This window comes from Typopeltis vanoorti, chromosome 13 (genome assembly GCF_054136105.1).
Source record: "Typopeltis vanoorti isolate ZY-2024b chromosome 13, IOZ_Tvanoo_1.0, whole genome shotgun sequence".
Classification (NCBI taxonomy): domain Eukaryota; kingdom Metazoa; phylum Arthropoda; class Arachnida; order Uropygi; family Thelyphonidae; genus Typopeltis; species Typopeltis vanoorti.
The window spans coordinates 108,244,232-108,316,320 of NC_143561.1; the positions used below are offsets into that span (position 1 = coordinate 108,244,232).

The 72,089-nt window shown below is 34.1% G+C and overlaps 1 protein-coding gene and 2 long non-coding RNA genes across 3 annotated transcripts; all 3 read left to right on the forward strand.

The window, feature by feature from the left end:
- The first annotated feature begins 9,832 nt into the window (after positions 1 to 9,832).
- On the forward strand, positions 9,833 to 11,702 carry LOC150100453 (uncharacterized). Its single transcript, XM_090403199.1, has 3 exons — positions 9,833 to 9,874; positions 10,217 to 10,406; positions 11,206 to 11,702. Exons 1-3 carry the CDS (start codon positions 9,860 to 9,862, stop codon positions 11,514 to 11,516), a joined length of 516 nt encoding a protein of 171 aa, XP_090259325.1. The 5' UTR covers positions 9,833 to 9,859; the 3' UTR covers positions 11,517 to 11,702.
- A 29,611-nt stretch (positions 11,703 to 41,313) lies between these two features.
- Positions 41,314 to 44,300, forward strand: LOC150100454 (uncharacterized). The gene is made up of 3 exons (XR_016549289.1): positions 41,314 to 41,427; positions 42,107 to 42,173; positions 43,974 to 44,300. It is a non-coding gene; the product is annotated as an uncharacterized LOC150100454 (long non-coding RNA).
- An 8,861-nt stretch (positions 44,301 to 53,161) lies between these two features.
- Positions 53,162 to 55,584, forward strand: LOC150100455 (uncharacterized). Its single transcript, XR_016549217.1, has 3 exons — positions 53,162 to 53,292; positions 54,531 to 54,597; positions 55,331 to 55,584. It is a non-coding gene; the product is annotated as an uncharacterized LOC150100455 (long non-coding RNA).
- The last annotated feature ends 16,505 nt before the right edge of the window (positions 55,585 to 72,089 follow it).

Sequence of the window (72,089 nt, forward strand, 5' to 3'; positions counted from 1 at the left end):
TACCGAAAGGAAACAGAAACTGAAACTAACAGAACTGTTATCAGTAGGAACATTGAATGTGCGGACACTCTGGATGTCAGGAAAATTGGAACTACTTCCTGAGGGAATGAAGAGATATCGGTGGGATATACTAGGATTGGCAGAGATGAGATGGACATCATCTGGAGAGATCAATGGATGCGAAGTAATATGGTCAGGACATGACACTATGCACGAAGCAGGAGTTGGCTTCCTTCTCAGCAAAAGAGCTCGAGAGGCACAGTTAGTCTACAAACCAGTAAATGAACGAATCATAGTAGCAAGATTTCAGGCAAAGCCATTCAACATATCAATAGTCCAGATATATGCACCTACATCTGACAGCACAGATGAGGATATTGACTTATTCTACAAAGATCTGACAGAGACAGTAGAAACAATACCAAAGCAAGATGTGCTAATTATTGAAGGAGATTGGAATGTCAAAGTTGGAATAGATAATGATGGTTGGGAAAAAATCATGGGAAAATATGGTTTCGGAGAAAGAAATGAACGAGGTGAAAAATTGTTAGAATTTGCTGTGGACCACGAGATGATGATCTGTAACACAAGATTCCAGAAAATGGACGTGGCGATCAAATGATGGGAAAACCAAAAACATGATTGATATGATTATGATTAAAAGAAGATGGATAACATCAGTACAGCAATGTCGAACTTTTCAAGGAGCGGATATGGACTCGGACCATAGTTTAGTAATTGCAAACATCAAGATGAAATTGAAAAAGAAATATAAACCCCAACATCAGAATAGAAGAGATACAGCACGAATAAGTGAAGCAGAAATAGGACAGTAATAGGTGCAGAAATAGGTGCAGAACAGTGTTAGCAGAGAAACTTAAAAGTGTGGAGAAAGAAAAAAACTCGAATTTAAGAGTGAAAAGAGTAATGAAGGCGATAGAAGATGCAGTTGAAGAAACAGTACCAGAAGAAGATCAAGAAGAAATGGATTACACAAGAAACACTGAATTTAGTACAGAAGAAAAGAATGTTGAAGATAAGAAGGGATACATCAGAACAAATAGAAGAGCAATATAGAAGAAAGTGTAATGAGGTGAAAAAAGCAGTCAGAATGGATAAAATGAAATGGTTAGAAGCCCAATGCAACAATATTGAACAGTACTATGGAGAGCATAAAACAAGGGTGGTATACAAAATGATCAGAACCATTAATAGAAAGTGGCAACCAAAACAGACCACAATTAAAGATGAAAAGGGCAAAGTATTGATGAATAAAGAAAAAATTGTACAGCGGTGGACAAGATAGTCTAGTGAGTTATATGAAGAAAAACTAGATTCAGATAGCATTGGGAAACTCACTGAAGAATTGAAGCAGATATCACCACCAGGTAATGAGCACGATATGGACATTTTAAGAGGAGAGGTAGAAAAAGCAATAGGACGGCTAAAACACAACAAGAGTCCTGGTAACGATAACATTACTGGAGAAATGATTAAATATGGTGGTGAAAATATGGTTACAGAAATGCACCAACTATGCAATATGATATGGAAAGAAGGGAAAATGCCAGAGGAGTGGGTGAAATCAATATTAGTAACATTATACAAGAAAGGAAATAAGCTAGAATGTAAAAATTATAGAACAATTGCCTTGATAAATCACCTTGGTAAAGTGATGATGATCATATTGACAGAAAGATTGAGAACACAATTGGAAGCATACCTTGCAGACGAGCAAGCAGGATTTAGGAAGGATAGAACTACAATTCAACAGATTTTGACAATGGGGTTAATAGCAGAGAAAGCTAGGAGAAAAAACAGAAACATATATACTTGCTTTGTTGACTTTCAGAAAGCATTTGAGAGTATTGACCAGAAAGTGACATTAGCAGTTCTGGAATCCTATGGAATTGATAAAAAACTAATAGCTATATTAAAAGATGTTTACCAGAATGCAGTTGCAGCAGTTAGAATAGGTGATGATTTGGGGAAATGGTTTAAAACAAGCAGAGGTACTAGACAGGGAGACCCAATGTCACCAAGCATTTTCATCGCACATTTAGAAAGAGCAATGGATAAAATGAAAGAAGATGCCAAAGGATACACGGAATGAGAATTAACAATCTGAGATTTGCAGATGACATTGTTATTATTGAAGAAGACGAAAGAGAACTACAAAAAACACTGAAACTGTTAAATGAGGAAGGGAAGAGATTTGGACTTGTTATGAACTTTGAAAAAACAAAGACAATGGTATTTGGTGAGAAGAACATGAAACAAAAGATACAAGTGGATGGAACTGATATAGAAAATGTAGAACAATTCACATATTTGGGAAGTAAACTGACATATGACTTGGACTGTAAAAAAGAAATAAAGATCAGGATTGCAAAGGGAAGAACAAATCTGAAGGCCATGGATAACATCTGGAAAAGTAAAGTGATCAAGTCTGCAAACAAAACTAAGAGTATTGGAAACATGCATCTTCAGCGGTGTACTGTACGAAACGTGGGTAATAAATAAGGAATCAAGAAAAAAGAATTTTGTCATTTGAAAGAACTTGTTACAGGAAGATTCTAAGAATAGGATGGGTACAGAAAATCACCAATGAAGAACTCCATCAGAAGATACAACCAAAGAAGAATCTAATGCAGAAGATTATAAAACGGAAGCTGCAATTATTTGGACACATCTGCAGAATGAGTGAGGACCGGAAGATAAAGACATTTATGTTTGGTATTTTGGATGGTGTAAACAGAAGAGGTAGACCATACAGAGAATGAATAGACGATATGAAAGACTGGTGTGGAATGAGTGTACAAAAACTGCGAAACCGTGCACTGGACAAAGAAAGGTGGAAGAAGATAGTGAAACAGGCATCAGACATCAACGGGCAGTGAGCCCATGATTCGTGATGATGATGATGAAGGAAAGCCATAATTCATCTAGTTAATATTACCAATTCCATTTTAAGATTCCAGCACTTTCCCACAGATTAGAAAATCGCTGACATTATACCTCTGAAAAAGCCTGGTAATAACCCACAACTTCCCCAAAGCTACAGACCCATCAGTCTTCTTTCCTGCCTCAGCAAAGTAACTGAAAAGGTCATCCTATCAAGACTACAATCAGCAATGGACAAACAGAAAATAATTCCAAATGAGTAATTTGGGTTTCGTAAAGCTCACAACACAGTGCAACAAATTCACCGACTAATGGAACATATCATCCATGGTTTTAACTGGCACCTTCACACTGCTGCTGTATTTTTTAGATGTTAACATGTCCTTTGATAAGGTTTGACATCAAGGCCTTATCTTCAAACTAATTGAAAACAATATCCCAATTAAACTAGTGAAACTCGTATATTCATATATTAATGAAAGATACATGCAAGTAAAACTCAACGGAATTTTGTCATCAAGGCGCAGAATCCTGGCTGGAGTACCCCAGGGTTCTCTCCTGGCCCCAATACGTTTCACAACTTACGTATCAGACATCTCTATTAACTCAAGAACAACCATTACGGCCCTTTATGCCGACGACTCCACTGTTCTAGTAAGGTCGCTCAGCCCTCACCTAGAAGTCACTAGACTGCAAGGAAGTATCAGTGCGATAGAAAACTGGTTCACCAACTGGAGTATTCAGGTTAACCCCATCAAAAGCTCAGCTATGGTGTTCTCTAGAAGAAAGGTCTGTAATAACGAAGACATCTTGCTCTCTGGTCAAAAGATTTCATGGCAATCAGAGACCAAATACTTTGGGGTATTACTGGACAAGAAACTCCTTTTTAGCAAACACATCAATCGCATTGGCTCCAAGACTTCTAAAGTCATTGCTCAGTTCTACCCATTGATCAACCGCAAGAGTAAACTAAACTTACAAAATAAATTACTACGTTATGGGATGGTTATACGACCAGTTATTACCTACGACTCACCAGCATGGAGTCATACTTCACTATCAAACATTTCAAAACTACAAAGAATCCAAAATAAGTACCTAAGGATGATCCTACAAGCCCCATGGTGTATCAGAAATTCGCAGATTCATCGAGAAACGGGGATTCCATACATCTCCTCCCTTCTTTGTGATCTCGCAGAAAATTTCTTCGTCAAGTCAAGTTCACATTCAAGCCTGCTGATCGTACAAGCTCTCAATTACAATGAAACAGAGAACGACAAATATAAAGACCGAAGGCTATTCTACTCCCAAGTGATCATACCTAATACAACTTCCCCCAGAGGGCGAGCTTAATTGCTCACAAAACTCCCTTTCTCAAATAACTCTCATTACAGACAAAGGGGAATATGAAAAGCACTTGTGCTTCACCCATCTTGACATGGTTAATGGTAATCAAGTTGATTATTGAGTTTGCCTTGTTTCATAACACAAGTATCAGTCACATCAATTGAGAAGATAGGTAAAAACGATATACAGATGTAAATTTTACTCCAAGTTTAGTTGTTGATCCCTTGGTTCTTCTGAAAGAGTAATTTTTCACTCTTAAAGAAAAATTACTACCCCCCCCCAAAAAAAAGACGTAGGAAGGTAATAACATTCTTAAATAGAATAAATTGAATAATAATAATAATAACATGGCAAAGACGTGAAACTAAAGTAGGCAGAAAACTTCAGCTGCATTCTCAATGGAGAACCCAAAGAGCAAGTAACATAGTTCATCTATTTAGGCACGGTTTTTAGTGAAGATGGCAAATTGAATATAGAAATAGAAAAGAATTAGTAACATTGAATTTTTCGACGTTCCAGCTTATTTTATTTTCAAGTCTTCGCCTTGTTATTGCTGATTTTCATAATGTTTTCGGAAGTTTATCTTCATAATCAGTAAGTAGTACCTGATTTTCTAAGAAAACAAATCTTATCTCAGAATTCTATTACAGAACAGATCAAAATACCGCGACGGTTATTTTTTATTCATTTTTATTATTAAATAATTTAAATATATAATAAATTTCATTACAGATGGAGGATATCACTAATTTCTTTATTCGTTTTTTTTTTTTTTTTTTTTCAAAGATGAGAAATTTCTGTTCGAAATTTCGAACCCAGGAAAACCAGGGTTCGAACCCTGAAGCGAAGAGACTTTAATTGAAAATCCCCTTATCAGGAATTTTTGATGATGGTTTTATTTTTCCCGTTTGAATTGAAAAACATGCTTGTTTATTATGTGCAGTTACATTCTTAGCATGTCAGTGAGTGCCCAACTAATACGTGGGAAAGCTCAGCTCTGATATGAAATAGCAAAATTGACTGGTCATGGCTTGATTATGCGCATTAGTAACATAACGTTTTTCTTTGGTAGAACGAGAACGAACATGAATAGCGTATATATAAAAATAGCGTATTGAAAGCAATTCAGACGTCTCGTATTGAATACAAAATAAAATTTAATTTATTTAAATTAAGGGGATATTAAATCTCACATTGTTTTAAAACCGAATAAGAAACTCAAAGATTGGAATCAGAGAGTTTCATGCCGAATATAGTAAACTATAAAAGCATCGGCGATTACTAGCATGAGCTAATGCAAGTAGTAATAATAAGCAGTACAATCTCGGGCAACTCGCAGCAAAGGTGGTAAAGTTCTGATCGCTATTTTCCATAATGTAAAATATTACATTTCCATAATGTAATAAAAACTGTTATTACATTATGGTGGGAGGTCACTACCCAGACCGGTTTCAGCCTTTATTGAGGCTTCATCAGTGGGTAGCTAGACCAAATAAATATCAAAGGGTATAGCGAAAAGACCTTATATACTCTGTTATACGAGTTGTCAAAAAGGTGCAACCATAAAGTTACTTAAAGCCTTACTGATGAAGCCTTAATAAAGGCTGAAACCAGTCTGGGTAGTGACCTCCCACCATAATGTAATAACAGCATACCCATCCTAGGAAACGTGTTTTTACATTACGGAAAATACCAAAAATAGCGATCAGAACTTTATCACCTTTGCTGCGAGTTGCCCGAGATTGTTCTACGTACTAGGACTACTTGCATTAGCTCACGCTAGTAATCGCCGATGCTTTTATAGTTTACTATATTCGGCATGAAACTCTCTGATTCCAATCTTTGAGTTTCTTATTCGGTTTTAAAACAATCTGGGATTTAATATCCCCTTAATTTTAATAATGTTTATATCGCCGAAATGAAGCCTATTTGGCTCTTTATATTTAAGAAATTTAATTTAATTTTAAGGATTGGTAATAATAAAAAATTAAAAGTTGCTCAACTAGCAGTTTTTACTTAAAATATAATGGTACTCTCTCTCTCTCTCTCTCTCTCTCTCTCTCTCTCGATGTTATAGCAACACACTGGATCGAGAAAAGACGTAGAAGTGTCGCCAAGAGAGAAATGAGGACATCGAAAGTACAAGACTCAAGTACAGTGAAATAAATTGGAACGGAATCTAGCGTCACAACCGTTTCTTTCGTAGGTGGGAGCGATGACAAGCAGGAGATTCCCCCTCTTTCCAAAAGGAAACCGAACTTTTCGAAAAGAGAAGAAATTAGTGGCGGCACCATTTTTGTATCTTTTTGATGTCGAAAACGGCAACTTTCATTAGTGTTGTGTCAACTGTTTACGACATTTTTTTCATTAGAAGCCGGGTTATAATGCCAAGTGTGACAGTGTGTTTTGACGAACGGTCTGTCTTCACGATATACATGCCGTACGCGACGAATTCTCGCTATCAATCGCTTCAAAACTTCAAGATAAAATTCACCATTGACTGTTTGGCTAGGCGGAACGAATAATTCTTTGTGGATAATGCCTTTGGAATAGTAGAAAAAAATCAGCATTGTCTTTACTTTTGACTTCTCTAAGCGACTTTTTTTCGGATTCCCCTCTGCTGGTGGTCTCCACTCAGCACTCTGGCGCTTTGTTTCGGGCTCATACTCAAAATACCACGTTTCGTCACCAGTATCGATCGTTTCAAGGAAGTTTGAGGCCTTACGAGAGGTTTTAATGAGATCCTTGCAGTGTTCAATTCGATACATTTTTTAGTCGCCGGTCAACTTGCGGAGAACAAATCGCGAATTCTCTCGGTCAAAATGTTGTTCATAGTTCACTTTGGAATTCCCAATTCATCTTCAATCAATCTCACGGACGATTTCTGGTTTTCTTTGAAGAAATCACACACTTTTTGGACGTTAGCTCAGTCTAGTTTTTGGACGCCCGGCTTTTCGTCGTCCTCAAGCGTTTCACGACACCACTTTGAAATCGCTTAAACCACTCTTAAACTTGAGTACGGGATAAGCATTCATCACCATATGCTTTTTGAAGCATTTGATGCGTTTCGGTAAAACCTTTACCAAGTTTAACACAAAAGTCAATCGCAGCTCTCTGTTTGAAAGTCATTTTCTGACCGTTCGTCAAAACACACTATCGACCTTGGCACTATAACTCGACTTCTAATGAAACAAATGTCATAAACAGTTGACACATACCAATGAAGTTGCCTCTTTCGACAACAAAAAGATACAAAATGGTGCCGCCACTAGTTTCTTCTATTTTCGAAAATTTCGGTTTCTTTTTGGACAGAGGTGCAGAATAACACACACACACACACACACACACACACACACACACACACACACACACACACACACACACACACACACACACACACACACACACACACACACACACACACACACACACACACACACACACACACACACACACACACACACACACAGAGAGAGAGAGAGAGAATTAAATAATATAGAAAGTTAACAAAAAAAAATAAAACATTATTTCAAGTTATCTCACACAAGGAATGGGACCTATATGAGAGATAGTTTCTCATAAGAAGTTAGATTTCTTGAAGGGAGAAATTGATATGGTTTTTGACTTAGAGATTTACCGAATGTTAATTAAAATCTATAGGACGAGATCCTAATAGACGATGCCTTATTTTGAAATTTGCAAGCTAATCTACACATTTGCAGCTGATATCAGAATTACTTCTGATCATTGGAGATCAGCTGTTGATTTTCAAAACCCATTTTAAAACCTCTTCGACGTTCTAAGCAAGAAATTCGAACTGGAACATCTACGGAAAATGCAATTCAATTTTTATTTAAATAAGTATCATTAGTATAATCAGAATATGAGTAAATGTGGAGAAAGAAATAAAAACATATAAAATCGAGTTAGGTGAAAATAAAGTACTACCAAGCGATTGTGGAAGCCTCACTTGAATTTTGTGTTTCAGGTTCTGACAACAAACACTAATTCATTGCGATGATTATCACTATAATATTATCAAAGCTGAAAATAATTATAAAAATTATTGGTTTTTAGATACTGCTGCTTTATAGTTCAAATTGAAACTTTCAGCTGATCAACAAAAACATCATCAAGTTCCCTTTTCCCCCTTACTCTTCAATACGCGGCGTCCTTTAGATTTTGCTACTTCTCGTGTGGGAGGTTAAGAATTATTTATGTTTTCTTTTGTGCTTTTATTTTTCTTTTATTTATTTATGATATTATGTAATGTTTTACTTAGTTTATTATATGATTTATTATTTATATGCGAATAAGAATTTACATCCTATTTATGTTATTATTTATATTAATGTACGTTTAAACTTTTTCTTGCGACATAATATTGTCGTCGATTTTCTCCTGTCTGAATTTCTGTTTTGTATCTTGCGATGCTTGATGGCGAATAAAATTGCGATATTTCACTCAGATATATGCAAATCAGAATCCTGTATCGTCACGAGGATGAAATTATTTGCACTTCGCATTCCAAAAGGATTTCTTACATTTTGTTGCCGCAAGCCGTTCACACGTTAAGCCAACCAGATCGGAAACATACGGCAGCCGTCCAAACTATGTTGCGGCTTCTTATTACCAATCCCACAGTCAACAAGTGGGATTCGAATCTCATTGGAATGGAATCGGTCAAGAAAAGGTGTAAACCTTTTCTTGAAGGATTATCACAACAGGATCTTAATATTCTGCATCAGTACTGTGGAATATCAGTCAATCACCCACTATCTCTCTCTCTCTCTCTCTCTCTCTCTCTCTCTCTGTGTGTGTATGTTCCATTGCACACTTTCCTAGTATTTTTCAACAGTACGTCTCTCCTAAATAAGCGGATTAATTGGTATGGTGCAGTTTAACGACATGCTGAGATGCGTGACTGTATCACCCTTGGTTTCTTTACTTGGGTACAGCTTAAGTTTGTTTTTCCCCATTAATATTTTCAGAACTGAAGGAGGAAAAACGACACCAGTGTTTGTCCAGTTCATAGTGACAATTAAATTCTATACAATGAATACATTTTAAAAGTGTCGATAGAATTCCAACATCTCATCTGCTTCCCCCTTCTCTTTATGTCACGTTGCAAAGACGTCAGTAACGAAATGATTTCATTCATTTGGACATCCCGATGCTAATTTCTCTTGCCAATGACCGAAACATTTTGATATGCGAAATTTTTGTTCAAAAAGCACCACAGTTCTGTAAGCACCATGAATGCACGCGAAAGAAGAACACCTGCGAGCATTTGATCTGTTTTATAAATAGATTTACAAAATGTCAGTAATGAATTCCCCCGGGGTGATATGTCAATAATTTTGCTACATCATTCAACAGCCACAGAAAGAGTGATAAGTCAGCTTGATAAAGGGGAGCGAAGCAAAACTATTGCCGAAACATTTACCAGTCATTGTGGAGTAGGAACTGCTATGACGTCACTCCATGAATGTAGAATATGTCGTCATGGTTGTTCGTTTTTCTCCTTTGCTCTTATAAAACACGATGAGATCTTCATCGTTCCACTTAGTTTCAAGTTAGTGGATGGTGTAGGAAGGATTTCGTTGCAATGGCGAAAGTCTTTGTAAGTGGTTTCTTTTTTCCTAGTTAGTAAAGAGTCCTATAATAATTATCATCTAATCATAAAAAATATGAGTATTATATGTGAAATATATACCTTTTGGGGTATATTTGGAAATATATACCTTACAATATTTTATATATTTAATATACAATAAAAATAAACTTACATATTATATTAGATTTATTGAAATTATTTTGTTATTTTGTAAATTATCTTAAAAATTTAATATTTTCGAAGTACACCTTTTTTATATTAAGATATAGTTTAATGTGTTTCGCGCTGTTTTTATGAGCATGCAGAAGGTAGGGCATTGATTAGACCTTATTTTGTTTCTTCTTATAGTTCTTGATAGCCAGTTTTTCAGTACTGATATCTCTCTACCTAGTGGACAGTCATCCGTGGTGGCATGATCCTTCTGATCGAGAAAATTGTACGATTAGCAATGAAACCTGCATTGATGCTGGTGGAGTATTATGTCAGGGAAATACAAGCAAGCCACGTAGACCTTGTGATACCTGTTTAATTACTTCAGGTGATTATTTTACCACCATCCTTTATGTGGTTACAAAAATTGCATACGAAAGCTTATTTTAATAAAACCTTTATACAAATATGAATTTTCATATTTTCTTATCGTTCTGTAAATTGCTATCGCAAACCGAGTGTGCATCTGCTTCATACGCATTTATTATATGAATAGTGAGATAATTACTTTGGAATAGTTTGCTGAAAAACAAGATTCATTTAGAAGTTACACACTGAAAGGGAATGAACTGTTGTTGATGTTTCCTTTTTGGTGTATGAGAATGAACTCAGCTGGGATCATTGTTACTACTTGGATATACTGAAATATCGTAGTCTTTTTTTTTTCACACACTGCAAGACGGGGTTAATTTCCAATTATTTTGGTCACATTTATGAATTAGCTACAGATATCGATTTTGTAACAAGCGCCATCTATTGTAACCGATGTCCTCTAAACTAAAGCGATCGTGTTCTATTTCACTTATCAGTTTACAAACAAGCAACAAAAACCACTTTTCAACGAGCGCCATCTATTGTACACTTATGCAATGTTTAAGTGTATAATAGATGGCGATATTTCCTCTCGGTTGTTCAAATATCTTCCGTTCTGGGAAGATATCTTTTTTTTTTTTTTTTTTTTACAAAGATTAAATTACTACAGTTACCGAAGTGTAGCCTGTAAAATCTGACAGTGACCACATAGTATGACCACCTGTCATTTGCTTTGTTTACAATAAAATAATAAAACAAAAGTAAGATTTCTCTTAGTGATCAATAATAACAGTGAGAACTAAATTTATTTTCAGACGAAGGAGGACGATGCGAATGTGGAAAACACCATCATAAGGGCGGACCTCGTGGACCCCCACCTGGACCTCCTCCTCGCGGACCTCCACCACCTGGACCTCCTCCCCATGGACCTCCACCTGGCCGACCCCGTGGACCTCCTCCTGGTCATCATGGCTTTCGTTTTGGGTTCGTTTATAAATGCAGGGAGGGTCTTATGTGTGAGAATAAGACGTGTGTTGTCAGACCAACAACATCAGAGCCTGTTGCAGCAGAGTCAACCTCTTTACCGCCTGGTGGAACGGAAATAACCTTGACAGCTGAGGAGTAAAAACTGGACTTCCTGCTCAGGATAAATGCTATATTCTCCAGATAATTTTCATGTTTTAGCATTTAAAAATGGAATCCTACATCAAAATATTGTATTGTAGAAAATCCTACATCTGTATTATTTTATTAATAAATTAATTGCAGAACAAATATCATCATTTTTAGGATTCTTATATGCTAAGTTCTGTTTTCTTAGGTGGTTATAAAAGTAGTTTTTAAATAATACAATAAACAGATTTAAAAAAAACATTCGTATTTTTGCTTCTCTGATTTTAATGTTCGGTAAAAATAAAAGACACGGTACAACAAGGGCTATCTATTACAAATCATAAGGGGAAACAGATAAATAAATACTTGAATTAAATAGTATTTTAAATTTGTAGTCAACAATACAGTATTCGTTCACACGGTTTATTCGGGTATCACTAATTTTATTGTGAACATACAAACAGATATTCTTCGTTCGTTAAATTACGTATCTGTCATATCTCACTAGGCTTAGCGAAAATGACCAATTTTTTATGCTGCCTCTGAGCGTGGACAGCTCATTTGCAAGGTGATGAATGCACGTGATATGATAGTCACGGAATAAAATGCGATAAGAATAATTTAGATCATTAAAGTTAAATTTATTAACTAACAAATTAATACGGCTATTATCTTTATCGTTAATATCTCTGTTATTAATAACGATATCAATAATAATATTATCGTGTGTCTGTGTGTGAGAGAGAGAGAGAGAGAGAGAGAGAGAGAGAGAGAGAGTCATTGAGAAGTACCATAGTGCAAGACCACAATACAATGAAAATAATCTAAAAGAAAAAAGAATTTAAAATAAAATTAATAATGTCTCCTAGAATCAAACCCATGATCCTGACTATATAGTTTCCATTTTATAAATAAAATGATTTATTGCATGATTCCCTTGAGTTGCTGTGAGCCAAAAAAACCTTCATTGAATGCTTCGGTCAACTTCTGCACTCAGGAAGTTCTGTTTGTCCGTACAAACCTTCTCCGAACAGCGATCTCGATCCTGACAGACTGTCTTAGGACCACAGGGAAGCCTCTTTAGACCAGCAACGTGAGTTATTTTTGTACTGATTAAACACCAGGGATATCTCACCTTTTGAGAAACCAGTCAGCTCTGTTGTTTTCAAAATGGCGGCTCCAGCGCCAGACGAGCACCCTCAGTAAGCACTTGATTGAACTCCCGAAGATCCTTTGTTTTCCCATTACGATCAACACTATTGACGATTACTGACCAGTAGAAGCATTTTTAAATAGTTGCCTACAACACGTAGTAACGTACGTGCCAATCATTTTGCATATATGCTGCGTAAGTGATGTTTACTTGCATTTGCATAAAGGTTTCTAATTCAGTGACCGGCGTGTGTAGCATACTTCGCATTCTTAAACTTAAGAATTATGGTGTATGCTTAAACTTAACAATTTTTGGAGATGATTCCTTTATGAGCTCACTTAAATTTTAAGAAAAATCACAGAATGCTGCGCGTATTGCACTTGTTTAGTTTTTCGTATTCACCTTTTATCAACAGAATGTAAATGCAATCACTCATCTGAAGTACAATTTTAATTGAGCACGTGTCAAATGTTTTTCCCATTTCTAAACAGCAAATCTGAAACATTCCGAATAAATACACTTGAAGATATTGAGATGCAGAAATTTTATGACCATATGAGAAATAATTACAAAAGAAATTCCGTTGGTTTCTTGAATTTTTCAAGGAAATGTATCTCACTGCTAAAAGCAAAGCGAAACGAACGGTTTGAGGACCATGAAAGACGAATATACAAATGTACGGGTTTATCAATCGGATTTCACTGTGCCGCACGGGTGTTGTCGCTTAGTGGATGGCGTCATTTGTGAAGTCGCTCTTTCGTAACGTGGTAATCTATGTTTACACCTATTTCGGCTGATAGCAACAAATATGATTGGTCATCTTTTACGAAACTAAAGAGAAACGCCACACACACACACACACACACACACACACACACACACTACTACGCAGTTAAGAAAAGAGCAAAAATAAATGTTTAACTTGAAAAGTAAATTTATTTCATGTTAGGATAATAAAAGAAAACTTGTAAAAAACATTTACAAATTTAAAAAAGTTTTGAAAGCGATACGATTTAGACAGTAATATCACTTTTGGTATGAGTTGTCTTGGTATTTATTATTGATAGAGAATTTATTTACGAAACACAGACAATAAAAAGCGTACTTTCTTTAGCAGAAATTCACAAATGGGGTTTTCTTCAAAATCAAGTATCTCCGAATGATACAGAGACTCACTTATAAAATTTGAATGAAAGGTAGTTTTTAGCAGCATCGGGAAACTACTGCCGTTAACGTGCTGCCATCTTTAGGAGTGTATGAGAATTATAACAAACCTGAAAATCCTAACATGACTCTTTCTGTGTGACGCGAATTACTGGTTTTGTTTACAGCTACTATTTTTTTAGCAACACATATGCAAACTATCACATGCAATTAGATATGGGAGACTAACAAATTTGAATATAAGAAACGGTTTGTGGTGTGGCTCATTTTGTATAATGTACGTCTGTATTTATGTATGTGTGGGTGGATTTTAAGCAACACGAAAATACATCAATGGCTTGTTTTCACTCAACAGCAAAGTCAACGTTATTTGCTCTTTCATATAAGTCTCTAACAAAAAAAAAAAAAAAAAAAAACGATTTTTGTGTGTGGTTCTACGTAGTATTTTTTTTTTAACTTTTGCTTTCAATTGGGATTTTGATTTATTTTTAATCTCATTTCCACACACACACCAAAGATTGGAAAATTTTCGCTACTGTGGGTTATCTGGAACTTTGCTCAAGAAACCAAACAGAACTTTTTTGAAGTAACTTCAAGCCACCAAAAGAGCGCTAGTAGACGAAAATCGTGTAAAACTTTCAGACAATCGGACCAAGATTTTTTTTAAAAATCCACAGCTGTTTGAAGATCGGAGGAGTTATCCAAAAATTTAGCATACACACATTTTTAAAATAGTTCTTGTAAAGTAATAAAGCAACAAAAGAGCATCTGCGAATCATTGTAACAACAGTGAAATGTATACTTGGCAAATGCAGTCCTTATAAGGACTGGCTTAAAGGGGCGAAGCAAGAATGCTTTTCATCTTCCCCGTTATCTGTAGAGAGCAGTGTAGGGATAAGGTGTTATTGAGCTATTAAAGCTCTGATCAATGCAGGAGGGTAACAGAAATAGCCGAGCCTCAGTTAGAACTTCATTGGCTACAGCAATGCTATCCGTTACCCTCCAAGGGTATTGGATTCTGTATCGGAAGCAAATGCAGTGTTATGACAGCATTATATATACGAGATTTATATAGTATTTTAATGGTGTAGCTTTTTAAATGATTGGTTTTAATTTAGTAATAAAGATAGTTCTTTCTTCATATATAAAAGACATATCACTTTTGATTAACTTTTATATTTCTTAAAATATATTTAACAGTCTTTATTTTATCCATAAAGACTTTTTTCACAATATAACGCATATTAAACTTCTGTTGATTGTAATGGCAACATGAGTTTATGATATTTGTATTGTATTACAACAGAAGTCTCAATTATTAGGCAATTTGAAAGTGAACATCAAAAATGCCTTTCGGATAAACTCGTTGTGTTTAATAACTAATCATTTGCAGTAAAAGTAGCAGATTCGTTTTATTTTTCAGAAAACCATTAAGGGATTGCTTAATGGTTTTCTGAAAAAGAAAAAAAACGAAAATAAAGTATTGATTGCATACGTTTTATTTTATAAATGCCTTTATTCTTTACTATTTTATTTTCCCTGCGCAACAATAATGTTTATGAATTTCTTTTTTAAAAGATAAAATTGAAATTTTGCATTATACAATTTTATTCCTTAGGATTAGTTCGTCATTTGCTGAAGGAAAACAAAACCGAAATGTTGAAGCAAAAACATAAATTTAAAAAGGTGCATTCTGAATATGGGATTGTGTCGAAATCGATAGCCCTCATTCCGATCGTGCAGTAATAAAGCTGTTTCACGTGGAAGTCCGTCGAGTCGTGGTGGCGGCGGTGGCGTTGACGGGAGGGAGGTTAGTGGTACGGTGATGACATCGCTTGCGACGAAAAATTACTTTCTCGGCGTTATCAGCAGATTTCTTTTCGCGTAGGGCATCCGCTAAGTCTGTAAGATAATTCAGATCCGTCAAACATTTTGAAATTTATACCGAGAGAAAAGAAATGTTAATCAAACTCCCACTGTTAATAAAACAATACAAGTCTGATTAATATAACAATAAATATACAAAGAAAGGTTGACCATGAAGGGAATTCCGCAGTGGAATATGCATGTATTCCGGGGAGCTTATAAACTAAAAGCATACGAGATTAAACATAATTATACAACTGCAAAGAATACTGTTCGTGCATAACAAATACATTTATAAGTATACTGCCTGCTAGGTAGGTTTAGTTGTATTAGTTGGAACTCCAGTCCAGTATATTATGTGTATTGATTGCATACTTTTGCTGGATGAAAGAACACTACCACCTCCTTATGAGACAGGCTAACTCACCTCCAGTTGAGAAAGTTACTTTGAACTCTTTAAAATTGAATAGCTTGACAAACTGAGACGGTGTGCATTTCACTGATATAAACAACCCTCACAACGCATTTAAAACACCTAAAGACTGTATCTAAAAAAAAAAAAAATGTAAATTAACTAAAGAGAATATCAAAAATAATTTGCTTCTTTTTAGGAAAATACGAGCATATAGTCCTTATAAGAACTGGCTTAAAGGGAAGAAGCAAGAATGCTTTTCATCTTCCCCGTTATCTGTAGAGGACAGTGTAGGGATAAGGTGTTATTGAGCTATGAAAGCTCTGATCATGGCAGGAGGATAACAGCAATAGCCGAGCCTCAGTTAGAACTTCACTGGCTACAGCATTGCGATCCAATACCCTCCAAGGGTATTGGATCCTTCACGCTGTTCATACGAGCTTCACTATTTAGAATATTTAATAAAGATAAGATATATATGCTTCAAATTTCATTATAAGTTAAACTATTTGTCATAGTTTTTAAAAATTTTAAACACGATTCTTGTTATTATTTTAATATTATATATAATACTTGCAATACTATTATATGCAATTCAGAAGAATTCTTTTCATATTACCATTTAGAGAGACAATATTACTAAATTGTTTATATTAAATATTACTAATTGGTTTGTACCATAGTATTATAAAGAAAACTTACCTAAATTTGCTGATTCGGCATTCTGCGCACAGAGCAGTACCAGCAGCGCCATCGCAGCGAAGATAATCTGGAAATAAACGTATTTTCAGTTTTATTTTTCCGGTTAATCAAATAAATACTACACAAACCAGCTTATAGTTCTTATATTAATTATAACTGAAGCCAGAGTCCAAATTTAGAGGGTGCCCTCTTCCTCTATTTTTTATATCCTATTCTACGAACTCACCTCAATGTGGTCTGACGAATATACATACCAGTTTGCTTTCCATAATTCCACCGTATGTTACCTTCGGTACCAGTATAATGACTAGCAGAATAGATCGACTATTTATACAGAAATAAATTATACAACATGCGTCATTCTCACCTTTGTCGTTTCTTTCTTAATATTTGCCCTTTTACGAATATATGGGACACAAAAGAAAGGATTAGTCAGTATGCCAATTACTTTATTTATCAGTTATTATTGCATTGGGATATACCAATATTCCACACATTATCGAGCAATGGCATTCATCTTCTTTGTGAAAAGATATGATTCATTCGTCTATTTCCATCTCTCTTTTTATCTGCTTCTGTATGAATGCCATTATGAAGACTGTCATTAAAATAGTTAATAGCTAGAATAGCATTATGTATTCTAGCAACTACTTATGATAACTATTATTATTTATCTCTTTTAGCCCCGTCTGCAATGTTCCAATATTTTTTATATCTCGGTTACGCTATCTCGATAATATTGTATTAGCTACGTTTCTGAAATCGTGTTTTAACATCTGCAAGACTTTAATTTCATCGAAAGTCGTAGAATGAAGCACTTTTGTTACAGAAATGTGTACATTAATTTCCTGTTAATTCTCCTAGGAGAGGACAGAACAAAGTTTCATTGACAATAGCAAAAAAATAGTCACAATATAACCGTGTAACTCTTCCAAACTTCATTAGGGCAAAGAAAGAAAATATTACGAAGCAAATAATGCTTGAATGATATCACAGACAGCAACAATGATAAATTATTATCTCCCTGAATGCTAGTTTTGTTAGCTGAGGGGCTTGCATGTTCGCGAAGAGGTGAGTAGAAATGCAGAAAACTAACAGATGCTGCCATCTGGCGTGAAACGTATTTACTCAGGAAAAAAAAAATTAAAAAAGACAGTATACCTAAAAAGTGATTGTAAAACCATATTTGAATAGCTTTCACTCTAATATAATTTAAGCAAAGTGACATCTTCACGTTGCAGACCACTAGTGTTTATTTAAGCCGTGAGATGGCGCTATTTCATGAAACCAGTAGAATAGGAATTGGGGCAGAATGCATATTGCCTGGCATTCATCCTATGTGACTTCTTCCGGTAGGAATACGTACAGAATAGAGTTATGTTGCGTACAATCATTGCGACAAACCTACCATGTGACAGGTGCTTTCCACATCGAATGACTGAAACTTGACCTTGTGTCCTGAAAAGAGGGGGGGGGGGTCATGCAGTTTTTAAGATATTACATAATAACATTAGAAAGGGAATAATTAGAATAATTAGAAAGGGAATCATGAATAAATTCTGATAAAAAAATGAAAAATACTAAAATTCTCAGCAGTTTATTATAATATTAAAAGAACAAAAGACCAAAAAATTATGAACATCAGACGAATAAAATAGTCTCAAGAATAGAGTACAAAAACTGTCACCAGATGTCTCTAGCTGTCTTTGGATATTTCCCACCTTACCTTATTTTTTCCTCACGTCGTTGGGAAAATTTAAAAAGTAAACTTAATTAATTAATAAAACGTTTGTATTTACATTTTATATTAGTTAATTATTATTTGTGAAGAAAACCTAAGAATTTTGTTAATTGTTCATATTTTTCTCACACAGTAAAAGAAATTATTAATAGAAGAATTATAATAAAGCTGTTTTGAAAATACTTATCATCCGGGTGCAATGAAGAAGAAATTATTACCCTTGGAGGGTAATGGATGGCAATGCTGTAGCCGACGAAGTTCTAACTGAGGCTCGGCTATTGATGTAACCCTCCTTCCATGATCAGAGCTTTATATATTATTACCCTTGGAGGGTAATTGATGGCAATGCTGTAGCCAACGAAGTTCTAACTGAGGCTAAGCTATTGCTGTAATCCTCATGCCATGATCAGAGCTTTGTATAGCTCAATAACACCTTATCCCTACATAGCTCAATAACACCTCATCAATAACACCTCATCTTCCCCGTTATCTGTCCTCTACAGATAACGGGGAAGATGAAAAGCATTCTTGCTTTGCCCCTTTAAACCAGTTCTTATAAGGACTTATCATCCGGCAGGAAAAAGGATAGAAGAAGAGTCCTTTTTAGGACTTCCAGGGTAACAAATGGCAATGCTATAGTAAATGAAGTTTTAATTGAGGCTCGGCTATTGCCGTTACCTAGTCATGACTGGAGCTTTTAGCTCAGTAACACCCCATTCACAAAGATTTTCTTCATTCATATGACGGGATAAAGAGTCAAGGACTCAGTGTCCATCTCCCAGTTTTTTTAAGAACTTATCATCCACTACCGTGTGGTGGCCGAGATAAGAATAGTCCCAATGTAGCTCATGCATGTCGATTCAAATGGCACTAACTAATGAATCACATCTCCCTTCCCACAGAAACTGCTGTATAGACTCAAGCAAAACCATATGTTGCACTGGCCACATATGGTTTTGCTTGACACTACCCTGTCGTGAACGTGTTAAAACTAAGAAATATATAGTGGATAGTGAATATATTTCAGATAATACGGAAATTGGTTGAAGAAAATTAGCATTTCAACTCAATTGTTTGCTTTCTTTTTTTTGGGTCGCGCGATCTTTTGTTAATACCGCACCAATCATATGCACTTCTTCATAGCTGCTCTTTCTCTACTGGCCAATCATCGTGCACAGCTTTCCCTTCCCATTAGTCATTTGTGAAGGATTGTTCATTACGTATCTCAAGTCTTGTAAATTACTGATAATTTTTGGTTGAAATAATGGGAAAGAAGATGACGCTATTTGGGTAGATAATTTTGACGTTGCACACAAGGAAACCCTCTCGAGGCCAGAAGAAGTGATGGCGAATAGGAGCTTCTTGGTAAGTCATACCCATTTTAATTTTTTCTGAAAACTTTAGTTTCCGAAAATCCTCTCATATATCATGCACCACGATTTTTTTGCTTAAATATTTGGGAAAAAATGCGCGTTATATTCGAGTAAATAGGGTAATTTTTTTTAGCTTTCAAATTCTTAAGTATGGATCATTGATTAAAGACTGGATTTATAAAACGCACAAAAGAGAGCAGATATAGAAATAAGCAATTTCACTCCTCTCATTGATGATAAATTATTTATATTAAGTAAAAATGTATAGTATCTTTATAAATTTTGTTCTATTAAAAATAAATCATATTTTTTGTTTAAATGTACAAATAAAGCAGACATTTATAATGAAATATAATTTTATTTATTTATTATTATTATTATTTTGATAAGGGTATTTTGATAAGGAACTTGGTAATAATGAAAATTTAAGAAGGGGTACACGGATATCTGAAGTTTGAGAAACACTGGTTTATCCAAATATTTAGCCTGAAACAGGTGTATATTTCGCTGTTCGTTTTCTTAAATTCCGCTTCGAATTTTAATTTTAATTTGAATTTTTGATAATGAATCAGCTTAATATGCACTTCTTACTTTTTTTTTCAGCGTCATTTCAATTTTGAATGTGAAACATATTGATTGTGCATTCTGTGTTTAAGTGACTTTGGACAATTTTTGACTTTGGTTTTAACTGTGCACTTATTTTTGGATTTTTGATAGACAAAACTTTAAAGATAAGTAGTTTATAAATTATAAACATATTAATAAGAAGCGCATTTTGCTAAAATGCGAAAATCCGTCGTTGGGAAGCATGCTTTACGTTGCCCTCAATAATTGTAGTTTACCTTTAATTATCAAATTTGCAAATTATTGATTTTATCGATTTTTTTTTAAAATAAGATTTTATTGTTTTTAAACTCTTAAAAATAATAAATAACGTAACTCAAATTTAATAATTAATAGAAAAAGAAGAAGAATTTATCAATGCAAAATTTATTGTCATTTAGATGAGTAATTTGAAAGAGAAAAAGTTATCGGGAGCAGCTTTTCTCAAAAGTTTCGAAAGAGAAAAGGAAGAGCAAGTAAAGAAAGCACAAGCGATATAAGGAGATTTGGAATTTTAACATTTCACATTTGGAATTTCACAAAGACACCAAAGAGAACGAGTTTTCATAAGAACCAACACCAAAAGTTATAAAAATTTCAGCACCAGCCGTTGGAGCAGCTTGTACATTCTCATCCACAAATACCAACGATTTTCCCGAATCAGCTGATACTGACGTAACAACCATTTGTGGGGATTCCATAACAGTTGATGATTCCAAAAATGATGAGGTAAACGATGATAGCGACAAACAGAAATTACGAACAGATGATCCAATTAAAAATCAAGATTATTTTATTGAAATCTAAAAATAATGAAACTGATCCATATTACTGGCCAGAGATAAATATCTTTTGAATGATCAAGACAGAAAATTTTTCAAATAATTAGTATCAACGAATGCATAAAAATTCTGAAATTGTCAAACGTTCATGGCTTCTATATTCCAGGGAAAATGATGCCGTTTACCGCTTCTGCTGCAAAATTTTTAATCCTGTTTCATCAGAGCAAAGAGGCCTCACGTCACTAAGTGGTTTCGATGATTGGAAAAATACCATCAGAAAACTTCAAATGCATGAGACTTCACAATCCCATATTCGTTGTTTTTCTGAGAGGAATTTGAAATTTGAAACGATTGATGCAGACCAACAAAGAATTTTTGACGATGAAACACAACGCTGGAAAGCAGTTTTAATACGATTATTAACAATAAGACGTTTTTCCAAGCTTAAACTGATTAAAAATTCTTTGTGAACAGCAATGACCCAAGAAAGATTGGTTGGTCTTGCAACTATATCAATAGAGGTGGACATAGCTTATAATTTAAATTTAGAAGAGCTTATAAACAGCTTTATTGTGCGATATCCCCGTAGAGCAAACATTTAATTAATATTATAATGTAATTGTTTTGCATTAATGTTTGTCTTTTAATTAAAAAAAATAGCAATTAGAGATTTTATTATATTTTTGTCTTATAATCCATCACGAATGATATTTAATTGTTTGCCTCAGGGCGCGATCTAATCTGGCGACCACCCTGCTGAATGGCTACCATTGGAGAATGAACTGCCCAATCAATCTTCAAAAGTTAGATAGGGCAAAATGGTCTCGCCTGTTCTCTATGCGGGAATAAGACGCGTTGGCTGATTTTCTTTTGACACACCGATACACACAAATTCTTCATTTCTAGAAAAAAGCCTCTCGTTATTTCTAAATTCCTGGAAAATTATTAAATACAGAAAACTTATGTTTTTAACAAAAACAAACAAAATTAGAATCAAATAAATAGTTCTTGATCTTCTGTGCTTATTTGCACTAATTTTTGAAACTTGCATTAGACTCAACGGAAATTAAAAAAAAAACTCACCTTAATTAAAATAGACAGATTTTCTTTTAAATAGCCATTTCATGTTGTGTTGTATTATTTTATGCTGCACTTTATATAAACAAATTAATGAAATTATTTTATTCAATAAAGCGTACACGTGCTAAATCTTTATTCAACTTTTCATTCATTTACAAATGAAAAATACTACTTGTGTAATACATTTGTTTTTTTATGCTGTGCACTAAAACGATCTTTTAATCTAAAACACGCTTTTGTATATTTCGCCGATGATCCTTCTTGGTATCACTTTGTTAGTGCTCTTATGAGTACAGAATACCGAATCAGCGAATTCAGGTAATTTTTCTTTTCGCAAACTTGACAGACAAGTCAGTCAAGTTTGCGCTTGCAACTATTGCAAGTCCAGCTGACCCTGCACGTAGTGCAAATCCAAGGCAACTCGTAGTAAAGGTAGAATAAGCTCTGCTTACTATTCTTAATATTTATCCTTAATGCAAAGCACATCTGGAGGAGATGTATGATGCTATGTATTAAAGGCAGGGGACCACTACCCAGACCGGTTTCGACCTTTATCGAGGTCTCGTCACTGGGAGCCAGGCTAAGAAATAAGAAATACTAAGTTTTAAGTAATACAGAGCTTATAAATATTTTACCAACACAAGTCACCATAAGGTAAGACTATTACATTATAAATCACGTTAATGAGACACGCACATTGTCACGCACAATACCAATTTTTTGTATGATTTAGAACCATCGGTTATAACCTAGTCTGTAACCTTCATTTTGTGCTTACTGATTTGTATTCCCTGAGGATGCCAATAGAAACAGATTGGCGAAACATGTAGGAGGATAAAAATAAAGCTACTTGATAAAGATTTTATAAAAAAGTGTAATAGTCTTATGAATAATTGTCAAGAAAAAATTCAACACCATAAGGTACTTTGACTTTATTAAATAAAAATCTCAGGATGAGAGATAGATGAAGAAAGTTTTTTTACCTTGGGTATAATATATGTTAAAGATACCAAGTTATTTTAGAATAGTTATTTAAGATATTTAAGAATAGTGATCAGAGCTTATTCTACCTTTACCATGAGTTGTCTTGATCTTGCACTACGCTTTGGAAATGGAGTAAAAAACCAGGTTTATATTTAAAATAAATTGGTATCTTTAACACACACACACACACACACATATATATATATATATATATATATATTTGTCTGTAACTACGTTTACACAAAATAACTAGAATGAATAATTACAAAATAGTAATAATAATAAAACAGAATACCTTCACGTTTTCGAGACTTCTGGTGGATATAATTTCTCACACCCCTTCATGTTCTATATAAAAGCTTCCCAAAGTAACGCGTTTTGAAGATGGGATGTGATTTGATTCAAAGGAATTGTGATTTGCGTTCTCTCCAAAATATCAGAATCACAACGTAAACCAGGAGACCAGACCTGCGCACAATAGTTCAAGCGAGATCTTATCAAGGCCTTGTAAAGAGGCAAAATAACATCCTTATCTTTACATGTGAACGTTCGTTTCAGCATTGCAATTATCTTTTCAGTTGCATTTGCAATCTTGTATTTGATACATGGCCCCTGAACTTCAACTTCCTATCTATTAACACCCCAAGATCCCTAGCCCCATCAGTTTCTTCTAGCCTAATCCCACCAATATAATACGACATTGGATATCTAATCATGCCGAAGTGAATGACTTTACATTTACTAACATTGAACTGACACCCATTTTCCCATCCCCACAATTCCAGCCTATTCAAATCATCCTGCAAGTACTGCATATCAGCAGCATTCCTGATTACCCTACCTACCTTTGCATCATCAGCAAATAGCTGTATGTCGCTTGTCAAATCCTTCCCAATACAGATTGAATAACTGTACATTAATAACTGCATCCATTCCCCTTGTCTAGTTCAATGGTAGCATTGTTATAGAATGTGAGCAAGTTGTTAAAACATGACCTTCCCTTAGTAAACCCATGTTGTTCATTGCAAAGTAGTGATTCACTGTCAACCCATTTCTGAAAGCGAGCCCTGACCAATTTTTCCAAAATCTTCATCATCACTCCTGAGATACTAATTGGGTGATAGTTGGATACATCGGTCTTTGCATCACCCTTGTGCAATGGAATTACCATACATTCCTCCCATTCCTGCGGAATCTTCCCTGTTCTGAGACTCATATTAAACTTCCTCGTCAAAGGAATGGCCACTTCAGCTGAACACTCTTTTAGCACACGTGCTGATATCCCATCAGTCCCTATTGCTGAACTGTTATTCAATTTGTGCAACAGCTCTGATACCTCGTTCTCACACACTTGCGTTTCTTCATCTAGTGAAGACGAAACTGTGAGCTCAATGTTGCGTTCACCAGGTTGATACTTTTAACAAAATGGGCACTCATTAACCGAACCATCTCTTCTGCGTCTGTAACCCTCACGCCATCTGGATTTAGAAGAGCTATTCTTTCATATTCGTTCTTTCTTTTACTCGCAGCATATCGATAGAATTCTTGTGGGTTGTCTTTAGCACGCAGAGCTAGCCAGTTTCTTATATATTATATTGTAATTTTAATTTCTTATTTAATAGTTAGAGATAGTAATAGTAACTTTCTCATATGTTCGGTTACATTGCAGACTTGATGGAAAAGATACGTTCGAGGCGTTCTCCTGACCGCGCTGAAAGAGCGCTTTTTCGTCAAAAGCGATGTAGAGAACGACCTACTACAGAAGCGGGAGGAAAATAATTTTTATGATTGAACACTTGAAATTCTGTCTTCAGATCGATTATTATCCAGTAATCAAAGTGCACGCTTTTAAAGTGGCTCTCATTGCTTCTGTATCCTCATGCATTCCTGTAATCATTCCTGTAATCCTGTGAATGTAGCAGTTTGTAATATGACATTTTAGTGCATTCACTGAATAAATTTTGTTAAAGCAAAGTGTTTACATTTTTTTTCACTTTGAGCTAATACTCTCAGCAAAATATCTTTAATTAAAGATTCCTTTAATAGACCTTCCTTTAGTAAATCATCAGTTACTTTAATAACTTGTTGTATTCATTAAAGAATTGTATTTTAAATCATCTACGATGTGAATATACTGAAAGATAGAAACCATTTTAAGTGACTTTTGCCGAGTTGCTCTAAGTTTTATTAACGTAAAATCTCAATAATTTCATAACATCATTAATAGTGGTATCTCTGATTACAGAGGTTGTTTCATGTTAAGTAGAATTTAATTTATTTTCCATTTTATGGATTACGACTTTCTAATATATAGATATTTGAGGTCCATTGAAAATATTAGATTCTACGAACACAGCAAAAGTTTATGATCATATTACAATAATTATTAAATAAATAATAATTATTCATATGAAAACAAAGGGAAAAAAATTCAAGAAATCTAAAATTGAAAATATCCAAAGAGAAAGTGCAGCTTTTTAAATTACGAAAATGAATAATCGCACTTTTTATGTATTAAAATATTTAAAATTTAAATATTGCAAGATATGATTAGTCGAAATAACCAATAAATCAAAACCAAGGTGAAGTTATTAATGCCCAACACATCCAGTCCAGTCCATTACTATGATGAACATTCTTGTTATGTACTTGGAAACGAAACAAGGAATTTAACGTTCTTGAGTGTATTTTGGATTCAGTTTTGCTTGTATCTTTAGATGGTCTTCGAACTAACATTAAATGAAATGTACACACTACACATACCCCCCCCCACCTCTTTCTAATTGTGTAAAATACTATGAGTAAGACAAATGACGACAGTTTACTCAACACATTTGTGTGTGTGTGTGTGTGTGTGTGTGTGTGTGTGTGTGTGTGTGTGTGTGTGTGTGTGTGTGTTTCCGATGTCGGAATCTAAAGTGAAGCACTTTCTGTTCCTACTATTATTGATGCGTCTTAGTTTAATTGTTTCCTTAAAGAACTAATAAACTTAGTGAAGAACTCAGTAACTAGTAAACTCAGCGCGCTGTAATAAATAATGAGAGGCGTGAGATTAGTGTTTCTGTGCACATGCACTAAAATAATCAACTGGAAATAAAATACTTGCATAGAAAGAAAGAGAGAAAGACAACAAGAAGTTTAAATGTGCGTAAGTTACATTCATATATAAACTTACGTGCTTAAGTTTATATAAAGAATAAATTAACAATATATGGAAGTCTTTAGAAATCGAAGTATGACATATGTTTTTAGTATCTTTTAATTCAAGAAAGACATGTAAATATACAAAATCATTCTGTTTGAAAACAGTTATTTAAGCTGCTGGCACGTGGTTCCATCTATCCTCCTTGAAAAAAAAAACTATAATTAAAATGTAAATATTAATCTAAATCAGAAAAATAGATGTAATCTAACTTTGGATTGTCTGCTAAGACATGATTGATGATAATTAACGATCTTCAGCAGTACAAATATATGCATGTAAAAGGGCGAGATGGTTCAATTCCTTATGATGAAAATGCAACAGAAACCAAATAAAATAATAAAGAGAAAGATAAAACATTTTCTGTAAATTTCGCAAAAAAAAATATATATATATATATAGTAACACAACATTTTATCAGCATCCATTCTAGAAAGCATAAATCTCACTGTTAGATAAAATCAAAATATAAAGAAATTTAATCAATTCACAGTTGAGTACTCATGGTCTAAATTTCGTAATCGACAACTTGAACCTCAGCCCAGCACAACCAGAAGCCGCCTCCACGAGCCAAGGCTTGGCTCGTGGAGGCGGCAAACAAACTCTAGAGGCCTAGCTTAAGAGAGCAAACACGTGATGCCAATATCAGTGGAAATTACACGAGGAGGTTGCTCATACATTACATATTCGGAGAAAAAAATATTAGGAACGAAATTTCAAAAGTATTTTATAAAAAAGTAAATGGGTGTATAAATATAATTCTAAAATATTCAAAGAAATTTAAATATACTAAGCATTTTTATATTTCTCTTACCTTATACTTAAAGTCTAATCAGATTTGTTAGTTTATAAAGTGGATTTTAAATAGAAATATGTTATTATATGGAAAGTATAGAGATGAAGAAGAAATCATCATCAGAATCAATGTTTGTCGTCAACTATGGATAGCTAACATCGTTAAAATCATTTCATAAAAAAACACTAGTGAAACATTCTCCCTCATTACACTCAAAGTTAAGTCTCTTTCGCCAAGAGACTAATCAGCCATGGAGACTCGTATTAGCGTTTAATGATCGGGTGCTCTTTCTAATGGAAACTCGTTTAGCAGTTACAAAGATGAGAAGCCTTTACATTGTTTTGAAAGTTAGAAATTGTACGAACCCTGAAGTACTGTATATCGACCTGTAATAAAAGATATAGGTTGTTGATAGGAGCAATGGGGGTATTTAAATATTTTTATGAACATGCACACATCAAACATCAAACATGCACAAACGTAGAACAAGAAGAGCATCTCTGCGTAATGTTGGCGTTGGCATCGCTGTCTTAATGATAATTGATAGAAGTGACAAAAGGTGTACTCTTTTCCACACCACCTCAGAGGTAGAGTAACAGGCGCGCTTTTTTTAACGTGGTATCCCCAGTAGGCCTAATCCACGAATAAATATAAAAAATGTATCAATGGGCCAAGTACTGATGCAAATCCCATCATTCTATAGGTCTAACTCAACCTCGACCCTTCCACAATGGGATTATCATATATTCTTTGAGAATACCTCTATTTGCTTACTCTCAAATTATATAGCCAGTTCAAAAAAAAAAAAAAAAAAAAAAAAAAAACACTTCAGCTGAATCTTTTACTATCCGTATTTTCTTACGGATTCTTACGGAGAAAAGAAGATTTTTTTCTGTAAATTACTTCTTTTACTATTCATATTCCATTTATGCAACTGCCCAGTACCTCCTTCAATTTTACCTGAGTTACTTCAACGACCACAGAGGGAGCTTTGAGGTCAATGTGACACACGCCAGGTGGATACTTTTTTTATTTTTTATTTATTTTTTTTTTTATCAAAGTGACACTCATTTGTTGAGTAATGAGCGCTTTTGTTTTGCCCAGTAATCTCTTCCTCAATAAGATGGCGCATTCATTTCAATCTCGCCATGTTCATTCATCGATCTCTAGGGACACATTCGAGTATTGCATCAGCGATGTGTTTTCAAAAATACTTCTCACGTACTGCCGTCATCCTTCTCATCCAGCAACTGATACCTAAAGAACGAACCTAGTATTTATCTCAGCTAACCATAATTTGCTGATTTGAGTTAATTATGTGACTTTTTTTAATAATTGGAATATCCATGCACTAAGATACTTCCTAAGTTAGTGTAGCATGACTATAATCAGGTGAAATATTCTTGGACATCGAGTTCCTTCAGTCAGATACTGCTTAAAGAATTTGTCAAGCAAGAGCTTAGTAAAGTCGGCTTAATACTTTCCACGAGATTTCACAGCTACCTGTCAATGTTCAGAAAATAAAGCGATTCAAGTGAAATACGAAGAAGTATATTAAATGTCTAAAATAGCAATTCAGTTTATAATGGGATATAAACGGGAATTCTTACATTTTTAACATTACCGAATATCATTGAACAAATGATTCCCCTTTCATACTAAAGGAAACATTTCTACAGTAAAATATCATTATAATTATTATAATTATCACATTTTATTAGAAGTTATACCAACAGAAATTCTGGAGCAGTTTTGTAAACTGCTTGGGAACTATTTAATCCTTGTTTTGAATACTTATTGGAGACGGTCTTGAGGCTTGGAATCTTTGAGCACTGCGAGATTTCTCTCATCAGCAAAACTGAAACCGTGAAGAGTGTTTGCGGTCAATGAGAAGAACGGAGGTGAAACAACAGAATCCTGATGACCTGTTTAAGACGAATCTGGAAAGCGAACGCCTTCCGTCATTACACGAAGTGAACAGCCGCGGAATTACAAACTGACGTATATTTTCCGTAAAATTATTTTGGAGAAATTTGGAGAACAAAATCAGCACACGAATCTAACTCAGATAAAGGGCTACCTTCTTGCATAAAGGAAACTCGTAATTCAGCAAGAATTTCCCGGTTAGACACTCTCTCGTGTTTAGGTGTGTCATCCTCATTACCTTCCTTGCCTTCCGGGGTCTTTAATTGTTTGTTGCAATTTGTTCGACAATTGCACCCTCACAATCGTCATTTTCAGTGTAATAAAAAGAGGAGAAGAACGAGAAATGAATGCCCTGTAGTTTGTTACTAAATATCTCTAGCAAACTGAGCTAGTACTTGAACTCTTCGTAGTTTCTACCGTGTTGCAGTTTCAAAATGATTTCATTTTCTTTATCATTCAAATCTGGCATTTCCTGGTCCGAATTCTGAAAGCCACAATGAGCAAAGCAGCTTTGAAATGTCTTGGTCTTTATTTCTGGCCAACTATCTGCAACACATTTTACTGAATCTAAAATGATAACCTTTGCGCCGATTTCTTTGGCCGTCGAAGATGACGTCAGTAAATTTCCTTCAATTGTTTCAAGGATGTAGCGTATAACTTTCCGCGATACAATGTGGTCTAATTTTTTTATGATTCCCTTTTCCAGTGGCTGTACCAGGGACGTGGTGTTTGCAGGAAGAAATTCAAATTGAATGCTTTGAAAACAATCTAATAGAGGGCGTGCCTCACAGTCGTTCAGAAGTAGAAGAATATTCTTGAATTTCGTTGTAATTCTGCATCCCAGCTCATTAGCCATTCCTGAAAAATAAGCAGCCATCCTTGCATTCTTGTTGGCATAATACTGTACTGGCAAAGTATCCATCCTAAGCCATTCAAAGCCTCGAGGCTCGCGCTTTTTCCAATAACCCACAGCTTCCGTTTGTCACAAACAGCACAATCCATTGCTTCTTTTGTAGGTTTATAGGCCAGGGTTCAGCCTGGTGTGGCACGGTATAACAGACCTGTTGCGTCATCATCACAGATTTCATCAGGACTAAACTTCTGCAGCAATTCTGTGAGTTCAATTGATTTCTGCTGTACAGCGCTCACAATATCAGGACTGTCATTCACTTTCTTAAATTTTATTTCGTGTCTGATTTTTTATCTCGATATCCAACCATCTATAACTTTAAAGCTCGCATGGCCCACTTTCTAGCTAAATGTTCCGATTTGGTTTTTAATATATGACTGTTATTTTTTTTTTTTCTGAAATGAACCAAAACTCGCAAAAGATTGTAATCGATTGTAACTCACAATCCACGGAGTTCAACTGGCGCTGCGGGGGAAAAGGAAATTTATCGGAATAAATGTTTTTAATGTTTAAAAATTTTTTGAACTGTTATATAAAACAAATAACATCAAAGCACTCCACTTTTAATTTACATATTTATAATTATTATAATTATAATTATATATATTAGAATTATAGCAAAAAAATTTCATGCAGATAGAAGAAATAAAACGGAAATCTTAGCTGTGGGTTATATTAGACACTTTTGTCCCCCTCTGACCATCCCTATTTGAGATGGCAGCCTCTTTCAGGAATGTGAAATGACATCATCCATCTGCAAGTTAAAAAAAAAAAAGAAAATTAAAACGAAAAAGACAGATAAAGTTGATACAAGGGAAATCAGCGGATAAGTTTTTCAAAACTAACAGCAGCTCTCCACGTGACTGTTTATCAGTAGTGGCGGAAGGTGAAGTTTTCCTGAACTTGTCACAAATTCCACCGAATTCCAGGATAATAACAAGAACAGAATTAATTTGGCAACGCAAAATGCAATTGCAATTTTTATTGTTGTTTTTAATTTTTTTTTTATTTTCCGGTTATCCTTCATAAAAAATCTTAGATAAAGATTTTTTATGAAGGATGAAAAGCATTCTTGCTTCGCCCCTTTAAGCCAGTCCTTATAAGGACTGCCGTGAGAGGGTAATGGATGGCAATGCTGTAGCCAATGAAGTTTTAACTGAGGCTCGGCTATTGCTGTTACCCTCCTGCCATGATCAGAGCTTCATAGCTCAATAACACCTTATCCTCTCACTGTCCTCTACAGATAACGGGAAGATGAAAAGCATTCTTGCTTCGCCCTTTAAGCCAGTCCTTATAAGGACTATAAGGATAAGGCATGGAATAAATCCATAATTTCCTAAACCAACTGAAATTATTTTATTCAGTTTTCAAAACAGTGATTTATGGCCTTTTTGAAATCCTTTCATTTTAAAACAAACTTAAGCAAAATGAAATTATTCTTAACCGAATGCTGTAATTCAGCTATTTTAAGTGGATTAATCCACTTCCGTTGTAAAAATGCAGCAACACATCAGATATCTCGTATAGTCATCAGGAGTCGACACCCGTTATTACGTGTGCCTGTTTTCTGTTGTAGTAACAGGAGATGAATCTAGAAAGCGAACACGAGTTACAAAGCATTATCTTGGGTGCATTTCAAGTAGTCCTTCGTCCACCCGAATTATTTCCCAGAATAAAATAAGTAAAATTCTACCTTTCCAATTCATTCCTCATTGATTTATTCCACGGTATCCTCCTGCAATTCAATCCTCGACATCCCGTAGATGGATTTGAACTGTGATTAAATAAAAAGCGTGCTAATTAAACATTTCTACAGTTGGTAGGATTTGGACCATTTGCTTCTGATACGCGACATTTTTCTAATTCGATTTCCTCAAAAATGTTGCAGCGAATGAAGTAACAATTACGAAGATATGAACAATGAAAGGCGATTCTTATTTCAACAATTGTTTTGTCGTTTGAGTAGTTTAACATTCAACAATATGTCAAAACGCTTTGTTTATAGATGCGTCCTGGAACCAGAGACTATGTAAAGCATTAATTCATATTAAGTCAGATTCAACTGGGAATGAGATTTTTTTCTTCTTTTGTTTCGTTCCATTTATGAATTATTTATTTAGACCACTTTGTTCTTTCTGCGGAAGAAAAACTGCTGTTTCTTCCTAGGTTTTTTAGCTTTTTATCCTCGTACAGCTCAAATTACTTCGGTGAGACAAGTCGAACTTGAGCAGAAGGAACATCAAGTCAATATTCAGCTTTTAAAAGGAAAGAATTCTGATTTGCCTCAACGTGATTGTATTTCTAGTCATTCGATCCTCATTACATCAGCCGAATCCCAATCCCAGTGGTGGACTTTCTTTTAACAATAAAACAAATAAATAATTCTTCTAGCTACTTTTTTTTTACAAAAGGAGAGAAGGTGGCGCTCATTTAGCTCCAAGGAACTTTTGGAAGTCGGTCTTTCAAAAGTTAGTAAGGCCTAAATAATTTCTGACTTGGCAAAAAAAATCAGTCTACGTTTATCATTCAAGTGGTCTGTGCAAGAGTGTGGCCCTGTCTCGTAATTTTAAGCCCAAACACTGGAATTGTTGTGGTGTCTGAAATGCAGGGATTTCTATTGTCGATTTTTTAAGATGTGAAGCTGAAAAATCCGGCTTGATTGTGCGTTATTCTACTGACACTCGAATAACATGAAAAATGAGCTTGGAATAATCTTCGGTGGTCACAGAACAGAATCAAACCGAAAAGGATCTTAGTAGAAAGTTTTTTGCCTTGGGTGTAAAATACGTTAAAGATACCAAGAAATTTTATACTTGGTTTTAATCCTTTTCCCAAGTAAGAAAAACAATGTTTTGCGCGTGAAATATATTCACGTTGAGTTACTAGTATATAGAGGCTAATGACTTCTTATCTCTTGCCTTAGTATGCATCCCTATCCTTTAGAATGTATACACGTCTGAAAGGGGGGGGGTGCTTTGTATTATGGGATTCATACTATTCATACATCCGAAAGTGTTTCTTGATGCACAAGCCGCTATTCTTATTAATATTTAATGCAGTTTAACGGAGGAATGAAAATGCATTTTTAAATGAGTTTATCGCATTTGTTTCGTATTAAGCAACAGTTCACTTTTAGCAAGATTCATCTCATTTCTGATATTCAGGTGAGAATTCATTCTGTTCAATGAGACGGACAATCTCATTGAACAGAATGAATCTGAGAAACATTTAATGGATTTAATTAATTTTTCTATTTAATCATGTTTAAATAAATGTTTCTCGATAAAATTTATTGAATTTGTGCGTTACTTAACCTTCCGGCAATAAAAGTACAAAAACAAAATTAGCAAAATCTAAGTTGGATGTGAAGGGAAAAGTTTAAAAAAATACTTAAAACACACACACAACTACATTATGGTTATGAACCATACTGGCATTAAACAGTTTGTAGAATAATCATGTGACCTACGTGATTATCCAACAATAAACCAGCATTTGATCGTGCAGAAGTTTTCGGGGAAAAAAAAAAATAATAAATAAAAAAAATATATATATATATATATGCTGTATATATATATTACTGATTTAGAAATATGTGTGGAATTATTTAGATGACAGCCTCATAATTTGTGCGTATTAATGCCCTCATAATGTGGGCATTAATCGTAGTAATTATGGTCACCATTAAATAATCATTAAAGAAAACAAACAAGATCGGAATTGTTTTACTGTTTAATGAAGCATTTTTAAATACAAAATGGCACAAACTGAATGAATTTATCATAAATTCAAGGAGATTATGTATTTAAGATATTTCGTGTTTTTTTTTTTTTCGGTATCAAAATTTTATATGATAAGAAAAATTTTATTCGGTATTTATAATTCTAGATGAGTATTAAATATAAAAAAGAATGAAAAAAATATATAAAATAAACAGTATTTTGTCCTTCCCTCTAGGAAGATATTGAATAACACATATTGCGACAATCTGTAATTGTAGAGATGGTGAATTCCTAATTACGTTTTAATTTCTTCGTTAGCTGAAAGTAGAATTTTCAGCACACAGTACTCATAACTATCAACAAAATGTCTCAGTTATTACTATCAGACGTAATATGTAACTAAACTTCCTGTTTTGTCGATTTATTTTCATTCCAAATTTTTCATCCTAAGAAGGCACATGATCCTGAATATGTTTTCCCCTTTTTACATTAAGAAAAATTTCATGAAAATCCACACTGAGTTTATTTTGCCGATATCTTAAAGCCAACGTCACCAACGTATAAATCAGGGTTGTCCAACTTTTGGTAAATTTAAAAAAAAAAAAAAAAAGATTTACCCGAGGGTCGCTTCACAATGCGTAGCTAGTAATTTGGTGAGCAGCAGCGACACTACCTCGACAGCTTAACAAACGAACAACACTAATCGAGCGCTCAAGTTCCCCTTGAGCGCCCAGAGCATGCGCGTTGGAACAAAACAGTATAAGAACGCTTCTTTGACACATCTAATATTTGAAAAACACGTGGGTATATAGTGATGTAAACACATCATATAAAATTAACAACATCGTTTAATCAAACGTAAATCAAATTAACAACATCATTAACAAAATTAGTGATAGAATTAAAATATCTAATACGCATTCAATTCAAATTGTTATTTTATTTTTTTCGCTCGTAAAAATCAAAACCCACAGGCAGGCCGCATGTGGCCCGCGGGCAGGGCTTTGAACAGCCCTGCTTTAAATCATAAACTTTCTTGAATATATCATGAACGTGCACTATTTTTTTTTTTTTTTTTTAAGTTTTTAAGCTTAGGAATTGGATACTGATTTACTATTTCACATAATATTTCTCATTTTCGATATTAAAAGTTTATTACCAAATACGAATATTATAATATCCACACGATGATATATGTAAAACTCGTAGCCTTTTTCATAATTATTCGTTATTTTAATTTTTTATTTTTTGCTATATCTTGTTTTATGAGATAATTGTCGACAATGGTTAATTGCGTGTGGAGAAGAGGAAGAGCCTGTTTCGTGCTGCCATCTAGCAGAGCATTTAATAACTTATTTAACTACGAAGAATAATAGATGAGATATACAAATCTAGTTTCGTTCTAAATTCTTTGTGAGCCGAGGAGATTTTTTAGAAAGAAATATACCTGCGACATTTAACAGGCAGGGTTCACATAAGTATCACTTCTTAGATAGTTGAGGTAAGACGTATTTGTGTAAATAATGAATTATTTTGTTATTATTCCCAAATGCTGCAGCAATGCATAATAATTATTAATAAAATGTAGTAGTAATAATAATGATATATTTCTCAAAATAATCAAACAATAATATTTGCTGCAAGTATTTTTTTATTTTTTGGTTAGATGGGTGAAGCAAGAGTGCTTTTCATCTTCCCCGTTATCTGTAGAAGAAAATGTATGGATGGGGTATTATTGAGCTATAAGCTCTGATCATGGCAGGAGGGTAACAGCAATAGCCGAGCCTCAGTAGAACTTTATTGACTACAGCATTGCCATTCATTACCCTCCCTGAGTACCCATTTTAGTCCCCTTACAACATGCACGGGCTACAGTGGGGGTATTCTTATCCCCACCACCGTAGCCCGTGTCATCACTTACGAAAGGAAATAAATATACACTACCTCTCCAAAAGTAACGGACGTTTGAAATCCTGCAATGTTTGCTACCAGTTAAGAGAATTTACAAGGAAACAAAGCGAAAAATAAATTGGTTTCCATTTATATTTGTTTTACTTAAAAGTAACAACAAGCTCGATATTTGACTTACTTCCATCTCTTAACAATAATTATAATACTATTATCATAATTTAAGTAACGCATTTGAAGCAACGTTTCCAAAATAACTGACTACTCCAATCTGCATTCCGGCAAGAAAAGTTTGAGCAAATGGAGAAAAATCAAGCTAAGAAAAATCACTTCCCAAAAATCAACACAAATGCACACCACACTAAAGAGAGATGAAATATTGCCGATAACGAATTAAATATTACACGTGTACAAAAAACTCGGATGTATAATCAGTCCTCTTGGACTTTCTCTTTGACTGGTGAGATGAAAAATATCTTAAATCGATAGAAGTATTTAAACATTAGTGCATTATACGATGAATAAACACTTTTGAGTCAATAATAATAATTAAAATATTTTTATAATATCATTTAAATTTTTTTAAAATTTTTAAAATATTTCCATTTAAAATATGTTTTTAAAGAAAAATATTTCATTTAATTTAATATTTTTGAAAGTAAACTAAATCTCTCCATGCGGTTAGCCTAGAGCAGTGGTCGCCAAACTGGTCGATATCGACCCCCAGGGGTCGATAGAAAAATATAAGACATCATTGTACGGGTAATATTTAATTCGGTTAACTTGGATTACCTCCATCCCGAATGGCAACGCAATTAAGAGTGAATCGTGGGAACAGTGACATGAATAGGACCTGTAAAATGGAGCAAGGTCACGAAAATAGTTACCGAGGCCAATTAAGTAGGCCAAAATGACGTTTTTACCAATAAACGGATGTCGGTGGTACCGGCACGGCGTGAGAGGGATTGCAACACGTGTGTGGTTTCTTATTTACTGATACTTACACGTATTCGTTACAATGTTCTTATACTTACAATGTTCTAAAATTCATCAACGTACATATTAGAATTTAATCGTTATTCATTCACGAACTAAACTTCTCTATGTTGAAGAGTTGAGCAGCGCTGGTAGTAATACCAGTAGTTTATTAATACCAGTATATTAATATCACTAGTAATACCAGTGATATTACTAGTGATAGTAATAGTAGTAGTAATAGTAATATAATAATATATATACTATATTATACATACAATAAACACTGTAACTATAAAACAAACAATCTGAAAACTCACATAAGTAAGCGTCTTTTTTGCTTGTCCTATTATAATTACCTAATAGTAATATAGAGGGGGTCGATAAAAAGTCAAGAAACGCTTGAAGGGGTCGACGGTCAAAGAAGTTTGGCGACCCCTGGCCAAGAGGCTGTGCGCTTCGCAACCATATGCCTGGGGAAGGAGTGTGCCAGGTTCGATTCCCGTCGGGTGACGTTAGGAGCTGAAGGATCTTCCTAGGCCATAGCCAAGTTAGCCGGTCTTGGACGTGCCCAGTAGGGTTTTTCTCCCCACTTTATCTAGGGTTTTTTATCCCACAAAGAAGGCAAACCGGCCTTGAGAGCTCAACACCACTGCGGACATAGGATGCATAGGCGCGTAAGGCTAACCACCTTATCCTGTTGAGGTCCGATGATTAAAAACCCTCGATACCGCAAGGTAAAAGAGAGAAAAGGAAGATGAGATGAGAATTTTGAAATTTTCTTTTTTTAATTTTTTTTATTTTTTATAGGAGATGGAGATGGTCTTCATTTCATGTGAAGATGAAAATAGAACGAATGAATCATATCACCGTATCACACGCCATATATTAATGAGTCACAGTGACTGGATATCGATCACATGATTCTACTTTGTTAGCAGTGCCACAGGTGTTCATATCTAGAAAAGGATCTACATATACGACATATTTTATTGACTCATCCAACAAATTCGTTCGTTTGCTAATTACACCAATGATTTGCAAATGAGGTTTTTTGATTTTTAGTATAAAATAACAGTTTTATAAATATAGAATACCAGCATGCATAAATTAGCAAAACAGTGATTTTTGATACTGTAGGTGTTGAACTATGAACAAGAAACCAGTAAATAAATCTCTTCGCCGTCGTAACTTAAAAACTCACCGGAAATAAAATGCTTACAATTTGAATGAACTAAAGCAGGGGTCAGCAACCAGGGTGGGGGGGCGCATGCGGCCCATAAAGGGTTGACCGTCCCGTATGTTGAATTATTTAAATAATACATTTTATAATATGAATAATAAATTAAAAATAATTTTATACCTATACTTCTTGATATCGCCGTGCAACTTGGTGTGAGTCAACCTTGTGACTCACACCCCACTCCTGATGACTCACACTGAGTCATCAGGAGTGGGGATAACAAAGGCGACTTCATCCGACGACAATGAAGATTTTCGCCCACATTAAAGAAAGCATTTCGTTAGAAAATATCCAAGCATTTTACCGATGCTTGCCAAAAAAAAAAAAAAAAAAGCAGGGAGACACACATATTGTGATGCATAATCTACATTACTTTGTTTTTACGTGATAATAATTTTTCACTGAGTTTCATTTTCATGCTTGCTTCATATCTCGTACTTTAAATATTTCTGCAAATTTTGATTGATATAATTTAAGATTGATATTTAAGAAATTTATTGAAATTTATTGAAATTTAAGATTGATATAATAAAAACTGATAACTTAGGTATTTTTTTTTCACTTAATTACATGCTTGGGGCCCGATTATTAAAAATAAAAGTTGAATGTGGCCCGCGAGTCTGTAAAGGTTGCCGACCGCTGAACTAAAGGAATTATTATTTTCTTAAAGCTGTTTTATGTAAAACTCATATACCAAACCCACATGGCAACTCGAAAAATAAACCCTTACGTCCTTATAAGGACTGGCTTAAAAGGGCGAAGCAAGAATACTTTTTATCTTCTCCGTTATCTGTAGAGGACAGTGTAGGGATAAGGTGTTATTGAGCTATTAAAGCTCTGATCATGACAGGAGGGTAACAGCAATAGCCGAGCCTCAGTTAGAACTTCATTGGCTACAGCATTGCTATCCATTACCCTGGGTATTCATATTCATAAATCTCCCCCAGCTTTACGTCAATTCCTCATATGATTTAGTTAAATCTCCATATATTAATTGTAAAATGGTGTGAGAACGATAACTGCCTGATTTTATTTATTTATTTTATATTTTTTTACAGTATATTTCTTTTTATTTTACTTTTTATATATCTTATGTAATTTGTTTTTCTTTAGTGAGAAATCCCTTAATCCAAATAAGTACTTTTAATAATAAGAAGAATATGCACGTTTAATAAGAAATGAAATTTTAAAGCGTAGTGTTAAATCAGAAGTTATGCTAATAGAAGCAATAACTTTATCCACAATTTTTTTACATTAGTTATCAAGTAATCTACAAATTATTGCATTTTAAGACATAATGTCGTATATGATGCGTATAGATTTACACTGATTAAATTTTTTAAAATTCTTGGTGTAATAATTACGAAGTTTTGGATTTTTATTTTTTTTTGAAAGAAAAATAAATACACTTTTCATCGCTTTTGTTTTCGTATACACTAAAATACCAAATGATTTCTTCTTTGGAATATAATATTACAAATTTCCACTACAGTGCTTTGTCACATACAGTAATTCGTTAACGATAATTACTTTAGAATAATAATACAGGAAATGACGATTAAAATGCACTGATGAAGAGAAGCAGTTGGAAGAGGAGTCGAAAGGCAGCATCGATATTCGGATTCTGAAGTTTTAATTCCAAATGTGTACTAATAAGATTTTCTTTCACGTGGGAAGCCTGGGGAGTGGTGGCACGACGACGACCGCATCTCTTACGACGAAAAATGATTTTTTCAGCAGATTCCGCAGATCTCTTTTAGCGCAGGTTTTCCGCCAAATCTGCAAAGTAATTATTTTTTCTTAAGCAGTTCGAAATTCACGAGAAAAAAAAAATTAAAAACCAAACTTTGACTCTTAAAAGAATTGTAATTATATGTTAAAATAACTGCTCGTAGCTCAGTGGAATTATCTTCATATAATTCGGACAGCTTACAACTAAACCTTCCTTTTGCCAATCAATTATTTACACGGGTTAGAAAAATGGAGAAAACCGTAATGGTTTGACGCACAAATGGCATCTTACTGTTTTCAAAGAATTCCCTTACTATCAAATAACTTGCCACATGAACTCTTTGGGATTTCCTTTAGCCTGCTCGGCTAAATTCTTCTCATAATCTGATTTTGCCTTCCTTGGAATGCTGGTCACCTTTCTTGCCTGAGTCTTGTACTGTTCGTGAGTTTGCTCGTCACCTTTCTCTTTATAGACCCTCCACAGCATTTCTTCTTCTATTAACTATTAACGTGGATGCGAAGAAAAAAATGCAGAATTAATCTTAAAATGCACACTGACCAAGTTTTGCAAGTACATTCTGGTTATGAACTACACTGTCAGTAAACATATTGTAGACTAATCATGTGACCTACATGCTATTCAACAATAAACCACCATTTGATTTGTGCAGAATTTTTCCGAAAAAAAAAAAATCCGATTTAGAAACACATTCAGGATTGTTTACTTAACTGCCTCATAATAAACTTTATGTAAGAAGATATAGATTTACTATTTGAGATAATATTTTGCCTTTTTTTTTGTTTAAAAAGTATTTTTTAAAAGTAATCGTAATATTAAAACTGATGAAAATATTTTAATTTTTGCTACGATCTTACCAGATTTTATAAGGAAACAATATAAAGCAATAAAATAATAAATTACATTCAATTTATGTTTCTTTTATTAATAGAAAATTCAAAGATCTAATGAATTCTGCTAGCTTATGACGTGCTCGATATTTGACTTCTATCGCTGATTAATAATGATACTCGTTATAATTACATCGAAATAATCCATTCGAAGCAACATTTCAAAAATGATTAAGTTCTCTAAGCCGTATTTCCACAAGAAAAAGGAGAAGATGGGGAGAAAATCATTGAGTTAAAAGATAGAGGTAATCAATCATTCGTAACATTAAATTACCATTTTTTTGATAATATTAATAATTTCGTTAAAAAAAATTAAACGATTTTATTTTTATAGAAATATTTTATAATATTTTAATTTAAATTACTTTTAGCTTTTTTTAATTTATTTCCTTTTTTCAAACTAAATAACCTTCAGAAAGGTCGCAAAGATGAGAATGAATCATATTCGAATAGACCCCCACATACGAATGATTCATATTAGTGTTTTGATCACATGATGCTGTTCTGTTAGCAATGCTTTAGGTTTACGCATCTCGTCAAGGGTATGCACAGGTGATCTATTTTATTGACTCATCCAACAAACTGTTTCTTATGCTAATCAAAGTACACAATCTGGAAATGACGCAAATGGATTCGTTTGGTTTTTGTATAAATAACCGAATGCCAGCATTAATCCGTTAGCAAAACGGAGATTTTTAATACCATACAGCCTGTATACTCTTCAACTATGGACAAGAAATTAGTAAGTATATTTTCCGATCTAGTCGCCGTATATTCTTAGGGGCTGCTAAATGCAATTCGCTTGATTCCCAACCAAAGTAATCGACCAAAGGGACTAAACTTAACCGATTTCACGCTGACTTAATAAGATTAAGGAACAGAGTATTTCTAATGTGGAAAGTTATTTAAAAAAAAGTAAGAATAATGCATTTATCTTTATTATTTAATACGGACCAAACTTCTAAAAAAAAAAATCAAAATTGTCAACATCACGATTGTCTCAAATAAATCGTCGTCCTTCGGTGGAACGAACGATACTTCTTCGGCTGATTGCTGTGCTTAAAGAACGCAAATTACTTAATTAAAATCTAGTTGAGTTTTAAGTTATAAGCGGAAGGTCTTTGAACTTGAATTACTTTTAATATTACCCCTTTTCAGAATCTTAATATTTTGAAGTTTATTGTTACTGTTATTACATGTTATTACTGTTACATATTTTTTAGGTTGCAATCTCTATAAACAAAGGAATAAAATTATTTCCTATATAACAGCGTAAAAAATCATAAACTAAATCTTTACTCAGCTTTTCATTAGTTTACAGATGACAAATATTACTCTTGTAATACTTTTTTTTTTCTGCTGCGCACTGTAATATAAAAACGATCTTGTAATCTGAAATACGTCATTTTATGTTTTTGCAGATGATCCTTCTCGGTATGACTTCATTGCTACTCTTATGTATACAGAATACTGAATCAGCAAATTTAGGTAAGTTTTCATTACATTATGCCAGTAGCGCACTCAGGATTTAATCTTGGTTGGAGGGGGGGGAGTGGAGGTTGAGTTGACGATTTGAGAATACACACTACGCATAGCATACGACCTATGATTTCCTTTTTCTTTGGGGGAAGGGCCAGGGGCCCCTTCCCCCAAAGAAAAAGTAAAAAGAAAGAAAAAATAATCCCGAAATATAGTGGTTTCTGATGAAATACAGTATATATTTGATAGAGTTAAGCCTTTATGATAAACCTCAAAAAATAAATATTATGTTAGATGAACATATTTTTTCCATGAAGGAAAAATGATGTCACTAACTCTAACTAATATTATAGAAATAATTAAGAATTCATTATAAAATAATAAGAGTAGTAATATAATAATAATAAAACCGAATGTCTTCAAATAATTCAGACACATTCTGGATACGAATTATCATACCCTTTTAAATTTTATATAAATTTGTATATATGAAAAATTTCATATTTATTTTTATATCTACCCTGCAGTGAAGCCAAAAGCAGCTAAATTAACAATTAATTGTTAATTTAGCTGATTTTTATAATTAATTATCATTAATTAATAATTAATTACACATAAACATCATTAAATTAATTTGCGCTGATTTCCATTGACATATCCCATTCTGATCACGAAATATATTTATAATATTATAATAAGTACTTACGAGTGAATGCAGACTTTTTCTCCTGTGCGCTGGTAGTTTTCCCCTCCTTTTGTACACCCTGGAGATCGCTTTGTAGGCTGGTGGGTGGATGACTCGCTATCTGTTCCGTCACAAACACCTTCAATAAGAGATTTCCTAATACCGAATTTAAACAAAGTCCCTTGTCTCTTATTCAAATTAAAATTTAAATCTGCAGGTCTATTACTTTTAAAAAATCACGGCAGTACGGTTTAGAAACTTTCACCCTACAATACGAATTTGTAAAGAAAGTATTCAGCAGTAATAGATTTGAGAACCGAATACGGACTACCTTCATCTTCAATTTCAGTGGAATTTTTTTCTTTATACGTCTTGCTGATTGGTCACTGACATTTGCAACACAGATGTCATTTCCTTCAGTTTTGAGAACAGAGGATACGCCGCCCATTGTTATAATCCGCTTGCAGGCAATTTTTATGACCGGTCATAAACAGCGGTATTCCCTTTCCCAAATGTTGAGAGGTTTCGATGTGTGAAAATTAACGATACACAGATGTTATTAGGCGTTCTGGATCTGAGCTTTTTGACATATTCACGAATATTATTTTCCTCAGAATATTTCTACTATAAAATATTTATTCATGAAAAATGCTTAGAAAACTAAAATGACAAATTCCAGGAGTTCTTGCGGAACACAGTTTGGGAAACCCTGCAGTGTAGCCAATGAAATTTTAACAGAGGCTCGGCTATTGCTGTTACCCTCCTGCCATGATCAGAGCTTATAGCCCTATATATTCCCCCATCCATACATTTTCTTCTACAGATAAAGGGGAATATGAAAAGCATTCTTGCTTCACCCATCTAGCAAAAAAAAAAAAAAAAAAACTTCAAAGTGAGAGTTTTCAAAATAACGCGTGATTTTAAAGTCCCAGATCTGGTTTTTGTGTTAATTTAATAATTTCATTTTGTGACATTAAAAAAAAAAAAAAAAAAAAAAAAAAAACACTAGAAAAATTTCCAAAAATGTTTTCTTAATTAATCTTTACATCTTTCAGACTATTAGCAAAAACTATAAAAACATTTTCTGTCATTCAGAATACTTCACATGTTCGGTTACATTGCAGACTTGCTGGAAAAGATACGTTCGAGGCGTTCCCCTAACGAAGGAGCGATTTTTCGTGAGAAGCGAGGATGTGGAGGACGACGTACTACCACCAGCACAACTCCGGCTTCAGGGGAAGAATAATTTTCATGATGGACGCTTGGAATTCTGGCTTCAGATCCATTATCATCCAGTAATCAAAGTGCATGCTTTCAAAGTAGTTCTCATCGCTTCTGTATTTACATGCATTTTCTGTATTTTCATATATTTTCTGTAATCTAATATTACGTCAAAAGGGCAGTTTTGTAATAGATTTTCGTGCATTCAGCTATAAAAGTTGTTAAATTTTTGTCAAAGCGTTTATTATTCTTCCTGTTTGAGCGAGATACAGTAACCAAATGCCTCTATATCTTTATTTTTTAAATTCTCATTTAAAAACATAACGTAACTTGTTATATACACAGATGGAATATATAACTTGTTATATATTCCATCTACGGCGCAAATATGTTGCAAGCGAGGTTGTTAATCTCAAACCCATCAACAGTGCGTCAACATTATTGTTTCCATTTTTATGCTTTCCGCTTCTAATATTTATTTCAGTTTCATCCCAAACAAACAAAACTGTTAGGATTATTATAACCACTAATATTCAATACTAAATAAAATATTAAAAAAATCACAAAATATCTTAAGAAAAATATTTTTTAAACTGAAACATATATTGATCTTTAATTGACCATGATTTATAAACATCTAATACCACCAAGTTTCGCCGAACTTTTCCGGCTTCTTCGGGACTTATAACGGTAAGAGAAAAATACTCAAAGTGGCTGAGAAAACGGAGTAACACTATCGTATAAATTAAACATTAAAACAGAATTAACAGAACGTAATAGCATTACACGCATGGAGCGTGTTGTGTTAGTCACTGTTATGAGAGCACGTTCTGAGTTTTGAGCGAAATTAAGTTCTGGCAGACTGAGTGATCTTATTAAAGTTTTCCATATGACAGCTATTGGCATTCCTTGGTTTCTGTTAAGATTTTCTCCAGAACTGAGGACTACAACGGCTTCTTTGAAATATCAAACTAACAGTCTACCCAAACCAACACACACTGGACGCTACCTTCATTTCAAATCAACTCACCATATTTCCCAGAAGCTCAGCATAATGCATATTCTAAAATATGTATTTCTGTAGAAAATCTTAACAGAAATCTACGCATGCGTAGATCTCTAAAATAATAAATAAGACGTCTTAACTACCACACAAATCTTCACTTAACACACTACTCTCCACAAGTACAGCCGCCAGTGTTTTAAGATGCCGTGTGTTGAATATATGTAAAGATGATCAGCGTTTTACAAAATAACATGAGTTCATTTAATAATACCAATATACACTGCTTGGAAAGAAGTCAACGAACGTCATAGATTGAGGAACAAATAGCGATGGCGCTCACCTTAATAAGATGTAGGACCACCTTTCGCTGCGATGACTGCGGCAATCCTACGGGGTACGCTTTCCACGAGCATAAGACTGCGATCAGTGGGAATTTTGGACCATTCCTCCTGTAGGCATATAATGAGATCCTGGATTATTGTGGACTAGAAGTTCCTTGACCTCACCCGACACTCTATTTCATTCCAACAATGTTCGATGAAACTGAGATCAGGGCTGTGTGGAGGCCCAGTCAAACGTGGTGACGATCAGCAAACCAAGCAATTACAGAAACGGCCTTATGACACGGTGCATTGTCTTGAGACAAGGATCAGTTCATTGGGTTTAATAATTAAAAAAAATAATAACGTGGGATAACATTTCAAGAATTAGATAGTTCATAAAGTCGAATTTTACCGGTTTTCAAGTAATGTACAGTTTTCGAAGTGGAAGAAACTGAGTTCGATTTTTTGCGATTCTTATCCCACTCGTAAACCTCCACTTAACTATGTAGGAGCTCGAAACCGAAATTCTTATTCCGGGAGTGTTTTATGTCTGCATATGCGTTCATGGGGTCGCTTTGCTTGTTTAAAGAGACTGTAAACACTCACATTTGCGGGAGCAAAACCATCCACGTTCGTACGAGACCGGTATACTCATCATTTGATTGAAAATACAAACAGGACGTGAGACTTCCCAGGTGTTTCTTGACGAAAAACTCGAGTTTCCTTGGGGGGGGGGGAAATTCAGATAATATTTTCTCTTGTTTTTTGATATTAAAAGTTTGCATCCAAGGAACGACATTGTTTTCTTTGCATGTTCTTGTAATAAACATGATGACATAGTCTAGTCTTATAGCTTATTAATATCAAGCTTACTTAAATTTTCAAATACTTCATTCTTGAACTGCTGGTATCTTGTCTTCTTTACCCCTCTCATCTGGTACTGCTCTACACATGAAACATAACTGTGAACACGGATTGAATGAAAAAGGGAAAACAATTAAAAATAAACAGTTCATTATGGTGCCCTCTAGCGGGATATTGAAAAAGTATTTTGCTACAAACTTTAATTCCTGTGATTCAAAGCTAATTACAGTATATTTGAAATTCTTTTGATTGCTGAGAATAATATTTTTTCTGTACCCATAAACTTTAATAACAGGATTTAGATAAGGATAATTCTTAGATTGTTTGTGACAAGACATAATGAAGGATTAATCAGTTACTTTATTATTAATAAATGTTGTAGCGATAAATTATAATTACGAGTGAAATGTTACAGCAACAGCAACACATTTCAAACTTTGATGCAGCAATAAAAGTACAGTTGTTCAATTATTTTATACTTGTTTCTTTTCTAATTCAGGATTAAAGTCTGTTAAATAATGATTATGTTATTTAAGGGCTGATGGAGGGAAAAACAATAAAGAAAGAAAAAATGTAAAAAAAAATCGCTCTGGCGACTGTAGAATGCAGTCAACCATAAAATACACGGAATTTTCAGACAAAAATACAAAAATTGGTTGTGCATCACACTAGATGGCGGTAGTGTTGTTGTGTAGTAGTTTGAGGTAGTGCAGGGAAATGAGTTGTCTATTGTGGAGTAGAGCGCCCTCGCACGATGAGGACTTGGATGTGTCACATAATAATAGTAATAACTCTTATTTCAGTGAGATATCTGTAGTTGAAAATTTTTGTAGAGTGTTTCTCCTTCTTTTTAATATTATTTTTTAATTAAAGTCGCCATTCGTAATGAGTTTATTTTACAGATATCTTTAAACCACTGTTGAAATCAGGGTTTTGAGCAATGATATTTTAGCCGAGGATAATATAAATTCAATGCGTGTTCGTTGATGATCCCGTAAATAATGTTTTCATTTTTCATGACAGAAAGAAATGTTTTATTTTTATTTGTATTATTTTTAAAATCAGAAAACATTAAAATCAATACAACTGCTTGCTGGAGCTGTTACTTCCCATGACTCACATCCCGACAGGTGAGTGTCATTCCGGGTTCGAGATGTTGAAGTTCATCCATTTTACCTTAAACAAGTTAATCATTGCTGAAATATTTCAGTTTTTATATACTGTATGTAAAGACTCGCACGTGTTTTTAGTTTGGAATCGGAAGATCTTTGGAGTATTTCTTTTTCCTGAGAAATTGTAGTGTTACAAACATTTCTGAATAAATGTAAATAAATAAATAAATGGTGAATTTTAACGTGTTTTAATTTTCCGTACTGTTAATGATACTACACGGGCGTTATAATATTTATAAGCACGCAGCACAATGCGATTACGAAGACAAATAAAATCCTCCCCTGCGTATAAACCCAGCGAATGAATGATTGCCATATTGACAGGGAATGAAGGTTTGGAAGATTAACTAAGCGGGCTCAGTTAATGAAAGCTAAAAGGTCTACTTAGCAGTGTATTGCAGAGTGGAGATAATACTGATTTGCTTTAGGAACAGCAAGGTGTCATTTTGAAAGATAGTTTAGATGCCGGCCATGCAATTATGACTCTGGTACCTTGCAATGTCATCCTAAAAATAAATACCCCCGCCCCCCACTATTTTGTGCTCTATGAAATACTTCTGCTTCATGTGCACGCTGGCTACAAACAACCCTGATGCAGAGATCATCTGTTTTCTTTGAAGAAATGTGATCCAATTATTATTTTTATTACATCGCACCTGCACTATCGAATAAAAAAATTAAACCAAACTTCGTTATTCCTGTAGAGTTAACAGAAAGATGAAATACGATCATTGAAATGTCTTAACAACCAGTACGATGGCGCCACCTGCTGGATGAATATGAACCTTTAGGTTTTATATTTCATTTTAATCCTCGGAAATGTAAATAACATCAGAATACGCCAAATGAAGTTTTCCAAACTTTCCAAATGACTCTCATACTTAGCTGCGACCATTTATGTTTTCAATCGTAAAGAGGCTCATGTTAATAATTATTAAACTAAGCAGGAAGTTTGGTCCCAGAGCGGGTTTGTTTCGCTGTTCTTTCTGATTACGGAGGAGTAATAACGGCCGAAAGAGGACTTCTCAATGCAAATAATGCCTGAATGATGGCAAACTGGGTGAAAATATGTTATCGCATCCACAAGTGTTTCTTGATACAGAAGCTGCTAATATTTATTTTCGTATTTTAAGAGAGTATTCGAAACGAGAATTAAAGAGAGAGAGAGAGAGAGAGAGAGAAAATAAATACCATCTTGTGCCGCCATCTAGCAGGACATTTAAAAAGTGTTTTTACTTTAAAAAAAAAAAATCTTCTGATTTTTTTTTTTTTTTTTTTTTTGCATATTCACAGCATCCAACGAAACGACCATGTTTCGATTATTCAAAGCGTTCTTGTAAAGCTGAATTTTATGATTACTAACGTAAAACTATTGTAATGTAACAACAGCCCTTATCATTATAAGGACGCTTAAAGGGGCGAAGCAAGGATGCTTTTTATCTTCCCCGTTATCTGTAGAGGACAGTGTAGGGATAAGGTGTTATTGAGCCATTAAAGCTCTGATCATGGCAGGAGGATAAGAGCAATAGCCGAGCCTCAGTTAAAACTTCATTGGCTACAGCATTGCATTCCAATTACCCTCCCAGGGTAATTTTTTCTTCCGCTCCTTCAGATCCCTCATGTAACAACAGTACTCCGAACGTTAAAATTTTAATATTTTGCTATAATATAATGAAAAAGGTGTTTCTTCATACTTCCTAATTACTTCAAGTTTTTTTTTTAAATTTTGGCAAAAAATTCTAAATTTATTAGCACATTTAATCCGTTATGTTGTTTTAAGTATTATTAAAAGTCTTGAGTCATTGCAGAATGCAGCGAACCACAACTGTCACATTTATATCTGTAGTTGGCTATCATGCTTGATTCAATCTTTTAAATATAATGATGACATTTTTTAGAAAGCTAAATTAATAACGTAGCAGATAAACCTTCTGTTTTGTCGATTTATTCATTTCGTGTTTTAATTCAAAATTCTGTACTTCGTGCTAATTAGGCATATGATTTTGGACACTTTTTATTATTAAGATAACGTTTCATTGAATCAACATTCCTAAACGAATTTATTTTAGAAACGTCTTTAAAGTAACGTTTAAGTCATGGTTGTTAGCAGTTATATAAGTGATAGTGCATTAAAGGTTTCCATGGCTTTTTTTTTTAATTTTTAATTTAATTTTATTTTTATCATCTTGTAAATGGAGGTTTATATTTTGATTGCTTTTTGAAAGCGGAGGATAATTTGTAGTGTTTGCTATAAAATTATTATTTATTTTATTTTATTTTATTTTATTTTATTATTTTATTTTATGTAGCATGTCATTTCTCCTTATTTTGCTAAAACACAATAAAACAAACGTGAAGTCTTTAGATAATGAAGATAATTTTTTTTCGGGGAGGGTAATGTAATATCATTTAAGTCGATCTGAATTTTTGAGGTTTACATGGGTTTTCGAAATTCAGCAAGTTCAATTATTTCCCTTACAAGAACACAAATATTAATTAGTGATGCTCAAATAATCCACTGTTTGTATTACACGAGTTGCAAGATATTAGGATGTGTATTGGAAATAACATTTAAAAAAGCCAAATTTTGAATAGCGACACATAATCAATTTTCTGAAGGAATTCTACTTTAATGGGAGTTAGTTAGGATAAATCTGTCCCAATCTAGTCTAGCTGTTTTAAAACATAGCCATTTAATACATAACACACATCTGTTGGAGATAGACACTCACTAGCACGAACTTTCTCTAACGTGTAGAAGCCACAAAAGCGCAACGGAATTCAGCGAGTTATATTATTATTATTATTATTATTATTATTATTATTATTATTATTATTATTATTATTATTATTATCACGGTGTCTCCATGGAGTCAAAATATTCATCGCGGGAGACCCTACATTGAAACACTAACCATTATTGACACAATACCTGTCATACTTCTCTTTAAATTCATTCACAGACGAAGCATTCACAACCACCTCTGGCAATGCATTCCACCCATTCACAACCCCCCAAGCAAAAAAATCTAGTCATAGCACCCTTGTTAACCACACTCTTACATAATTTCCAGGGATGGCCCCCTCGTTCTCTCCCTTCCTGCACTGGTCTTCAAAATGTCATCAGTATCAATCCTGTAAAATCCCTTTAATAATTTATATGCTTCTATCATATCTCCTCTCCTACGTCTATCAGCTAGTTTTTGGAGCCCACAGATCTTCAATCTATCCTCGTAGGGAACATCCCACAGACCTGCAACAATCTTCGTAACTCGCCTCTGAATCCTCTCCACCATTTCTTCATCACCAAGAAATCCAGGTGACCAGATCTGTGCGCAATAGTCCAAATGCGGTCTTATTAATGCCTTATAAAGTGGAACAATAACTTCCTTATCTCTGCTTGTTAGTGTGTTCTTCAACAGCCATGTAATTTGATGTGATGTTTTGGCAATCTTTGCAACATGCCCATTTAACTTAAGTTCTCTGTCCACAATAACTTCCAAGTTCCTTGCCTCGTCAAATTCTTGCAGTTCAGTTCCATTAATGTAGTAAACAGCATGTGATCTCATCCTCTCGAAGTGCATCACTTTACATTTAGCTACGTTAAACTGACATACCTTAGTCCATACCGTCAGCCTATTTAAGTCATCCTGCAAGATATCTACATCATCTGAATTGACTATCGCTCTTCCTAATTTTGCATCATCAGCAAACAAGTGGATATTTCCTTTCAAAGTATTCCCAATATCATTGATGTATAAAATAAACAACAGAGGACCAAGCATTGAGCCCTGAGGTACCCCACTAGTCACCTGCCTTCTCCTGGACTCAGCTCCTCCATAAACCGCTCTTTGATATCTATTCACCAGCTGTCCTCTAATCCAAATCAGCATCTTCGTATCCATACCCATTTGCTCTAATTTATGCAACAGAGTTCCGTGTGGAATCCTGTCAAATGCCTTTCATTGACTCTCCCCTATAAGTGAATTATTTAATTCATGGTAGAAAAGAATCACTTTTATTTGTATTTTATTATTTATTTATTTAAGAATCGCTTTAATAATATACAATTATATGACACGTTTGGACGTTGAACGTGAATTACAAAATAGTATATTGTTTTAGCATAATAATTATTCTAAATTATTATTATTACACTTTTTTTAATTTCATTTTTTCCCTAGTTCGTATAAAACAAATACGAAATCCTGATTTCATATAAGGTTACTTTCATTTTTCTCTAATCAAACGAAAAATACTACAAATGACTAATTCAGCGAAAATCCACGTAGACTGACAGACATCGTCATATCAATGACACTTTTAGAAAATGCATGAGAACTTCCCACATGAAAAAAACGTATGAAAGATTCGCTTATGAAGCTATTCTTCCGTAACCAGCAACGAAAGTGTAGTAGATTCATTTCTGCGTTATTGTTACTTGCCACGTAACTATGATGCGTCACCTCTTACGAAAGGAGAGAAATATACACTACCTTTCCAAAAGTAACAGGCATCTACAACGCAATCTTAGCTCTCGAAGTCGTTTGAAATCCTTTCATGTTTGCTATGCTTTTCCTAGATTTTATAAGAAAACAACGTGAAGCAATCAAACGAATTACTTTCCATTTGTGTTCATTTTATTTATTAAATTTTACAGACAATATTGATATGTCGCTTGTTGAACTCTGTTAGCTCACAACATGCTCGATATTTGACTTTCATTACTACTACTACTAATAATAATAATAATACTCTTATTATAATTACATGGAATTAATTAATTAATTTGAAGCCATACTTTAAAAATAATTGACTACTCTAAGTCTTGTTTTAATAGAATCACGGAGAGATCGATGAAAAGCGGACGACAAAATGAGCAATAAAAAAAATCACCCCAACGCAACATCTACACAAAAACAAAGAGAACAGATCCCTCATATTGAATTAAATCTCGATTATATTATGGAAAGTATAGAAATAAATAAAAAACTCATAGATATAGTCCTTTTGTCTTTGTTCGTTGATATCAATCATAATAAACAATAATTTTTTTCGGGGGGGGGGGGGTAGATAAACTGAGTCCTTGACTCTTTATCCCGTCATCTGATTGAGAAACTCTAGGAATGTGGCATTATTATTGAGCTATATAAAGCTCTGATCATGGCAGGAGGGTAACAGTAATAGCCGAGCCTCAGTTAAAACTTCATCGGCTACAGCATTGCCATCCATTACCTTCCCTGGATACCCATTTTAGTCACCACGTACGACATGAATGGGCTACAGTGAGGCTATTCTTACACACGGCCACTACACTGGGAAAACAATCAATTATGTTTCTGAGTCTATAAATAATGGGCTGATATATTCTATCCATTTCTGTAAAATTAAACAATGTTTATATTTATTTTATTTTTTTAGAAATATTTTTAAATTTTTATTTTTCCAAATATTTTAAGGAATATTTTTATATTATAGACATTTACTATTCTTTCTTGCGAAATGGCATTCGTGAAGGTTGTAAAGACAATCGACGAATGAATCATATGATAGAAACGCCCTACATATATGAATGATTCATATTAGTGCTACGAATGTAGATCACGTGATGCGTTTTTAGCAATGCTACATATAATTGCCACGTAAAGAATATGCGCATGTGATATATTTTATTGACTCATTCGTCAAATTCTTTCCTCTGCTAATCAAACTGAATATGGAAATGACGCAAATGGGATAGTTTGATTTTTGCATAAATAACAGAATGTTTGCAGCAGTCTCTCAGCATAACAGCGATTTTGATACAACAGATACTGCATAAGGGTCTGCACACTCTTCAACTATGGACAAGAAGCTAGTAAGTATGTTTTCCAATCTAGTCGCGTATGTTATTATGGACTGCTAAACGCGATTCGGTTAATTCCCAATCTTTTACAATCAACCGATTTTACTTAGCTAATTGAAGCAACCAATATATTAAATTTACGCGGTTTCACACCGACTTAATCCGAGTAAGTATTTCTTACATAATACAGTATTTTTGGTGTTCAGAAAAATTGTATTAAAAATAGTAAAAGAATGTTTTGTTTTTGTTGTGTAAGACTGATGGGACTGCTGAAATAAATAAATTTAAACGTTGAATTGTCTAATACGGTAAAAAGATACATTAATTAGACCGATTATTGCGTTTAAAAAACACAACTAGTTAATTACAATTTAGTTGAGTTTGTAAAAAAAAGCCTCTGTAGCTGATTGGAGCGGTGTTTACACTCCTCAGCGCTAAAACGCCAGAAGAAAGAGCGTCACAATTTCGATTCTAGTCGTCAACTAGAAGAACTTTTTCTGAGTCTTTTTTCGACCGGTTCTTGAATTAGTACATCTCTTATTTAGTCATAGCCTTGGGCCAGCTATCTCTGATTGGCTACCAGTGGAGATTGAACAGCCTGCTCAGTCTCCATAAGCTAGATTTGGCTAAAACGGCCTCGCCTACTCCCTGTACGGGAATAGTTAACTGATTTTTTTTTGGAGTTTGTAATTCCTTAATTAATTTTTTTCTAAACTAGAAAACACACACACACACACACACACACACCCTTCTTCATTTCCAGAAAAGTGTTCTCTTTATATTTAAATTCCTGGAAAATTACTAAAGATAAATTTTAATGAAAACAGACTAAATTGGAAAAAATAAATAGTTCTTGATCTTCACTGCTTGACTAATGCAAGTTCTTAACTTGCATTAGACTCAACGGAAATAAACACGCAAAAATAAAATCCGGAAAAAAATAAATAAAATAATCGTTTTTATAAATTAGCCATTTCATATTGTACTGTATTAAATAACCGTCATATTTTTCCTATGTTGCATTTTATACAAACAAATTAATGAAAATATTTTACATTCAGTAAAGCATGAATGTAATCACGTACTAAATCTTTACTCAACTTTTCACTAATTTACAGCTGAAAACTATTCCTTGTGTAATATACAATATTACACAAGGAATAGTTTTTTTGTAATATTTGTTTTTTTATGCTGTGCACTGTAATATAAAACGATCTTGTCATTTAATGCGTTTTTGTATATTTTCGCAGATGATCCTTCTTGGTATGACTTTGTTGGTGCTCTTATGTGTACAGGATACAGAATCAACGAATTTCGGTAATTTTTATTAATTACATTCTGCTATTTAAAAATAATGAGAAAAATGGAATAATTAATGAAATATAGTTAAGTTAAGGATTTATAACAAATCTCAAAAAACTTTAAATATTTTTCTTTAAAGGAGAAAATAATGATATTACTTAATTATATATTTGTAAGTAACTACCTTTACAGAAAATAACTAGAATGAATCACTACAAAATAATAATAATAATAATAATAATAATAATAATAATAATAATAATAATAATAATAAAACTGAACATCTTCATATTCTCATGGATATAATTTCTTACACTCTTTCATGTTATATATAAGTGCTACTCAAAGTAATGAATCTAAATCCTGATGTTTTGAAATGGGTTATGAGATGAAAACCCTTGGAGGGTAATGGATGGCAATGCTGTAGCCAATGAAGTTCTAACTGAGGCTCGGATATTGCTGTTACCCTCCTGTTATGATCAGAGCTTTAATAGTTTAATAACACCTTATCCCTACACTGTCATTTACAGATAACAGGGAAGATGAAAAGCATTCTTGCTTCGCCCCTTTAAGCCAGTCCTTATAAGGACTAATGTTTTGAAGACGTGATGTGATTTAATTGAAAGGATTATATTCTGATTTATAGGAAAATTGCTTTTGCTATTTGCCATATATCATAATTTTAATTTACAATTTAGTAATTAGAGTCCGTAATAGTAACTTTCTCATATGTTCGGTTACATTGCAGACTTGATGGAAAAGATTCGTGCTAGGCGTTCTAACCGTATTGAAAGAGCGCTGCTTCGTCAAAAGCGATGTGGAGGACGACGTACCACCACCACCACAACTCCGGCTACAGGAGGGTGAGGAAAATGCATGATTTTAAAGAAGCCCTCACTGCTTCTGTATCTTCACGCATTCCTGTAATCTAATGCTGTGAATGTAGCAGGTTTGTAATATGGCATTTTAGTGCATTCACTGAATAAAAGTTGTTAAAGCAAAGTGTTTACATTTTTTTTTTTCACTTTCAGCTAATCCTCTCAGCAAAATGTCTCCTCAGATTCCTTTAATAAATTATCAATCACAGTACTTTAATAACATACATCACTTGTTATTTTCATTAAAAATTGTTTTATAAATCATCTACGATGTGAATATATTGAAAGATGGAAACCATTGCAAGTGAATTTTGGCGAGTTTCCCCAATTGTCATTAACATAAAATGTCAGAACCTAATTAATAGCGGTGCTTCAGATTACGAGGTTGTTTCATGTTAAACAGTGAAATAAAATTTAATTTATATTTCCATTTTTATTGATTACGACTTTCTAATATATACATTTCATTTCTATTGAAAAATTTCATTCTAACCACACAGCAAAATTTTATGAATGATTATGTTACAATAATTATTAAGTATACATATCCGAGGAAAATTTGAATTTTTTTATACTACAAAAATGAATTAATCGCACCTTTTATTTATTCAAATATTTGAAATATAAATTTTGCAAGATTTGATTAGTTGAATTAGTCGCCAGAGGGTAACAGATGGCAATGCTGTAGCCAATGAAGTTTTAACTGAGGCTCGGCTATTACCGTTACCTGGCCATGTCTGGAACTTATTGCTCAATAACACCCCATCCAAACATTTTTCTTCTACAGATAACGGGGAATATGAAAAGCATTCTTGCTTCACCCATCTAGCAAAAAAAAAAAAAAAGTTGAATTAGCCACTAACAAATTAAAAGGATAATAAAATTATAGTGTCCATCGTCTGAGGAGTCATCGGTTATTTTATAGATGTTTATCACCATGGACATAAATTACCAGCAATACCGACACTTCCAGTTCATTACTATAATGAACACTCCTACTGCGTACTTTGTAACGAAACTAGGAATTTAACGTTCTTGTGAGTATTTTGAATTCAGTTTTGCTTGTATCTTTAGAAGATCTTAAGACAACCTCACGGTGTGTTAATGCTCTAGCAAGGTTAAAATCTGAATAAAATGTACGCACTTCACACATGTCCTCAATCCTCATTCTAATTGTGTAAAATATTATGAGTAAGACAAATGACCTTGACAGTTTATCAAAACGTGTGTGTGTGTGTGTGTGTGTGTGTGTGTGTGTGTGTGTGTGTGTGTGTGTGTGTGTGTGTGTGTGTGTGTGTGTGTGTGTGTGTGTGTGTGTGTGTGTGTGTGTTTAGCATAATTCCGCTTTCTGAATCTAAGCTGAACCACTTTCTGTTTCTGCTATTTTTGCATGTCTTAGTTCTTAGTAAAGTTTACACAATCTCATGATATCTTCACTGTTTTCCTTAATGTCTTCAGAAACTAAATAGAATTTAGACAGATATATTTCTATTTTTAGACAGATCACACCAATGTTCTATATCTCCAGATCACTCAAAGAATTCAATGGATTTTCATGCAAAATGTTAAACGTTTTTTTGAGAATAAAAATTAGAAGCATTGCTGAATAAAGTAGCATCCAATTACAGTCAGTTCTCGGCTTACAACGGGGTTCCTTTCCGACGATCTTGTCGTAAGTCGAAAATCACCATGTGACCCGTGGGGGATGTGTTAACAATTAGCTTGCCTGAATGCAAAAATGTGTAGGTCTGTTATATTTTTAAACTAATTTTACTCTTCCTTCATCGTGAAACAATCTGTTTCTTTGAAAAGAGGTTTAAGATGCAAAAACTTAGTAATTATGCAGTTATCTCGGCAACGTTTTAAAAAAGTGAGATGTCTCACTTTTTTAAAACGTTGCCGAGATAACTGCATAATTCCTAAGTTTCTACATCTTAAACCTCTTTTCAATACTAGACAAGCTAAAAATATTTATTTCAAGACATCGATATTACTCATTCGTGAAAAGTTACATCACACAAGATTTGTGGTTAGTCAAATTGACTCACAATGTTATGAACCGTTCATGGATCTCTCCAGCTCTTTAGATGAGGAAATTTGGCAAGTCTTAGATAAAATGATTAATACCAATTTCACCAAAGCTTTTAAAAAAAGCAGACAGACCCAGATTAGAAAATTTAACCACCTTTATTCCACCCACAATGAGTCTAAACCTTCTCTACCAGACAACCAAGTTATTCTTAATTTCTCAAACCACATCTTAAAGAAACCTGAAATCGATATTCTCAAAAAAAGTTTCAACTATGCATTAGCTCCTCAATAGATTCCTAAGGTAGATTTCATCTGTAGTCTAGAAAAAGGAATCTCATTATTACCGCCCCACACAGCAAATGATCTAAGACTAAAAAGTTGTATAATACTCTCCTCTCCCTATTCCACAAAACAAAACTTCTCATCACTAGATAAAAGAACTATTCATGTTTTAAAAAAACAACAAAGACATCATAATACTTAAAGCAGATAAAAGAAACAGTACTGTAATACTGAACTCAAAGGAATCTGTTTCTTTGTTTATTTTTGGGGTGATCCTTTTTGAATAGCTTATAAAAAAGATCTAATACCTGCTTGTATATAAAGTAATCTTATGTTGCACTGAACTAATCTTTCCAAGTAACATAGTACCTTCGTTTGTTTTTTGTTGTTGACTAAGAAGAATGTGGCGTGACTGTTCTTAACTACACGTTCGGCTTTCATATTATATTGTTCTAGAGTCGTCAAGATCGAATTAAGCGACCGAATTCAACTTATGCAAACTGCTTGTCAACTTGGGGTAGTGGATTGTCACTGGTTGAAAGAACTGGAGGCAAAAGAACATGAGGAATTTCATAAAAAAAAAAAATATGACCACTGAAGTTGTACTTTTTATAACATTTATTAGTCACAATTGTCCACTAATTGAATAAATCATCAAAAGGGAAAATTACCTCCGCATTGGTATGTAATAATTTAGCGTTCTAAACTCATCCTCCTTTGTTTTACAAGTAATCTGATAAGAATATTAATAAGGTGTTTTACGTATATTTAATTTCTAAGTGTAGATATATATCGAGAGATTAATAATTATATGAATAATTGACAATAATAAAACTCCCATCTGTTTATTAAATAGATAAAATTATCATCCGGTTTAATAATTAACAAATTATATGAATAATATTTCAAGATTTAGATATTTTCTAAAATCAGGTATTTTAGCGGTTTTCAAGCAATACACATTTAAAAATGCAAACATTCTGGGTTTCGATTTTTCAGAAGGTCCATAGAGGACCACTAGTTCTTACAGCAGTCGTAAGGCGGGATCATTTTTATTTGTATCCATATCGTTAACTCATCTCATTATGTTAATCACTTGACTGAATTCGCGATATTATGGAGAACCAGTCAACAATACTAATGCTTAAGGGTTAGTTTTAAAAAATGCCGTTTTTATATTATTTTAGAAATATTTTAGCTATGCTTAAAATAACAACAACAAAAAAGTATTGCTTTTATTTTGGTGTAAAATATCAACGAACATCTTTGAAATATAAAATTACAAATTTACATTGAAGTGCCTTGTCATAGTTGGTAATAGAGTTCATTAGGTTCGTTGAATAATTAAGGAAATACAGTTTGAATACACTGATGAAGAGAAGTTTGGAGTAAACCGGAAGGTGGCGTTCATACTCGAATTCTGAAGTCTCATTTCCGAGGGTCTGCTAAAAGATGACTTTACATGGAAGATGATGCTACGACGAGGAAGAGTTTTTTGAGACGTGGTACTTTTTCAGTGACATTTCCTCAGATCGCTGTTCGCGCAGGTTTCTGCCAAATGTACAAAGTAATCCCATCTATTAGATAGTTCGATATTCAAGGGAATATAAGAAATGAAAAGAAAACTTTGCACATTTAGTATACGTATTGTACAAGTGATTAGTAAATAAAGTAAATAAATAGCAATTTTCTATCACAGGTTAGATAAGCAGTGTTGACAGATTTTTTAGACAATAACATTTATAATGCTGTAGACCAAAGTACGGAGGATATTGCTGAAATGAGTAGCATTTATAATTGCCAAGCAGCACTAGCTATTGCTCAGTGTCAAGCGTAAAACTCAAGAAAACTCAAATAAGCAAAATGTTAGCTACAGCTCCTCCTGTTGAGTGAATATTGGAACAAAAAAAAATCTTAGAGATATTAAGATCCGAATTTCATAAATTAAAAAACTACATCATTTAACACACTCTCACATCCTTTCTTTTACATACAATGGATAAGCTGTTAGATGCAACTGTTTTTAGTGCAACGAGTAGTTCAGATAGGGAAATATGCATATCAATTCGGACTCCATGGCTCGAGACCGTATACTGAGTTTACGGTTAGTTATCAGTTACTATTACACTGTGCGATTCTCAAGTGCTACAGATTTATTTCAGAATTAAAATATATATATATATATATATCCCAACAGGTGGCGACACTTAATTGTTGATATCATATGATATTATATGAAATCACCTAATGATATTAGGTGATATTATGATATTAAATGCACGATGGTATTACAAAAACTTTGAGGATAAATCGGAATGTCTTACCAAAGTTTATTTTCATCTTCTCACATGTATGCAGCATCAAAATAGGTCAAATAAAATTTTTGGTACGGTTTCCGATTTATCCTCATCTTTAGTTGTAATATACTTGAGTTTGTATTACGAATAATAAAGAGTGCATACTAATTGTTACTATTTCAGACCCCCCCCACTTTTGCACAGACGATTGGTTTCCGCAATAAGTATATTCTACAAATATTTCCATGGGAAATGCTCATCTGAAATAGCATCAATAATTCCCCCGCTTAGTACTAAGCTCGTTGGAACACGTGTAGCTGCTGCTCCACATCCCTTCACAGTGCGCCTCGAAACCCACAGAACAAGTTTCTTTTCTAGAAAGATGTTGGAAATTTTTTCCCACTTGATTAGACTATAATAAATTTAGTTTAATCCTTTATCGAAGTGTAAGCAAACAAAGTTTGCGCCTGAAGTATCTTCAGGACTGAGGCAACTCGTGGTAAAGGTGGCCCAAGCTCTTTTCACTCCTTGTCTTAGTATCTTCCATAATGCAAAGCACATCTCTTTGCGCACATGAATAATGCTATTCATTAAGGGAAGGGCCACTACCCAGACCGGTTTCGACCTTTATTGAGGTCTCGTCACTGCCTTAGTATCACCACTTTTGGGCTTGGCTCTCATTGACGAGATCTCAATAAAGGTCGAAACCGGTCTGGATAGCAGCCTTCCCTTAATGCATAGCATTATACATGTGTGCAGGGAGATGTGCTTTGCATTATGGGAGATACTAAGACAAGGAGTGAAAAGAGTTTTGGCCACCTTTACCACGAGTTGCCTCATTCGTCCTGAAGATACTTCAGGCGCAAACTTTGTTTGCTTACACTTCGATAAAGGATTAAACTAAATTTATTAAAGTTTCTTTTCCTCCTCCATCCCTGCAACTGCGAACATCCCTGCAAATGTGAACAAGTTCCTCCTTTCCCAACCCACTACCCATGCACGGTGCTAATGTGCTATGGTTCATCAACCAACCTCTTGTATGGACTCAACATAAAAAAAAATATCATTACGCTTTTTCCATATTAAAAGTTTCTATTAAAAGAAGGATACCTTATCAGGTAAATGGGATGCTTATTAAACCCCTACGTTTTTTTAAATAATTATTAGGATGTTTTAATTTAAATCACATATCATTCCAGACGCGTATTAAATGAAAGAAAAAAAGAGGAGAAAAGGAAAGAAAACTATCTTGTGCTGCCTTCTGGAATATCATCATCATCATGTCCACACTCATAATCAAAGCCACAATCATATCTACTCGTCCATCCTATCCTAAGACGGATTGAGTCCCTCCCCCACCCACCGAGGAGGCTTACAGCTAATTAATGCAATCGGGTCGCCACTCTTTGCTGAATCCCCTAAGGACAGAATTTCTGACTGTAGTCCGTGTGTGTTCAAGGGGACCAGTTTACCAGTTATGTGTGTGGAGGGGGGGGGGGGACCCAAGTTTCCGGGTGAAAAACAAACCTCTACCTCTATATCAGACCGGCTAACTGACCTATCGTCGAAAGAGACTAGATAAAGGCCTCGCGTCACTGACGGGAATCAAACGCAGGTCTTTCCGACCAAAGAGCTTCGTCTATACAGACTGAGCTAAGAAGGCTCTCCTGGAGTGAAAATAACTTACTTCACTACTCTGTTATTCTCTTATGAAAATAAAGTTGTTGAAAATGATCCTATTTTGTCGATTCATTTGTTGATTCAACGTTTACCAATAATGAAATGTATCGCATCATAATTACGTATGCAACATTATGATGTCAACGGTATATATATATATATATATATATATATATATAAAATCAGAACTTTATAAGTAATTTTATAAGCTAGGTTTTAATCCCATTTCCCAAGTAAGCAAACAGATAAGTAAGTCAAGTTTGCGCCCGCACATACTGGAAGTCTGAGGCAACTCGTGATAAAGGTGGAGTAAATTCCGATCACTTTCCTTAGTATTTTCCCATAATGCAAAGCACATTCCCTTGCTGAGATGTATGATGCTATACATTAAAGGCAGGGGCCACTACCCAGACCGGTTTCGACCTTTATTGGGGTCTCGTCAGTGGGAGCCAGACCTAAAAATGCCAAGGTTGAAGTAATGCAGAGCTTAAAAGGATTAAAACCTAACTTGCAAAATTGCTTGTTATCTTTAATATACTATATACCCAAGGTAAAAGATTTCTACATCTTACTCTCATCCTGAGATTTTTATTTAATGAGGTCAAAGCACGTTATGGCAGCTTGTTTAGGTAAAACATTTATAAGCTCTGTATTACTTCAACCTTGGCATTTTCAGGTCTGGCTCCCACTGACGAGACCTCAATAAAGGTCAAAACCGGTCTGGGTAGTGGCCCTTGCCTTTAATGCATAGCATCATACATCTCCGCAAGGTGATGTGCTTTGCATTAGAGGAAAATATTAAGGAAAGTGATCGGAGCTTACTCCACCTTTACCATGAGTTGCCTCAGACTTACACTACGTGCAGGAGCAAACTTGACTTACTTGTCTGTTTGCTTACTTGGGAAAAAGGATTAAATTAGTTTATATAAAATTGCTTGGTATCTTTAACATAGTATATACCCAAGGTAAAAAACATTCTACACACACACACACACACACATATATATATATATATATATATATATATATATTTGTTAAATTTTAATGACTAAACGCCGAGGATTTAAAATCAGAACTTTAATAGAGCACGACTAGTTTCGTCGGAACGCCGACTTTGTCAGGCGTCACAGCATAAAAATATGTAAAACGGAAAGACCATAAAAGCATTGTATTTCCATTATAACAGACCATGACAATTAACTGTAATAAACGTTTAACTGGGAGACTGAGTTCTAGTTGAAACGTCACGTGTGAATTCGCGTGTGCGCCAATATTGAATGGCAGAAGTTTGTGAGTCTGGAAAACTGTAACTGAGGTTGCTATTCATGTGGGAGGCGTCAAGAAATATTCCTTCGATTCCAGTATTAGTTTCTCGTCGCAACATTTGTGCACGTTGATTGTTAAATTCCAATCTATTTGATGTTGGAGGCCTTCAACATTGGTATTTGCAGAAAACAATATATGGCTTTACAAGGCACTGGCCTGAATTCTGTTGTAAGAAATTTCTCTTCGGTGTGCTTCTAGGCGGAGAAGGATTGGTTTTTCAGTCTGACTATAACACGGTTTACCGCAATCACAAACGATTTTGTAGACATCAGGAAACTGAATATTGTTGTGTTTCCTTTTTGAACAGCTTAAAATAGGCCGGAGCTTGGGTAAAGTAGTGAAAGAGGTCTTTGAATTTCTTTAAGATTTTTGCCAGTTTGGGGGAGAGAGAACTAATATAAGGTAAGGAGATGTAGACTTTGATATTAGTTATGTCCTCATTTGGTAGTTGATGGCGACGGTGAAAAAGAAGTCTGTTTATATTTTTCTCAGAGTATCCATTTTTTTTGAAGGTACGTTGAAGGTGTTTTAGTTCATTTTTAAGCTTCTGTTCGTCTAATAATAATAATATCTGGCCGATGAGCAAGAGTAGAGTTGTCAAATTTCTGTGGGGGATAGTGATGAGAGTCCGCATGGAGGTACTTGTCGGTATGAGTAGGTTTTCTAAGGATTGCGAATTCAATTTTTTCAGATGTCCTTTTTCAGGTGTAATATTAAATTATAATATCTAAAAAAGGAACTGTCCACTTCTAACTCTGAAGTGAATTGGATGTTTGGCGTTTAGGTGATTAAGAAATAGTTGAAGGTTGTCTCAGCCATGTTCCCAGATCAGGAAAACATCATCTATAGCCATAGATATATCTTTGGTTTCAACGAAGCAGAAGAAATAACCTCTTCTTCAAATCTTCAAGAAAGATGTTCGCCAGCACCGGAGATAACGGGCTACACATGACTAATCCGGTATTTTGTTTGTAAATCATGCTTTCAAATAGCCCGAATTAACACAGTCAGATGCTAATGCGAAGATCTTTTTTGAAACATTGTTTTAAAGAGAGAGATATAACATTGAAACTGGCCATAATATCAGAGTTGTTGAGTCTGACGTCTTTCATCTTGGATACAAAGTCTGCTGAATTTTTAATGAAAGAAGATCTACCTGTGACGCATTTCAACAAAGAAGCGAGATACCTCGACAAATCGTATGTAGGCGAGTACCTTCCACTATAGGACGAACAAAAGCTTAAATTTAAATTATTTTTTTTATTTATTATTTTTTTGCTAGATGGGTAAAGCAAGAATGCTTTTCATATTCCCCTTTATTTGTAGAAGAAAATTTATGTATGTGGTGAATATACAGTATATATATATATTTTTTTTTGAAACAATGTTTAACTTTTAAAAATAAGTATAATTTAAATTAAAAGGTGTGGTTATATAATTACTAAATACTTAGGGTTTTTTGAAATCATATTTTTTTTGTATTATTTATAATTTTTATGAAAACTTGAACCGAAGAATGCAGTTAACAATAAGTGTCGCATTAATAAGATATCCTCAGTTGGCGTTCCCGCTTGAGTCCGTTCAACAAAAATATAGTGGAGACAATTTTTTTAATGAAAATAAAATCGTTTATAACGATTTTCTTTTATCGCTTTATTTATTTATTCATGCAACATACTTTATATATTAAGGAGGACGATCTTGGACAGTTTTACTTCCATTTTTTGATAAGAAAGATTTTCATCAACACCAATAACAACGAGCTTGTTTCACATTAAAACGAACGTTCATTCGTATCAAGGTTTCGCTGATGATACTTGAAGTGATATTGTTCATGGGCTGCCGGAAAATGAACAGTTCCATGCACATTCATTGCTGATCTCGTAATTGAATGTTTATATTTGATGATTTTCATTCATCCATGGCATAAACGCGACCACATTTTGGAGGAATTTTTTGAACTTGTTTTAGAGATAGACACCTTTTTTGCCTATTTTAAAAGGGATGCGACGTGAATGACTCTAGAATATTTTAGATGTTATTGAGAGAAGAAAAATACATTTTGATTTGCTTTTATTTTTGTTTAAAATATCAATGAACTCCTTTGAAATAAAAATTACACATTGAAGTGCTTTGTCGTATTTTGTAATTAATTAACATTATTACGTTTGTTGAATAAAAAAGAAAATTACAGTTTAATTACACTGATGAAGAGAAGCAATTGGAGGAAGTCAGCTAGCATACTTTAAGACCGAAGTCTTAATTCCAAGACTCTGCTATCAGACTAAATCAAGTGGAAGCAGCTGCAGGGGTGGTAGTAGTCGTGGTGGTGGTGCGACGACGACCACATCTCTTGCGACGAAATATTATTTTCTCTGCGGCATCCTCAGATCGCTTTTCACGCAGGTTTTCCACCAAGTCTGCAAAGTAATTGAATCGATTAGATTATGATCATTGACACTTAAACCTTTGCACAGAAACCTTCCGTCATGGGTTAATCAAAGAGATAACATCCTTTTTAATCGATGACATGTATACTACCGTAAACCAAAGTGCGGAAGGTATGAATTTAAAACTCTCCATTCGAAGGCAAATGTCGCGAATATTTAAGGACAATACAAATATTATTTAAGATTAGCAGCAGCATTTGCAACTTTGAACGCAGTTAATGAATTCAATTGACTAAAACGTGTCAAGAGGAAACTTACCTAAATTTTCCGATTCAACGTTCTGAACGCACAGCAGGACTAATAACGCCATAGCAGCAAAGATTATCTGCAAACACACATAATTAATGCATTTTCGGTTCATTACAGTAAAACTAATAAACAAAACATAAGCAAACAAATCCCATATACACTATCTACAAATAGTTGTACGGACATTTCAGCAATTTACAGTTGATACCAGCAGGCGAAACCTAATATCGGGTATGTTCATCTTTGGCTTTGATCACCGTTGAGGGAGGCTTTCCACCAATGTGCGGCAGACATGAGGTGGAATTTGTTTCCATTCCTCCACATAGCAACACTCAGTTCAGCGACAGATCAAGGACGTGGTGTTCTGGACCTCAGTCGCGGCTCCAATTCGTCTCGCATGTGTTCGATGGGATTGAAATCAGGGCAGTCGTTTAACACCCACCTCTTCATACCATTCCATAACAGCTGCAGCTTTGTGGCATAGGGAATTCGTCTTGATAGCAACACGGGTCCGTTTCATAAAATCTCCACCTGCTTATCCAGAATATAAAGGCACTGAGCCTTCATGAACGACGGACAACCTGTGATCCCACTCCAAACCAGCTGAATGCAACGCCCTCCATTACTCCACCACCAAACTTTACTGTGGGTAAAATACACTGTGGTACCCACTACACCCACCAGGCTGCCTCCAAACCCACAACCTGCCATCAGACTGAAAACGGGTGAACCTTGATTCATCGCTCCAGAGTACCGTTTTCCACTTGTCAATTTTCCAGTTCTCACGCTCTTTGCACCAGGTCAGACGAGTCGCCTTGTTCACTGTTGTGATGTTTGGCTTGTGTGCCGCTGCTCTTCTGGGGAAACCCAGCAAATAGAGTTCTTTTCGTACGGCATTAGTCCTCACCAAGGTGTTACTGGTGCTCTGGAACTCATCAGGGATGGTCTGTGCCGATTGTAGCCGGTTTTTGCGTGTCACCCGTTTTAACACTCTCTTGTCCCTGTCAGTCATTTTCGGCGGCTGCACTAATGATGCCAGAGCGTCTCCATTTGTTGATCACATCGTCAATCGTTGATTTTGGATGCTCCAGTTGAGCGGAAATGGCACATATGGACATGCCACCAATGTGATAGCCCACGATGACACCTCTCTCGAAATCACTGAGTTCACGTCGTGTTGCCATACTACATGTATTCAGCTGCTGCGATGAAATTCTGCTTTCTGCTCTCTATACACGGGCTTTTATATTATTAACAAACCCCGATAGTATATTCTATAACTTCAAGTAACAGGGGAGTCAGGATAATTATTGGGAAGTAAGGGTAGCTATAAATTTATCTCAATTCTCCGATAACTAATTTTGCAGGAAGATCGAAGTGTGGTCTAAAATCTCAACGTTATAACAGTTATGAATAGACATTGATCAATGAAAAATTATACTTAGTTATAATGAATTTAAAAAAATTACTTAATTTAATCCACTCTCACATTCTCCCATTTATATCAACGTGTTCGTTCTCATCCTCAGACTCAACTATTTTCATTGCAACAGGGGTAGGGAAATATGCATACCAGTTTGGACTCCATGGCTCGAGACTGTATACTTTGTTCAGCACAAATATACGGTGTGTGTCGGCTACAGGAGGAGCTCCACTATTTATATGGAAAGAAACACTACAACATGCGTCACTGACACTTTTTCTTTTTTAAATCTGTCACAATTCATGAATAGGCAGCATACAAAAGAATGGATTTCCGATTAATCACTCGCTTTACGGTATCAGTCACTATTACACTTCACGTGCCATTATTCCACACACCATAGAATTATGTAATTCAACCACATTCGGATTCTTTGTGAAAAGATATGATTCATTCGTCTGTTCTTTTTATATGATGGTTACCAAGACTATCATTAAAATCTTTAACAAGTAACAATAGTCAATATTAACAATCAACTTGGAAAACTCAGATAATATAATTTCAACTTCAGTCCTGCTTTTCCTTTTAATACAAAAAGAAGAATGTGATACAACTGAAATTAAACGTTTTAATGTAATAGGTTATCGCTGGAATATTTTAGATCTTATATATCTAAAAACTCGTACGCGTTTTTCATTTAGAATCAAAAGATTTTTTTTCTGGCTTATCGTGGTTTTTACCAACATTTCATGTATATAAAAAATATGTAAAAAATTTTAATTTAATGTTTTCAGTTTTCTGGCGACTTTAGGTGGATTGCGTACTACAACAGATTATCATTTTTTTCTAAATTGTATATAAAATTACTGTAATATGCAGAAGGGAATGTTTGTCAGCTAGGACAAATAACTTCTGGTGTGTGCAGTTTAGACACGGGCACACAAATGTCAAGCAAAGTCTAGATGGTAGTGTACTTCCATCGAAGGTTACATCGAAGCACTAATGAAATATCTTAACCATCATAGAGAATCATAAAAAATTTATATTTTTAAAATGCTTAATTTTTTAAAAGTATTGCATAAAGTTATTTCATATTTCATGAATGAGAATCAAGTGTAGGAAGTAGAAACCGATTTACTGCTTCAGGTGACATGTCGGTTTTTTCATATTAAAAGTTTATATTAAAACACAGGTACTTGATTAGATATGTGATACATATTAAACCCCTAAGTCTTTAGGGGTTTAAGCATTTACTATTCAGTACAAGTGAGAAATATGATTTTTAAGAGCTCATTCTTGAAGAGGATTAAATGCAATTAAAAAAATATAAGTAAAAAAGTATTTTGTTTTAGCCATCTGGAATGATGGCTAAAACAGTTAATCACTTAATTTACTAAGACCTGTAATTATGTTCGACAACTAATTATGATTACGACATTACGACGGCTAAGATGTTCGACAACTAATTATGCTCTAAATTCGTCGATAGAAATACTTTTTTATATTCGCAACTTCCAACAACTTATTTTAGATAATTATCACTGATCTGCAATGTAATTATTAGTGCATCTTCGAATACATAATTTAAATTTTAATTATAACTTAAAGAAAAAAGTGTGGTTGTATAATTACAAAATTCTTTAGTTAATTTTGTAATATTTAATTTTTTTTATATAATTAGCATCTTATTTTAATATATTCTATTATTTAAATACTTTAAAAAATATTTGAATATCTGCAGAATGCAGATAATTATAAATGTCACATTAATAAGATATAGTTGGCTTTCAGGCTTCGACAGAGTATTTTCTATTGTTATTTGACACCTCCAGGGAGTCCAAGGGCTCATCGAAGGAGGGCACCTGCTCTACAGCTCTGTCTACACTGTACACTGCACCAACGGCGACTACCACCACTAGTATTTCCACTGCCACTCACAATCATCCATGCCCACAGCGGGCATGGATGATTGTGAGTGGCAGTGGAACTCGCAGCCTTTTGACTGTAGAGCGGATACGCTAATCACCCGGCCAGCCAGGCCGACTAATTTAACTGGATGCATTTTCATGCACACAGTTAAATTTTTATTATTTCATTTACTGTTCGGTACAAAATAGAAACATTTATTGTTGGTAAATCTCCGTCATTTTTTTTTTCTCGCTTCTGCACCACCCTTTGAATTGCACGCGTTTACACAAAATCTGGATGCATATTGGAAATAATTTTAATTGCAAACAGAATAAAGAGATGCACATTATGGAAATTTTTTCTGTAATCACAGCTCGTTAGAAAAGATGTCATAGTCCTGTCACACTAATTAGTAATAATTAGTATATATTCGTTTTTGTATCTAATTTTAAAACATAGCAGGAAACGCCTCTACCTCATGGCAACGCAAGTGAAGCACGGGAGGAGACTTGATTGTTGCTAGGTGACGTGGCAAACTAGACCGCTTGATAGCATTTAGAGAGTATTTGCTGTATTTTATTCTATTAAAAGTCATAAATTTATTTTCATTGCCTTTTTTTTCTTTTTGCCTTATTGTTCTAAACTACAAAGAGAATAAACATCGACCTATAAACTGTACAGAAATATGGAAATACGTTTATGTTTTTTATTTTATTTTATTTTTGTACTGTTTGAGTACATGTTCCTGGCCTTAGTAATTCTTGAAGAGTCAAAGAATAGTACGATTACGCTTAATGACCTTTAATATATATTTTTAAATTAATAAAAAATCATTTCGGCTCATTTTCTTACCTGAAATGTCATCCGCTGTACGAAATAAACTAGAGCAGTAATAAAAAAAAAATATTTAGTTAGGATTCATTCTTTGACTATTCAGAAAAAAAAAAAAAAATTAACTGCTCATCCGTCATTACATTTCTTCTTCTTAAGAATATATATATTAAGAAATTTGTTTACGCTCCACCACTACCAAGAAAACGAATTTAATTTTATTCCACGTGTTTGCAATACCTGAATAAAAATGCCAAACTTCTCCCTGCTAAACGTTATTTCTTTATTTACTATTTCTAAGGGAGTTTTAGAGAAATGAAATATCTTGTTATGAAAATTCCATGTTATGGTCTTTCCATTAATTATTTTAAATACATAGTTCATGATATCATGCACTATTATTAACTCATTAAAAAGACGCAAATATGGAAGTTTTAAACAATATATAACAAGCAGTATCGCCATCTAGCGGTGAATTTTTCAATAGGATTTTTCAAGTTTGACGAATTACAGAGTATTAAAAGTGAGTTTGCCGCCCTACAAAGCTACTTTTTCACATTTCATCTGGTCTAAGGAGATTGGGAGTGGGGGGAGGGGTTATCATAACTGATTCAAATCGCATACCATGTTTAGAACTAGGGATGCTCCGACCGAATATTTGGTTTGGATTTGGGTATTCAGCCGGCCGAAGCAGAAAAAAAATTCCTTTTACATGCGTCAGTTTCGAAAATTTACCAGCGAGCTTAGAACAAGTTGTCTTGGGTGCACTATCTAAACAATACGAACTCCACCCGAAAGCCATTAATTAATGCATTAGGGTTTACTAATACTAGTCTCCAAATTCATAAAGTTAATGAACAGAACAAAAAGCTCATTCAGCTCATTTATATAACCTTAGTCCTTATAAGGACTGGCTTAAAGGGGCGAAGCAAGAATGCTTTTCATCTGCCCCGTTATCTGTAGAGGACAGTCTAGGGATAAGGTGTTATTGAGCTATGAAAGCTCTGATCATGGCAGGAAGGTAACAGCAATAGCCGAGCCTCAGTTAGAACTTCATTGGCTACAGAATTGCCATTCATTACCCTCCAAGGGTATTAATCAACGCATCTCACGGTCGATCCCTCGTTAGTTATAGTTATATATAAGCTATTAAAGCTCTGATCATGGCAGGAGGGTAACAGCAATAGCCGAAACTCAGTTAGAACTTCATTGGCTACAGCATTGCCATCCATTACCCTCCAAGGGTATTAATCACCGCATCTCACGGTCGATTTTCACTCTTTATAGTTATTTCACTCTTTATTTATAGTTATATATATTTATATTTCACTCTTTATAGTTATATATAGTTATATATATATATAACTAATTTATGTAAGAAAGTTAAAAATATCATAAGTGATCTCTAGGTGGGTGTATAATGAAATATTAAACTATACATCTAAACTATAAATATCTATCTTAAATTTAAATTATGACAAACAATATGATAGATTCATATGTATTTTATAGCAAAATTTAGAAACAAGTGAAAATAGGAAATGTAGAAAAATGTTATGCTCTTACAAACTCTGGTAAATGTTCGAAAGGTTTAAGTTTCTTTTCCTATTTAGCTATAAAATATGGATGGATCTATAATATCCCCCATTACAGTATCTGACTATTTCACACTGAAGCATCCAAACTCTATACTTAAAAAATTGTCAGTTATTATATTTGAAGAAAGCAAAATTTTGTTCACAAAGACAATCCCTCTAGTCTTCATTTTGGCTACATAAAATAAACAGAAATAGGAGATATTAAAGATGCATGCTTATACTGAAGAAAATTTCTTAGCATTTACTTTAAAACTGAGCAAAAAGGATTTAAAAATATTTGCAAAATAGCATTTTGGAAATAAATAAATAAATAATTAAAAATACAGTTTGATGCAAAAGTTCTCTTATTGCGTCCGACGAACGGGGCTGTCGTGTAGGTGTTAGGAGCGTTGTGAAAGATACGTTTGTGCAGTTACTCTTCTGTAACAAGTACACGAGAACTATCTCCACGTGTGGAAGTAGAGTGAAATAAATACACTGTAATGCAAAAATATTAGCATTTTGATCAAACCAGGATACTGGTTTTAATTTTTTTTTTTTTTTTTTTTTTACAG

What these genes read in the sequence shown, in the direction of transcription:
- LOC150100453 (XM_090403199.1), top strand. An exon ending in TACCTGTTTAATTACTTCAG is followed by an intron (nt 10,407 to 11,205) that starts GTGATTATTTTA and finishes ATTTATTTTCAG; the next exon opens with ACGAAGGAGGACGATGCGAA.